The sequence below is a fragment of the Lactuca serriola genome, chromosome 8 (genome assembly GCF_051521515.1).
Source record: "Lactuca serriola cultivar US96UC23 chromosome 8, Lser_US96UC23_V15, whole genome shotgun sequence".
NCBI lineage: Eukaryota > Viridiplantae > Streptophyta > Magnoliopsida > Asterales > Asteraceae > Lactuca > Lactuca serriola.
This window is the reverse complement of record NC_136415.1, coordinates 189,843,599-189,904,546: the sequence shown is the minus strand read 5'-3', so window position 1 is coordinate 189,904,546 and position 60,948 is coordinate 189,843,599. Positions and strand designations below refer to the sequence as shown.

At 33.8% G+C, this 60,948-nt stretch overlaps 2 protein-coding genes across 4 annotated transcripts; one reads left to right on the top strand and one right to left on the bottom strand.

The window, feature by feature from the left end:
- Positions 1-1,285: 1,285 nt before the first annotated feature.
- LOC145066180 (protein ZINC INDUCED FACILITATOR-LIKE 1-like) lies at positions 1,286-10,733 on the top strand. Of its 3 annotated transcripts, none has more exons than XM_079013385.1 (17): positions 1,286-1,572; positions 6,650-6,690; positions 6,791-6,851; positions 6,966-7,068; positions 7,164-7,266; positions 7,344-7,397; positions 7,628-7,690; positions 7,827-7,876; positions 7,966-8,041; positions 8,311-8,484; positions 8,691-8,778; positions 8,888-8,973; positions 9,142-9,249; positions 9,387-9,431; positions 9,842-9,930; positions 10,267-10,310; positions 10,412-10,733. In XM_079013385.1, exons 1-17 carry the CDS (start codon positions 1,422-1,424, stop codon positions 10,501-10,503), a joined length of 1,428 nt encoding a protein of 475 aa, XP_078869511.1. In that variant the 5' UTR covers positions 1,286-1,421; the 3' UTR covers positions 10,504-10,733. The 3 variants fall into 3 exon arrangements, with proteins under 3 accessions (XP_078869511.1, XP_078869513.1, XP_078869512.1); XM_079013387.1 differs by lacking the exon at positions 1,286-1,572 and adding an exon at positions 2,645-3,542; XM_079013386.1 differs by lacking the exon at positions 1,286-1,572 and adding an exon at positions 5,462-6,496.
- Positions 10,734-11,426: 693 nt separating this feature from the next.
- LOC145066181 (Haloacid dehalogenase-like hydrolase (HAD) superfamily protein) lies at positions 11,427-14,494 on the bottom strand. Its single transcript, XM_079013388.1, has 11 exons — positions 14,167-14,494; positions 13,661-13,710; positions 13,505-13,568; positions 13,203-13,251; positions 13,022-13,090; positions 12,657-12,718; positions 12,471-12,551; positions 12,193-12,347; positions 12,038-12,122; positions 11,820-11,963; positions 11,427-11,640 (listed from the first exon to the last, which is right to left on the bottom strand). The coding sequence occupies exons 1-11, from the start codon at positions 14,487-14,489 to the stop codon at positions 11,535-11,537; spliced, it is 1,188 nt and encodes a 395-aa protein (XP_078869514.1). The 5' UTR covers positions 14,490-14,494; the 3' UTR covers positions 11,427-11,534.
- Between the last annotated feature and the right edge of the window lie 46,454 nt (positions 14,495-60,948).

Sequence of the window (60,948 nt, the reverse complement as noted above, 5' to 3'; positions counted from 1 at the left end):
TAATTTCTATAGTTTTCATATGCCCTTCAACTTTCTAAACATTTATTTTAAACGCAATACTTTAACAATCAATATCCCATTCATAACAACTTCTTTTGACTCGTATGCCATATCAAAATGAAGTTATCTTGTAATAAACTATTACGAATTAGAGCTAGAACACAACTTTGTTATTGGTTCCGAAGTGGAGATACAAACCACTTTTTTCCAACAAAATCCCAATTCCTAGAGATTATTGTTCTCCCGTTGAAGATGGAGATGATGATGTATTTATATTCACCGCTGGATATAATGAATATATGGGCAATAATTTAGGGATGAAATTTTGGATTGGGTCCAATGTATTCCTCAAACCCTATTACAATCTCTTATTAGCATCCATCGTAAAAAGAAAACCAAGGTGTGATGCAAAGATGGTATATGAAATGGCACCCCACACATATCGAACTCGTTAAGACACTATAAATATTATTCAATTATATATTTTAGGACTGTAAATGAACTGGACGTTCAACAAACCTTTGGCGGGAAATTCGTTTATGTTCGTTCATTTAATAAATGAATGAAAATGAGCACACATTGTTGTTCGTTTAGTTAAACGAATGAACATGAACAATAGTCTTGTTCTTTCATTTATGTTCATGAACGTTTATTTATGTTCGTTCGTTTAAGTTTATTATGATTATATATGTTCAATTGTTATTTTTATTACATTACTATATTATATGTTCGTTTATGTTTATATATGCTCAATTGTATTTGTTTAGTTTTGTGCGTTTAGCATGTACACGAACATAGCGAACGAACATGAACAATGTAATTTGTTAAATGAACGAACATGAATAAGAAAACTCATTCGTTTATCTGTTTGTGTTTTTTCATTTGTTCGGCTAACTTAAATGAACGAACATGAACAATCCCTTATTTGCATTTGTTCAATTCATTTACACCCTTATATATTTCTATCAACCAAAATATTTCAAGTGAAAATTTGTGTATCCAATATTATTCATTAAATCATACATAACTAATGTAGGTGAATAAACTTGTTTAACTTATAAACCAACTCTTTTATTTCATCAACACATACCACTCTCCATCTTCACTTCTTCACTAACTCACTCATAACATTATTACATGGAGGGAGTATTTTGTCACTTATTAATTACAGGGCTAAAGTCATAACTTAATAAGGTTTAAATTGCCAAATTAGTAACAATTCAGGGACCATTACTGTAACTTACTTATGGTATATATTATTGAGTGAAGTCCGTAGATTTTTATCTTCTTGCCCAATTCCATTTTCCTCCTCCGACTCTTTTTCTCTACCGAGAGAAAGAACGAGGAGAAAAACTCGGTTTGATTTCAGATCAAAAGACAGAAAGTGCGATTTTTTAAAGGGTTGAATCTTGATTCAACAAATGACGAACAACAGTGAGCTAAAAAAGGAGCTTTTGGAGCAAGTTTACCATGAAAACTGCCCGGGTTGTAAAGTGGATCGTCAAAAACGGATGCAAAAGGGGTTACCCATTAAGGAGCTCATTTTTATTTGGATCGTGGTCTTATGTGTTGGTAAGTATATTGCTAATGCTTTTATTTATTCCTTCAAGTTTAATTAAGAATATGTTTGATAGAGTAGCTTGAAAAGTTAATTTCAACTAAGAACTAGTTTTTGTCTTATAAATTAAATGTTGCCGATAAAGTAATCATCTTTGGTAAAATTGATAAGTGAGATAAGAATATATAAAATGACATAGAAGAGTGTTAACTGAAAATATACATATAAAAATATATTTGCAAATTTTGTAAAAGAAATATGAGTTTATCAGTAAAATATAGAAAATAACTTTTCAAAAACAAGAATTTAATAATAATAATAAAGTTCAAAAGTTAAAGAATTTAATAAAATCTTTTTGAAGGTTTTTCCTATTTTAATTTGTTTTCAGTAAACTCGAGACATGTGTGGCCGCCTTAGTTTATTACTGTCGAAAATAAAACAAATCCTAAATCAAGCAATTTGTACACAAATGGTTCAACATTTATACATTAAATGCCTTTTACAAAGTATATATATATATATATATATATATATATATATATATATATATATATATATATATATATATATTCAGTCTTGGTGAAAAAAACATGATATAAGTTTGAAACGTGAGGCTCATTTCATTTTTGCCAACTGAGATTTTTGTCCATTTAAATGTGGGTAAGTATTATGTGGTGTGTGTGCGTGTTTTCATTTTATTTCAAATGGAATCAAAAGAATTAAATTTAACCAATAAATAATTTATATATATGATTAAAATTATGTCGTATTGAGGACACTTTTCCGTTTCAGTTTCTGAAAAATTTACATATTATTATTTAGATGAACATAAAACAGTCGGATTTATATAAAATATGACGTTACAAAAGTCATAGTAAAAAATCAAAGTAAACTGTCTTAAATAAATTACAAGGATATAATAATAATAATAATAATAATAATAATAATAATAATAATAATAATAAAAAAGTTAACATTTTCACTATTCATTTATAGGAAATTATTATTAATGATTTGGGTAAAAAAAGGTGTATTTGATACAAAGTTAGAATATACGTGTACAAATAAGAATAAATCCAAAGCCTTATATTTTTCAACCACGTCCGCCGATTATTTTGGGAATTAATTCGAGTCATTTCATCAAGAAAACGAAAGTAACCACCGCCGACAAAAAGCTCCGCCGTGGTAAAATCTATCACCACCACTTCATCTTTAAGCATGCAAGAACACCAAAAGCACTAATCTTTTCGGAAGAGATAAAAATTTCACATTTTTACGATTTTGGCAACGCTTTATGCTTCGATTCTAAATTCTTGGTTTATCTCCATCGCGGATTTGCTTACGTCTTCCTTGTAGAATATTTTTTAAAAAAATGAGAGACGTAAGAGAAGAAAACGACAATGTGGTGGGTGATGGCGGCTACAGTCGAGATCCAATCGGTGGTCGTTTGTCGTCTGCACACACACCATGTGTTCGATTATATGCCTCACCCAGCCCTATCAACTAATCAATTCAATCAAATCCCAATGTTTGATTTGAATTCTGATATCATCTATCCTTTGGTGTCTCCATCGATGGCCTCTCAATTAGTGACATATGTGATGATGTCATGATCTGCAGCCTAAATAACGATGTTTCTTAAGTTAATTTTTCACCCATTTTATATTGTATTTAATAATCGGAGTCTGAGTTCTCTACTTCAACAAAAAGAATCGTTTCCATTTTCATTTTCGATCATTCTCATTTCTCCCTCAACTAACATGATCATATCCTTTTGAGAAGAATCAATTTCTAGACATTTTTTGACAGCTGAATTGTGGTTTTAATTTGTATGAAATGGGTGGCAATGAATTTAAGAAGCCACTTTTGAATAAGGTATTCTATAAAAACTGTCCTGGTTGTAATGTGGATCAGTATAAAGAGCTGCAAACCGGGTATCCGATAAAGGAAGTGTTATGTATATGGTTCCTTGTGCTTTCTACTGGTAAGCAACTCTCATGTCTAACTGTTTGTTTAACTAATTTTTAGTTTATAAACTAATTTATCGATATGAAAAACTTGCTTACATGCTATGCTAAATTACAATAAGTTAATTTATTTCTGCCAAACAAACTAGGGAGTTGATGTTTAGTAGTAAATAATTATTCAATGTTACTCGAATGCTACATGAAATAGTAGTGAAAATGTGCGGTTTAATAATACCGCATGTCTGGTATCATGAAAATAATCGGAAGATAAAAAAAAGAATGATAACTTTGAATGTTAAGCAGAAAATTTGGGGAAAAAATATTATATTTTATTTTATTTTGAATATGGCTAAAATCGTAACAAAAGAAGAACCCTTTTTGTAAAGAGATTATTTTCAAGAACAAAAGAAAATGACATAAAAGGATGATAATTTTTGCACTTTTACTCTAAAAATATTTTAAATCAACATTTTTTACAGTAAATGATATGGAATATTACATTTACTATTTTTGTGAAATAATTATTCAATCCATCGTTACTATATTTGAATTATAATTTTAAAATGACATGTTTGTTAAAGCTTGTCAAACTACATATGTTACAAGAATATTATCTTTTAACATAACATAAAATTTAGAATACTATGTAATAACATATCTAAATATAGAATTTTTCAATAAAAAGTAGAGGGAAAAATCACATGTTTTGGGCCACTCTTTAAGAATAGGTTTTGTGTGTGTATTTTAGACTTTTGGTGAAAGAAACGTGACATGGGTTTGAAACGTGTTGTTGTTATCATTTTCTTCCTTGACTAAACCAATTTCTTATTAGGAAGAATTGTTTCAATTCAATGTACGTGTATTATTCTGCTTTTGTTTAATATTGATACCAAAATAAGTTGCTACCTAAAAGTTTGGTTTTTGTTTTTGGTTTTTATCACAACTCCAAAAAGGTTGAATTCGTAAACCTAATCGGCCTTCATTGAACAATTGTATGTACACTATAGGCGTGTTAGACATATAGTTTTTGAAAGCTTTTAGTTTAAATTTTGCAAATTGACTTTTTTTTTAATCAATGATGTGTTTTAGATAAGTCATTTTATGTGATTTTACAAGGTTTAAAAGTTTTCAATTTTTTTGCCCAACATTCATATATAAATAAAAGCTATAGTTTTCAGTTTCCAGCTAATTTTACCGAACATGAAAAATAAGTCAATTGTTGATCTTAGAATAAAAGATTGACCGGGTAGTAACTCTTTTGAAGAAAGAAAACTAGAACTAAAAAAAAAAAATACCCTATCAACTATAATTAACAAGTCTCGAACCCAAGACTTTATGACCTTTTACTTTTTATTATTTTATTATTTTTTTTATTTTCTACTTTTAGCAAAAATATAATTAATAATTACTAAGTATCAGAAAAAAGTTTTTACAAAAAGAAACATCGGGACACATTAGTTTTCATTTAGGTAATATATATATATATATATATATATATATATATATATATATATATATATATATATATATATATATATTTGTCGTACAAGTTGAAAAATTAGTTGTCAGTTAAAAAGTAACTGAAATTTAAATTAGTTGTCAGTTAAAAAGTAACTGAAATTTTAGTTGTTATATGAAGGTTAATTGATATCTGAAAAACTAACTAATAAAAAATAATGTTTAATAAAACTACCTAAAAGATATAAAATAACATAAAACAAACGTTTAAAAAATATGTTTTTTATAATTAATTACGAGTATATTAAGATTTAAAAAAAAATCATAAAAAACTAGTCTAATTGGTTTTTAAAAAACTAGTTTATAAATTATTTTTTAACTTATCAGTTTAAAAAAAAAAAAAAAAACCCTCAAGAATTAACAAGCCACCACTGTTTAACAAACCACTACCGTGAGGATTAGCGGCGTCATTCGAGAATTTGGTTCTTTTAATGGTGTATTTTAATTAAGTTTAATATAACCAAATTATATTTAAAAAAAAAAGGAATAAAAGATTAAAATAAAAAACAAATATGAATTGTAACTTTCATGCAACCAAACCCCAATGAAACTTTGGAACAATTTTGTGTTTAAAGCGAGAATGTGTGGATATTTTTGATACAGCTAAAAATGAATTGACAGAAAATGTCGATGTGAAGAAAAGTAACCACTAACCACAACCAACCTCCGCCGTCGTGGCCATGATAAAATCCATCGCCACCGCCTTACCAGACAAATAAACATGGAAATTTTTTGTCTTTGCATGAAATGAAACTCCAAATTATACAATTTCACATGTTCACGACTCTGGAAATCTTCGGTTTTTTTTTTCAAAATTATTGGTTTATCCATAGCCGATTGCTTACGTCTTCCACGTAGAATCATTTTAAAATGTGAAACGTAAAAGAGAAGAAAACGATAGTATGGTTCGATGCTCGTTTGTCATCTTGTCATTAAAACCGATCTCCTAATTTCGTTGGAACATTAATTATTGCACTGCATCGCATCTGTTCGATAAAATGTCTGAACCACCACCATTATGGCAACGTCCAGAACTAACCCAATCAATCAACATCAAACCAGGTCTCCAAAAACGCGAGTAGTTTATGAAAATCGGAGTCTGAGATCCCTACTTCAATAAAACAGAATCGTTTCCCTTTCCTTTCGTTCTCCCGCAAATAAAAATTAGCATGATCATATCGGCTTCAGCTGTATCGAATTTCTGATCTTGTTTATTCGTAAACCACCCTTTCTCGCAATTAAATCAACAAGAAACATCTTAAATAGTTGGATAGTTGAATTGGGATTTTAGTTTGCTTTTATGAAATGGGTGGGAAGGAGTTTAAGAAACTACTATTGAATAAGGTATATTATGAAAAGTGCCCTGGGTGTAATGTGGATCAGTATAAAGAGCTGCATACCGGGTTACCAATAAAGGAAGTGGTATATATATGGATTGTGGTGCTCTGTGTTGGTAAGAAACTGTCATGTTCATGTTAGTTGTTTTTGTATGTCTTATTCTGCATTTAGATTAAAAAAAGTTAATGATTAGCATTTAGTAGTAATTTTTCAATGTTACTCAAAAGCAGCATGAAATCTAACACCTATTTCCATTTTTCCTTTACAGCACTGCCAATATCATCTCTCTTTCCATTTCTTTATTTCATGGTAACTCTGTTCAACTCCATCTCCATCTCCATCTCTTCTGTGCAAAAGACTAAAATGCCCTCCTGATCGTCATAATGATGATTTTTTATTTCAATTGTAGATAAAGGATTTCAACATTGCGGAGAAAGAGGAGGACATTAGTTACTATGCAGGTTTTGTTGGTAAGCAACTTTTCCCCATTATGTTTCAATATTGAAAAAGACGTAAATGCCCTCTTCATCCTCAGAATAAAATGTACCCCTAGTGTATATCATGTGTTTGTGAATGTTATGAAGGGTCTGCATATATGATTGGAAGGGCAATGACATCTGTGTTTTGGGGAGTGGTGGCTGATAGATATGGTCGCAAACCAGTTATTCTTTTGGGCACATCAACAGTGTTAGTGACTTCTTCACTTAAATTGTTTTCTTAATCCGTTTTTTTTTTTTTTTTTTTTTTTTTTCTCATGGTTGTTGTGGTTTTAATACTTTCAGGGTTATTTTCAACACACTTTTTGGTTTTAGTGTAAATTATTGGATGGCTATTGCTACAAGGTTTCTTCTTGGATTTTTAAATGGACTACTTGGACCAATAAAGGTATTCTTTTGGCATATTTAGCATCTTAAAAATGTGTAAAATTATAAAGTGTTTATAAACTTTCTGTGAATAAACAGGCGTATGCATGTGAACTTTTCCCTGAGGAACATCAAGCCTTGGGATTGTCAGCTGTAAGCAATTGTCCCCTTTTATTTTCTTTCTTTCTTAATACATAAAAAGATTCCAATTTCAAGTTGATGTATTATCAGATACTTGTTATTGTCTTTATAGAATAATACGCAACATGAATATTTCTATTGTCCCCTTTTATCCAAACATGATACATCTATGAATTGCAAAATTCTTTTATTAATGATTTTATACAATATTTTCTTTTTAACAAATTAGTACTTTATTACAGATTAGTACATCATGGGGAATAGGACTCATCATTGGCCCAGCTTTGGGAGGTTACCTTGCACAGGTGTATATCTCTACTTGTATCTTTATAATATATGCTCTATGTTAATTGCATACAACATTTAGCAAAATGATCGAAAGAAGGGTATAATATTTTTTGTTAATTCCTTTTATCTTTTTTGTTTTTGGTTTAAATTAAGCCTGCAGAGAAATTTCCTGCTCTAGTATCTTCAGATTCTCTGTTTGGGAGGTGACTTACTTATTTCTTAATAATTATTTATTATTATTATTATTATGTTTTTATGTGGCAACAAATTAAAACTTTGACTTGTGATGCAGATTTCCATACTTATTGCCTTGCCTTTGTATCTCCATTTTTGCACTTTTTGTGACCATTGCTGCATTTTGGCTTCCGGTATGCAATTTAAACTCTCTGTTTTTCTTATACTTCCCAATTTTTTTTGTCTTATTTGGACAATGTACTTTGAAAAATGAAAAAAAAAGAAAAAGAAAATCTATTCGATTATAGCTGTGAAAATTGCTTTGTATCTAATCTGATATTGCTATAACTTGGTAAGTTTTTCAACATACAATATATGCTTTAATAGAAAGAAATGAAAGCAAGATGCTATAATAAAAATAGGTTGTTATCTCTTGCATTTAACTAATTTTCTCAAACTGTAGGAAACATTACATTTTCATAAAAAAGACGAGTTGGAGTCTGCTTCATATGAAACTGAGGGAAAGACAAATGAAGGAAAAGATTCAAGTTTAGGAAGCCTCCTGAAAAACTGGCCACTAATGTCTTCTATTATTGTCTACTGTGTTTTTTCACTTCATGACATGGCTTACTCAGAGGTAAGTTTACCTTCTTTCCTCTTTTACCCTAGGATTGATTTAGGGCTAGGGTTTATTGATTTATATACAATTCTAGACCACAAAAAGAAAACTAAACCAGTCATAAGGTAACAAACTCAAATCAAGAAACCCTAATATTAAATCATATGGTAACATGATGAAATCAAGAATCCCTAACATGGTGTTTTCTTTTATCTTTTTTACAGATTTTCTCATTGTGGGCTGTGAGCCCTAAGAGTTTGGGGGGATTGAATTATACTACTGAGGATGTTGGGACAGTTTTGTCTGTTACAGGTAAGAATTTTAAGAAATAACAATGTTGTTTCATTAATTTGTGGATAAATAATACACATCCCATTTCCATTTCTTTCTATTACAATGTTTTATTTTCAACCTTTTGTAGGGGTTGGACTTCTTGTCTTCCAATTCACATTGTATCCAATTATGGAGAGGATATTTGGCCCCATAGTAGTAGCTCGTATTGCAGGAGTAAGCAGTTTTTCTTTAATTTAGTTTTTTTTTTACCATTTCTTTAATTTAATTATTCATTTATGATGTAAGTATTGATTTTGCACGAGAAAAAAAAAGGGTTTTATATATGAATCTTGAAAAATGGGAGGTTTGTTTGATAAGTTGATTTGAATATGTTTTGTGTAGGTTGTGTCTATACCACTACTCACAAGTTATCCATTCATAGCCATGTTGACTGGATTTGCTCTCTCGTTGACTTTAAATTGTGCATCCATTATAAAGAATGTTTTATCTGTAAGTTTTTCAGGGACTAAATCTGTCTACGCTAGTATAAGATAAGATTTGCACATATTTATTCAAAATGCAAGAAATAGCAACAATGTTATAATTATTTTTATCATATGATAATTTTGGTTTCTTGTCATCAACAGGTATCTATCATAACAGGGACATTCATGCTGCAAAATAAAGCTGTGGTAATCTTCGCCTCCTCAGTTCTATATCCTATTCATTTTAGGGTTAGATTCAAAAAGTAACAATGCATTTTCATTGATTAATTTATTTATTACAACATTGTACTTTGAAGAATCTACCCAATTATAGCATTGTCATCCAAATACAAAGCAATTTTCACTGCTACAATTGTGTAGTTTTAATAAGAAAAGAAAAAAAAAAACTGAAAGAAGAATGCTCCTATTAGAATTTTTTTCAAAGTTTACAATAAATTAAGAAGGAAAAAAAAGTTGAAAGTAGAATGTTGTAATAAAAAGAAACGAAAGTGTGTTGTTATTTCTTGCATTTAGCCCTTCTTTATATTTCATTGTTATTCATGTGTGTAAATTAACTTTTATATTTTATAAATTTACATCAATAATATAATTAATAGGATCAACACCAAAGAGGTGCAGCGAATGGTATAGCCATGACTATGCAGTCAATTTGCAAAGCCATTGGTCCAGCTTGTGGAGGAGCACTGTGAGTATTATTCTTTTTATGTGATTATTATAATAAGAGTTGAGAGGCTAAATCAATAAAAAAAAATAATAGTTTATTGGCTAAAACAATTAAATTGTGAAAGTATGTTGTGCTAATCTGTATTTTTCCCCGGTTAAAATGTTTTCTTTAAGGGTCAAAAGAAGTATAATAATCATGTAACCACTATAGAAAATAATTAAGTAGCTAAATTGATAAAATGGCGAAAGCACAAGTACCCTTTTTCTGTATTTTATGCTTCTAATATTAAATATATGACGACTTGCAATAATATCAAAACTCAATTTATTTTATTTTGATTTTTTTATTTTTTTGTAGATTGTCGTGGTCCCAACAAAGAAAAAATGCAGCATTTCTTCCTGGTACGTGTTTTCCCTTGTACTGCATAAGCATTTGGTATGCATTGGACTGGACTGAGAAAAAAGTTAAATTTAATGGTTCGTTTTTTTAATTTGTATCGCAGGTGACCAAATGATATTTTTCATTTTGAATATAATCGAAGCAATTGGAGTTATATTGACGTTTAAACCGTTTTTGATCACACACCATTACTAGTTGGTAGCATTCAAATCTAGCCTCAACTCACATTGGGTAACCATTTATACATAGACTTTCAATAATGTCAATATCTATTCACTATTGTTGTAACTGTAAAAAAGAGGCCTCTAGCTTGTATTGTATTGGGTTTTGGATGTAATTTTTATAAGGGTTAGAATATGTTTCATGTAGTATTATTAATAATTTCATTATTCTAGATAAGGAAGAGAAGGGTTTTTTTTTTTCAACTTTTTCTTTGCCGTTTTTTTATAACAAGTAATCCAATAATTTTAGTCTTTTTTTTTTATGTCAAAGTGGGTCAATTTTATTGCTAAAATATTAAACTGGTAAAACCCCATGCTATATAGTCAAAACAAGTATTTGTGGGTGTGAGTCCATCAAGTCGAGTGAGGTTGGTTTGACATGTAAAGAATTTTATTAGCGTTACAAATTAATGTACTAAATATGATTGTGAAAAACAGTATTACTAGTTGTTTTATAAGCCTCATGCATAACCAAAAGTTTTTATTCGCCGTGAACCATGGCATCTTTTATAGTTGTATATAAAGGCTATCAAACAAGCTAATTAACGAATTTAATATAAGTCAGGTCAAGCCACTTCGTTAAAAACAAATTGGTCAAATGATAAATAAATACCCATATTTTGCGGGGCTAAAAAACCCATTCCTCAATTTCCAATGCAAAATACAAACCAAAAAAGGTTAAAAATTATAAATGGAATCAAGGAAAAACAAACTCAGCGGTTCCTTCACTGAGAGGTATATAAGTGATAAAACAAAGTGAAACCCAAAACTTTCTTTTCATTCCTCAGTGGATATATATATACAAAAGGATTCTAGTCATTTGTTTTAAAATAATGAACATTTTTTTTACATCTTTAAGGGAGCCTTTTTTGTTTGGACAATCAGAAACAACTTGAATCAAAGCAAACAATAAAAGTTCTCGTGTTTGATAAATTATGTTATAATAAATACATAGTACATACTAGATACCACAACATATACAAAAATTGGATGATTTTGGGGTATTTATGAAGAAGATCTGAGTTGTCGTAATCTTGATATTGTCAAATCCGGAGCACCAAAACTATCCAATATTGCATCTGCTGAAGGAAACTCAGCCCTCGATGTCAATCTGTAAAAAAAAAAAAAAAAAAAAAAAACCTTCAAGTATGTTTAAAAGGGTCAAATGATAAATAACCTGTTGTCCATATTGACATTATATACGAAAAAAAATAGGTGTCAAGTTAATTACAAGAGTCAACTCTATGAAAACTCTAAAAAAGTAAAACTATAAACTAAATAAAATCATACCTGCTGCGAAGAACAACACATGGCATGCCAATTTGCTCAGCTGCAGTCACCCCAGGAAGACTTCCAGCAACAAGAACACAATCAGGAACACCTACTTCTGCATATTCAGCTCCTGCTCTAAGTGCAGCCACAATTTTCTTTACACTGAATACATGAAAATTTAGTTTTTATTAAAAAATCATAAATACATATACACAACTAATTACAAAACAACATACCTTTCACTTGAAGTTGTATCAATGTCAACACTCAATTTCAGAGCTGATGCAACCTCTTTAGCAATTTTTTGCTTCTCAATAGCAGCTGTATCAAAAAGCAAAAAGCCTTTTGATTACATTTTGTCCTTTAATGAGGATTAGTAATAATAATATACCTGCTTTTCTTGCTTCACTAATTAATTTCTCATCCAAACTTGAAGAAACTCCTTTACCCAATACAAGCTGTCCATAAAAACTTTCCTCCACCTCCATCTTCCCAACAATTTTAATTTTTGACATCCTATCTTTGCCAAGCCTTTCGATAATTGGCCTGTGATTTAAATGCAAGAAATAGCAATGTACTTCTATTGATTAGTTTATTATATTTATATTTATAGCATATTGGAATTTGAAAAATCCACCACAAAAATGGAAGTATAAGCACTTAGATTACTTTGCTATATTTTCACCACTTTTACTGTAGGCAGCTAGTACAACAACAGGAACACCTTCTTTATGTGCATCATCAATAAAGCTGTAGAAGAAAGAAAGAAAGAAACAACATATTCAAGTTGAAATAAATAAATGATGCACTAAATAAGGACAAATATTATTTACAGAAAAGGATTGCACAACTCACTCTTCAGCACCAGGTCTCAAAGGCAAAGATTTTGACATCACAAGATCTTCCAATGCTTTTTGCTGTCAAAAGTCACATTGTCTTGGCACATCAAAAACAACACCAAGAAGTAGTAATCATAATAATAATAATAATAATAATAATAATAATAATAATAAATTTAAATGATAATAGTCATGACAATAATGATATTCTGCTCAAATATTTGTGCAGAAATCTCATGTGAGTCACTCATAGACATGCACACATAATTACTATAGTTCTCAATGTATGCAAAATGATTATTCATCCAAATGAAATGAATTTTTCAGTGATAAAAAGTTAGAAATTAATTAAAAAGAAGACTTTATTTATAGGAATCAGACCTTTTCTCGCAGAACACTTTTCATGAAACTTCCCTTCTCATTAGTGGGGAGTGAAGTAGGCCAACCTATCTGAGAAATGGATTAGCAATAGAAGGAAAAATAAAAGCCATAGAAACATGATATATGTAATCCATATTTGCTAGCTTGATATGAAAAATAAATAAATAAATAAATAAATCACCTTATTGAAGTACAAAGTTAGCATTTCCTCCTCACCACCAAAGCTCTTCCTACAAAGTAAATTGGTATGTCAGAATCTCCAAGAACAAACAAAATGTCAAATAAGCATATCCATTTAACAGAAAAAGAAAGGAAGAAAGAAAAGAGGAAGATCCAGGAAGAAAATATGTCCTCATTCTAATCATGTGAACACACATCATTTCCCAAACAATTGAAAGCATGATCTACAATGGCTGAGCTGAGCCATCTGGTTTTGCAGTAAAAGATGATAATCAAATAGATAAGCTTAAAAACAAAACACACCTTACAAGATCTAAGTAGATTGGTTCTGTCCAATTTGCACAATCCAATCCCAATTTCTTAAATGCTGGATAAATTAGAGATGCAAAACGTCAATCTACATAAGTTAGAAACTTACAGAGCATTGATTAAACAAAAAGAAAGAAATTTGCAGGTCACCTAAATTGAAGGCTTCACGATTGCCCATGCGATATACATCCATGAGGACCCTGATAAATGGTAAAAGTTCATCAAAAAGACACAAGTTAATCAACTTTTTTTATAAATTAGCCTTACGATCGATGCAAAAATCTTAATTTTATGAGAAAAGTATGCTAACTATATTAGTTTTACAAGTGATACAAATAGAAAATTCTTACTAGTTTTAGCGTAACTGAATTTATTCATACTCTGACCACATATAAGAAACGAAACATTGTGACTTCTTAAATTCTAAATTTTAGGAACTCAGTCCAGCTTGAAAACTGATGAAAACAAAAAATCTACACTTCATGAGAAATCTGGTAACTAATCGAAAACTGTACTTGGTAGATTGGATAACAAAACTCATAATCAATTTTGCATATGTTGTTGGTGACTTTGATTAAATACAGTATCCACATAGATTTTGCATCTCGAAGCCAACAAAAATCGAAGTTTAGTAACGAATTAGAGAAATTGATTACCCTTCAACTTCGAGAAGAACAGCCAGCTGTCTAGTTGAGTTGCTCGGATCATCAGAACCGCTGCCGGAGGAGGCATTTGCAGCATTAACCCTAGAATGCCGCTGCTTGCTTTTGCGGCAACAATTATAGGAAGGAATGCGACCTGAAGTAACAAGACCTTGGGCAAAATTGCGGTTGTGTGACTTGACAATGCTTTTGATATTTCTACCACCGCCGGAGCCGGCGCCGGGAATGACGGTTGAAACAAGAACCGTACGTAGAGGTGCGATTTCTATGGCCAGTAGCCGCATACTTTCGTATCTTTGCAGTTGCAGTTGCAGCATGTAGATTCTGTTTTCAATTCATATATACGGGTCATACGGCCAATGTACGAACCTATTTGGGCTCTTATGGGCCTAATTATCAAATAACCCAAACCATCGCGGGACACTTGAGCCTGAGGGTGGGAATTGGAATTGCGATGACAAGTTACAACTCTTGCAAACAAGGAAAAAAGAAAAATAATATTAATAATTAAAAATAGTTATGAAACATCATATATTTATTTAATTAATAATATATAAATTTGTTTCCAATTTTATATTGATTATTTAAAATTTATATATAATTAAAAATAGTTATGAAACATCATCTGTCCTAACTCAAGAACAAATGAAATACGGGATGCCATCGAGAGTCAACAAATAGAAATGAAGGCAATAGAGGTTCTTGTAAACAACCGATTTCGAATACATTCAAAACAATATCCGTTTGTTAACCTATCACAGTTACATAAACTATTAACTATCGATTATAGCAAAGTGAGAAGAAACAGAGAAAGGGCCGACTCTAAAGTTTGAAGTGAAATCAGTCTTGAAAAACCTAAAAAAAAAATTGGATCAACATTGAAAAAGGTATGAATCCTTGTTAAATTAGTGCCCCGTCAAACACTTAATTTCATTTGTTAGTTTGAGCAGGAATCGTAGAGATGTTGAATCTTCATTATTACCCCATAAGTTAAAACTTAGGAAAGATAATTACGAAAACCACAAACTTCTCAAGTAAAAGAAGAGAGGTTACTTGCAACCAGGAGACAAAGCAACTTTTTTTGAACGACAAATACAAATATATATATATATATATATATATATATATATATATATATATATATATATATATATATATATATAGGAATGAGTTTTATGGAAAACAAATAACTAGGGCAACATCTACCGGAACCAATAATCAAATGACACGTGTCCATTTCTTTCTTCACAAGTAATGTATTGTGGAAGTGATGTGTTGTCATGTTTTCATTGGTTCAAATATGTGTTGCCCTAATCATTCATTTTCCATATAACTTTTCCCTATATATATATATATATATATATATATATATATATATATATATATATATATATATATATATATAGGGTTAGGTTATTTTGTTTTCACTATCTATTGTGTGCCCGTATGATTGATTCTGGACCAATCATTTTAGTTATTTTAAGAAAGTAATTAATACATATTACATGTTGAAGATATAATAGGTATTAATTACATCTTCAGCATTTAATATGCATTAATTACTTTTTTAAAATAATATTATATCTTCAACATGTAATATGCATTAATTACTTTCTTAAAATAACTAAAATGATTGGTCCAGAATCAATCATACGGACACACAATAGATAGTGAAAACATTTGAACGTAACTCTAAATTATATATATATATATATATACATATATATATATATATATATATATTTGAAATATATATATATATATATATATATATATATATATATATATATATATATATATATATACTAAACTACTCCTAAATTATTTCACCTATGTCCACAGTGAGACTTGAACCCTCGACCTCAAGGAGAAAATGCAACATCAGATACCGCTGGGCTAGAAGCCATTTGGTAGACAAAACAATTAAAGAGGAGAATTTGAGTAAGAGTTGATACACGAAAATGATATATTTTGGTGAGAAAACTATAAAGTAAATAATAACCTTAATTTCTAAGATCCAGTTACCAAATATGGAATTATCATATTATTGTTAAGATTTTATAAGATTTTTTTTAGTAATAAGAGGTACATAGGGTTTGTATATCAAAAAAAAATAACAAAGTACAATTAAGTTCTTGTTTTGTTTACCATTATCTTTTTATGCATTTCTCACGAACAATTTTTGGATTATCTCTTCTCTATATATGGGGAATGGGTACTCTATTAATGACTTATTCTATAGGTTTTATGTAGGATTGGAGTTTACTTCAATGAAGTAAGTTTATTTCTACTTCAACTTCACATGGTTTTTTTAATTCTTTTAGTAATTGACTCATTTATATAAGTATAATAAATAATAACAATTATACACTAGAAAGGTTATCCCTGCTACGTGGGCGCCAAAACTTTCGAATCGATAAATATGACAGACGTAGACATTGCAAGGATGAAAAGCCCGGACTTTGCCCTGGACCGTTTTTTTTAATGTTTTTATGAAAAAATGTAAAAGTTTTGATTGCAAGGATCATAAGTTTCAAAACGGTTAAAGAATTAAAGAGGTAGGAATTAACAAATTTTTAGAAAAGGGATCAAAGTTGTCAAACCATTAAAGTTTTGTGGCCAAACTTTAAATGGACAAAAATGCAAAATTGGTCCCTGTGGTATTTAAAAAACTTTGGATAGGGTCTAGAAAGTTTTCAACTTGCATGGATGGTCCAAAATCAAGAATTTCCTTTGGTTTTGGTCCTGAAATAGTTAAAAGGACTATTTTGCCCTTATTACTATTACTTTTTATATTTTATTATTTGTTTTAGTATTTAAATAATTATAAAAAATGAAAAATAAAATAAACCCTCTCTCACTCTCGACAATCCTTCCACCACTGATGGTGACCTTCACCCCCAATTTGCCATCCATAGTAGAGATGGATCTTCAGTTGATATCGTGGATATGGATCGAAGGTGGTGAAGGAAGGCATGGCGGCTAACGATCAGCCCTGATCCATACAAAGCATTCATAACCCTAGCTCCTTCTTCGTTTACACAATCACCGACCACTCTCTGAACCACCCTAATTGTTGCGGCAACACTGACGTGTGACCTCCCTAGAAGTCCAAGAAACGCACCCATTGTTGTCTCTGCCCCATAAGTGCTTACTACCTGTAAGTGTGACTCCATTGTTGATACCCAAACACCCTCCTAGGATCCCCTTATTTACCACCATGTCCTTTAGCTCCTTTTCTGCTTCTCTGTATCTTCCTAACCCTAGCTAAGCCTTCATCGCTAAAGTGGTAAAGGTAGGTATGGAGGCTAATGATCAGATCCACACGAAGCATTTCTAAGTTCTACCACCGTTAAATTCCTAGCTGGGCCTTATTTATCGATGATTCTTGCAACCATAACCAACGAAGCCGATTCAGAGGCCGCTTAACCCTAGCAAAAAGTTCCTCTGCCATTGATTCAAGTACTTTAACATTGATTGAAGCTCTGGTAAACTCTAGATCATTGGTCATCCGTTTATTTGATCTACACCCTTCTCCTTACTCTGCGTTTTCATTCATGTTTCAATTTCATTTTCCCCACTTAGGATTTGTTCAGAAACTGATGATTCCTCCCTGGAATCACCTATTACTGTGTTATCTTGAGTTGAAAACATTGATAGTCTGTTGATGTTTTTGTTTTCTTCTGTGATTCCAGTGAATTGTGATCTTGCTGCTCTTTCAATAAATCCAAGATTTGTAAGGAATGGAGCAATTCTTAATTGGTGATTCCTGAGAACTAGTAAAGTCCCGTGAATTTGAAGATCTATTATTGAGAGATTAAACTTTGGTGGTGAATTTAAAGGGGTGTTATAGGAAGAATTGTTGGTAAACCCATATTTGTCTTTGAAATGGACAGGAGGTCATAATCAGTGGTGGGTGTGGTGTTGCCAGAAAAATGGAGGTGCGATGAATGGAGAAGATGACAGATGAGGTTGGGACCAAATCTGATTGGGGGTATAGAGAGAGAGAGAGAGAGAGAGAGAGAGAGAGAGAGAGAGTATAAAAATAAATATGGAAAAATACAAAAAAGAAATTAGAAGGGCAAAATGGTCATTACAAGTGCTTCATGGACCAAATTCACAGGAAATTCATAATTTTAGGACCAAATTCATCGAAAATTCTTGATTTTGGACTATCCATGCACGTTAAAAACTTTTTGGACCCTAACCAACGTTTTTTGAATACCACAGGGACCAATTTTGCAGTTTTGTCCTTTAAATATTAAAAGGTTCCTAAAAAGTGTAAAAATATTGATTGCAGGGACAAAAAATGTCAAAATAGGTAAAGAATGAGGAGCAAAGTGCAGGGACCATTTCTGCCAAAAAATGTCCAGTTTACTATTCCTAAGCTTCATATATATATATATATATATATATATATATATATATATATATATATATATATATATATACTAGCCGTCTACCCGCGCAAAGCGGCGGGCGGCAAATAATTTTATCTCTTTAGAGTTAAAAACCATTTTGCGTTCACTTCGAGAAATGAATATTAAATGACATCTATTTTTCAAGAGCATTACCATTAGAGGTGTTCGTTTGAATGGATCGGTTTAATCCGATCCGATCAAGTGAATCCAAAATAATTTCGGTTTTCAAAACGTAGATCCAAATAGTCCAAACTAAATTCAAATCCGATCCGATCCAACCAAATTATAATTCGGTTGGATCGGTTTTTTACAATTCGGTTTTCAAGAATCAAGACATTTCAACAAATATATAACTTTATTATTAATATTGTTTAATTAGTTGTGAATTAAAACTTATAAATAAATATCAAGAAAAATATATTATATATTACTACTTTATAGACAATTTTTTTATAAGTAGATATTAAAGTATTATAAATTATGAAAATTGTTTATATACTAAAAGAATAATTTAGTAAATTTATAAATTATTAAAGATATATATTAGAAAGAACAAAATAATAAATTGCAATTCGGTTTTTTTGGACTATTCGGTTTTATAATGTAAACCAAAACCAATCCGAAATCCAAAATAATAATTCGTTTTTGCTAAAAAACCAATCCAAAAATCCAAATATCCGAACCAAATAGTCCGATCCAAATTGTCCAATTGGACAATTCGGTTTTATCCAAATAATGAACATCCCTAATTACCATACCATATTAAGGGGTGTTTGGCTAAGCTTTTTTAAAACAACTTTTTAGGTTCCACATCACTATAAGTTAAAAAAGTATTTAGATTAAAATAACTTATTTCGGTAGGGAACCTCTAATATGTCATTTTTTCATAAGTTACCCTACACTTACTTATTAACTTATAAGCTAATAAACTAATAAGCAATAAGCTTTTTTGCCAAACACCCCCTAAATGGTTATTACTTCCATTTATACATACCAGAAACCACTTGTACTGTTTACGTCCTCTTTTAATTTTTTTTTTTTTTTTTTATTTTTTTTTTCGTTTTCCTTAATTCATTTATTAATTTAATGTCCTACTAAGTAAAATGCTAAAATATATAAATAATAGTGTATAAAAATAAACCTTTAGAATATCAGGTGTTGTGATTCAAAAGTCAATAAATAGGCCTTTGAGAATGCCAAAATACTCAGGTGTCAATTTGTTCATTGTGATTTTAAACCAAGTTTGGTTACAAATTAAAACATTTTCAACGACGGTATGTAATTCAAGGATTCATATTGATTTAGGTTCTCGAAACCTTAAAATATTGAACAAAATCTATATAGAACCTTATAATAAAGACAATAATCATCGTAATTAGGAAGTTCATGTGATGAAACTTGATAGTATAAGGACCAATGATAAAAAAGGTTTCATTTTTAGACTAAACAAGATGAAAAATATACAAACTACCTTAATCATGTCAAATCTTGTGTTTAACCGTACTTTATTGCAAAAGTAAGATGCCAAAATATACAAACTAATGATAATACAATGCTCTAACTGACCCTTTTGGTTGAGTTCTTTGAACCTGGAAAATCAACACATTAAAGAAACATAGTAAAACCCTTTTTAGGAACAAACCTGATATAATAAAGTCTTCAACCAATATATTTATACGATAAAAATACAAAAAGTTAAAAATGATGAAATCAATTACAAGTAAGGATTAAAATAAAAAACTATTAAGAAAGAGCCATCTGCAGGAGGGATATTTGAATCAACATGTATTTTCTGATGGTTTCAAATTTTGAATTATCCGAAATTCAGGGAAGGAGATAAATTTTGTTGAGAAATATAAGGATTCAAAACACATGTTAAAATTTAATATTATTTTATTGATTACTACTTGTACTATTAGCTTAATGTTTTGAACGTCTTAAAAAAATAATATTATTATATTCAATCTATTTTTAGAAATAGTGGGATTTCTTTTATAAGATAGTAAAGATATATATATATATATATATATATATATATATATATATATATATATATATTAGGAAAAAGCTAATGAGTAGTCATGTCATTTTTTGTTTGTTAATTGCCTTTTATATATATATATATATATATATATATATATATATATATATATATATATATATATATATAGGAATGAGTTCTATGGAAAACAAATAATTAGGGCAACATCTACCGGAACCAATAATCAAATGACACGTGTCCATTTCTTTCATCACAAGTAATGTATTATGGAAGTTATTGTAGAAGTGATGTGTTGTCATGTTTTCATTGATTCAAATATGTGTTGCCCTAATCATTCATTTTCCATATAACTCTTCCCTATATATATATATATATATATATATATATATATATATATATATATATATATATATATATATATATAGGTTCAGGTTCATTTGAGACCATTCTAATTTTGTGAGACTGTGAGACCAAATCTAAAAATAATTTTAAAATGCAAAATAAATGGAAAAATCCAAAAAAAATTTTAAATATTATTTTCGGAACTTGAATTAACTAAAAAAAATAAATAAAAATTCCAATTTTTTTTGAAAAATACGTGAAATATTCTAAATAGAATATTACACTGACATATTCTAAAAAATAATTTTAAAATGCAAAATAAATGGAAAAATCTAAAAATTCTTTTTTTAAATATTATTTTCGGAACTTGAATTAACTAAAAAAATTAAAAAAAATAAGAAAAAATAAAAAAAAATTCTATTTTTTTTGAAAAATACGTGAAATATTCTAAATAGAATATTACACTGTACATATTCTAAAAATAATTTTAAAATGCAAAATAAATGGAAAAATCAAAAAATTCTTTTTTTAAATATTATTTTCGGAACTTGAATTAACTAAAAAAAATTAAAAAAAAAATAATAGAAAAATGCTTCTCACGGTCTCACAAAATTAGGCCGTCTCGCATGAACCTAACCATATATATATATATATATATATATATATATATATATATATATATATATATATATATATATATATATATAATTTATGTTTTTCCTTCCAAATTAACAATAAATTACATGTGTTCACGCATGTTCACAAGAAAAGAATAAAATAGAGTAATGCTAAAGAATCAAAATCTATCGAATCATACATCTACATATTAAAATCTGAAGCTTCAGTTGCCAAATAATGGTCAACCACCGATCAAAAAAATAAAAAGAAAACATTTAATCAAGAGACCAAGAATTTATAGAAACTAAACTTAAAAGAGAAAAACAGACATACCATCAATGTTTTTTTATTTTTCTTAACTCTGTCTATCAACAAAGCTTCTTACTTTTCATTCTTCATTTCTAATAGATGTATACGCATAATCCAGACCTATGGAAATAAATATAATTATAAATACATTGATAGATAAAATATAAGTATTTGATTTTTTATTTTCCCAATCTTATACATATAGTAGGGACTAAGCTTCAGTTTTCCTGCATAAGAATTTAGCATCATCAACAATAATTACTGGGAGATGTTAAAAATTTCATCCCTAAAATAGATTAAATTTTTAGAGGGAAAGGTATGAAAGAAAGATTAAAAAAAAATAACATTATCATCTAATCTCTCTTTTTCTGATTCGACAAAGTATGAACGACAAAGTATGAAGACACGAAGGAAATAAACTTAAAGCATAGTAGCTTTACTCTCATTCAATAGAGTAACAGATCCCAAAAAAAGACCCACCCAGAAACATAGCACAAACCTTACAAATTAAACAACAAAAAAGATGAAAAGGCAAACGAACCTCTTGTCATTATTACTCTAGTTGACGATTGACACCCATCAAGTTCGAGAGAGGAAAGAGATGATATATTTAGGGTTACTACTGGTGAATGAGAGACTGAGGGGATGAAATTCAAATTTCAAAAATTGAATCCTGGTATCGTATTTGGTAAGAAGTATGCGAGAACGGAGGAGATCACAAAAATCACGGTATATGATTTGAGAAGAAATGCAAATGAACCGAGATTGGAGCGGGTTTCAACTATACATATTCGTTGCAAAGGGCAAAAGTGGTACTTCACTTTGTAAAAATTTTGGCTGAAAATGTGACACGTGGCATAAAGGTACTATTTTATTAGACTAGGGGACTAGGGGATTATGGTTTGTTTGTTTGTTCAGACAAAAGTTAAAACAACGAACCATTTTAAATCATAATATCAAAACTTTATTATGATTCTTATATATAAAGAAGAAAGTTTTACATATCAAAGAATCAATTTTATTCATATAACTCGTTGTGAGACCCATGTATTACATATGTTAATTTTTAAAAAAAAAGTTAAATATGTAAATCAAAATATTTGAGAACTTTGAATATATAAGAAAATAAAAAATAATAATGAATTATTATAATTGAAATGTTTTTTTTATCTTTTAAATTTAAACAAAAAATTTAAATAAATAAAAAAAATAAACTAATGAGCTTTAATTTGAAATTTTTTAAACTAAAAGGTAAGTTCATTAATGAAATTGATATCCATTTATTACTACAATTATTACAACTAAATCTTACATGGAATTTAATAAAATAGAAAAAAACTCATAAAATGACATGTGGAAAAAAATTAATTCAAAATAACTATAAAATTATATTTGACATATTGAATGAGAGTGTGACATGTGGCAAAAAAACTTTCATTTATTAGAGTATATTTCATGGTAGATATAATTGTATAATGTTGATGATTTTAGTGTCATCATGACATTTTATGTAATTAGAACTTACATGTGAGCTACAAAACTTCATAATTTGTACTCTAATATATGTTTGGGTATGTGTGGAGTGCATGAATGTATAATGTATGTGTGGAATGCACACATGTATAAGATTGAATTAGAAGTTGGTTCGACAACAAGTCGGAGGTTCGGGATGCAGCGCCCTTAGCAGGGTCCAAGGGGCAGAGCCCCTGGCTGGGGTCTTGCTTATCGTTTTCTATATAAACGACTTCAGATTTTACAAGTGGATACATAGTGGAAAAATTGAATTTTTGAGAGTGATTATGGTAAAACTAACTAAGATCGTCAATTTTGGAAACCATTGATTTCCTCATTAATTCCAGATTCCATTGACTTGTTTCCAAAGCAACCCATGACGGTCAACCCTAAAATGAAGCCCTACTTATCGTTTTCTATATAAACAACTCTCTTTTGTGGAGAAGAATAACCTTTTAGCTCTCGTTTTTCTTCATATAAACTCAAAATCTTCTAGAAATTTGGCTTATGTTTTCTGTGCCTAGATTCATAAGTGTCCCCTTGGGATTATCCTAGGTTGAGTTTCTTGTAACCCGGACATAGGATAGAAATATCAATTCAGAAAGTTCCAAGGGTATCCAGATCTCCATTATAAACCCTACCCAATTCCTAACATACAAGATAATAATAAAAAAAAACTCATTTTTTTTTATTTCACTTTTAAAATTTTTATGATTAATCTTTTATCGAAAAAAAAAACCAGAAATTCATAATTTTTTTATCCTCCTTCTATATAAATCAATATCGATATAAAAAAATGATTTTTTTTCAAAAAAATCCATTTCGTTTTGTTAGTTTTTTTTTTCTTTTTTTTTTTTTTTTTTTTTTTTTTTTTTTTTAAGATTTAGACTTATCTTTTATCGAAAATAAATAAATAAAAATATATCAAAATACATAATTTTTGGTACTCTTAAAATAAACATTTATATTGATGTAAAAAACAAAAAAAATCAAAATTTTAGTTTAGATTCACGATGTGAATGCTGAAAACTGAAGTGTGTGTGTGTGTGTGTATATATATATATATATATATATATATATATATATATATATATATATATATATATAGTTTAACTTCATAGTGTAAATAATAGTAAGTCAAATTCACATTGTGAGTGATGAAATTTGAATTATATATAACTCAAATTTACAGTGTGAATAAATTCATATGCGGATTTTACAAACCTATTTAAAAAAATCCACTTTGTTTTTTTTTTTCTGTTGTTTTTTTTAATATTTAGATTTATTTTTATCGGAAAAAGAAAAAACATATATAAAAAATCATAGTTTTTTGTACTCTTTAAATAGACATTCAGATTGATGTATAAAAAATAAAATAAAAATCAAAATTTTAGCTCAACCAATTTATGGCCGGGTGATTTGATTTTCCAAACCAGATTCCAACGACTGTTCACCTTATTTGTCTTCCTTACGTCGGCAGCCAAGAGGCGGGGCAAAGAGTGAACAATGGACTGATTTGAATCAATTAATACTTTCTGTTTTGTTGTCTTCTACTTCTGACAGGTGGTCGTAGATGTTACAGGGCTCTGTCGAATTTTATGTTTCTTCGACTCATTCTTACATTGACAAGGTTTTGCTGCCTTCAATCCTTATTCAGGCTCGCTAAAACCATTTGGTTTCAATCAAGGTCAATGTTTTTATTTAGCGTTTAATTCTTGATAGATTACTCTTTTGTTTGAATCTTTCAGTTTGTGGCTTGGAGATTCCTTCTATCACGTGTCCGATTTGTAAAAGTTCCACATATTCTTCTTTTCATTTATTCTTTTAGTTCTCACTTGCATGAGAGCTTTTAGTCTTGTTTTGTCGTTAATGGGACATATCTAGACCTCCTGGTGACTCTTTCTAACATTGGTCGAATTGGTTATTGGCTTTGAAGGCTAACTCCACGATGAAAGATTATTTGGAGGCCATGTTTTTCACTTTTTGGTGGTTGATTTGGCGTTTTAGAAACTCTGTTATTTTTAATAATCACATTTTATTTAAGAGTGAATTATTTGATAAAATTACTACCTATTCCTTTATATGGGTTAGTAATAAGGGTAAGAGATCTAAACTTAACTAGGTGGGTTGGTTGCAAAACCACATCCTCGCTATTACTTCTTTGTAATCTCTTTTTTGTTTTGTTCCCAACTCCTTGCTAGTTGTTATAAAGTTGTTCTAAAAAAATTCATGTTGTGAATGTTGAAAACTATAAAAATTTCAGTTCAGATTCACAATGTGAATAATAGTAAGTCATATTCATATTGTGAATCCTAAAAATTGAATTATATACAATTCAAATTCATAGTGTGAATACATTCACTTATGAATTTTACAAAACCAATTTATGAGTAATCAAAACGTTAAAATCTTATGAAATTATAAGAAATATACTTCGATTCACATGTAAATTTCACTAAAGTAAATTGTGAATGATCAGATTGTTGAAATAGTAAGTCAGATTCACATTGTGAATGTTAAAAACTGAAAAATATGTAATTTAGATTTACAATGTGAATCTGATTCATATTGTAAATGTAACTTAAGAATTTAGAGTATTCACATGGAGAATTTGAGTTTAATGCTGCACTTGGATCTCAAAGGAGCACTTGGGGTTCCTCGAACATGTAACAAAGGAACATATCATATGAGAAGGGAATGAATCATCTGACAAAGGAATGGATCAAATGTTAGGGATCAAATCGTCTAAAAGGGGGTATAGATGTAACATCCGTAGATTCGGGCTAGTCAATAATAAGCGTTAAAAATGATTTTTTTTATTATCTAGGATAAATAATCTTAACCAAGTAATAGTTATGGTCAACAATTGTAACATGTTTCATGTAATAAAGAAGAATTATGTGAATATTATGTGTTTTAGGATTATTATAATATAAATATGAAAAATCAGCCAAATCATCCATAAATCGTAAAAATAAGTGCGTCAAAACATATATATATATATATATATATATATATATATATATATATATATATATATATATATACTAGGTTATAACCCGTGGACACCACAGGTAAGAAATTTAAAAATGATTTTAGTTAAATTATAATTTAATTATTGAGCAATAATAATAAAAAATTTAATAGTTAATATATATATATATATATATATATATATATGTGTGTGTGTGTGTGTGTGTGTTACAGACTATTAGTAGCTCCTTTAATTCGAATAAACCTCAAATGACAAATTAAATAATAATCAAATGACAAATAAATTATAGTTCTTAACTGATTAGGAATGTTTTGTTTGACATATTTAAGCGTGCCGGGGTTTCCGCTAAGAAAGAGGCACCTGTTAATTTCTTGATTGACCTGACAGAAGGAAGGTCAACCCTCAGACCGGCTGACATTTTGATTTTTGGATGGGACGAAGGGAAACACGAATGTGTGGATTTTACAGGGGTATCTTCTCTCGTGGGCCTGAGGGCTGGGGGTTTCACAGCAGGACATGCTGCTTTAAAAGTAGCTACAGGCAAAGTCACCAAACATGAGAGATCGTGCATGGAAAATCAACACGTGTTCATACCATTTGCATTTGATACGTTTGGTTTCCTCGCACCGGATGCGGTAGAGCTTCTTAAAAGAGTACAACGAATCATGCATAGTAATGTTATATCCCCTAGATCTTCGTATGTAGTCTTTAAAAGAATTAACTTTACCATTCAAAAAGGCTTAGCGGCATAACTTGTTGCCCGTTTGCCATCTCACTCATTGTACGATGACAATTTTTAATGATCACGGGATAAACTAATGAATAAAAAAAAAATTAATAGCCGATGTCGAACTCAGAGACTAAAGAAACAAAACATTGGGGGTTGAAGACAACAAGAGTGAAGGTAAGATATCATCAATTGTTAAATAGGAGCAGCTATCAGGTAGCTGTTATGGTGCTGGTATGCAGAACATAAACACACACACACACTATAAAGAAATAAGTAATGTGAAAAAAAAAAACACACAGAAAAAGAACAACAAAAGAGGAAACAAAACAATATTGATATTAAGCATAGTTTTATTATAAAAATATAAACCGGTAGAGTTTTTTCATATAAAATATAACACATTAGAATTTCATAATGTACAATGTGCCTTGTAAAGACAAAGATAACTTAAAATGGTGCTGTAGCAGAATTTCCTACATATATGTTACAACAAAAATTAGTATACAGATGTTTAACTATGATTAGGTAAAATATTAATCTTTTAAACAATACAATATAAATTATGATGCTTATAACAAGTTACAGCAAAGGTAAAATTATCAAATTACAAATGTATAAAAATTACGAAAGTAAAAAAGTGACATACAAAAATTTAGAGATCACGTTGTGTTTAAATTTGTATAAAATGCTTTTATGAATTTATTATTAAAGTAAAAGTCTGTTAACTAATTTACCATAATCAGTTTTGTAAATTTGAATTTGAAAATAATAAAAATGGAAACAATATAAATAAACTATCACAAATATGTAGAGATGCACTAAAGGGTAAAATCGTCAAATTATAAAACTGGAAACCATGGCATTAGTTCAATGTGGTAAGACTCTTTTGAAAGTACCTATAAAAATAGCAATGTACTTTCAAAACATTATAACCAAAACTGTGAAATCCTGAAAAAATCCATCCAAAGGCAAGATGTTATAATTGACATAAAGCTGCATATTTATTTAAAAAAAATAATTTATACATAATAAATAGGGATGCCAAAGGGGGGGGGGGGGGGGGGGAGAACGGGTCGGGGGTTGCATTCCCCGCCTCCGCCCCCGAAATTCCCCCACCCCCGCCCCCGATTGATTTTTGGGCTACTTTCTTTGGTTACATGAACGGACACATAATATCATAATAATAAGACAACAACAAAAGTACAATTTGATTATCGTCCTTTCAAAAAGTAATATAAAAAACTTCATTTATAAATCAAAATGATATAATTTTTGTTATAAATATGCTGCAATATAAATGAAAATTTAAAACTTGTTACCCTTTGAGTAAAATAAATAAAAAAACACCACTTTGTTTAAAGTAACTACAAAACTAAAGTTGTATGTTTTTGTATATATACTCTTACATTGTCTATTTTACCCTTTGAGTACAAACTTGAAATAATACAAATTTGTGTTATAGAACTGTTGCAACAGAAAGTATGATGTTATAAATGAAAAAAAAATCAAACTGTTATAAATTAAAAGTTAATTGCCCTTTGTGGCCTTTGATTAGTAAAATGTAAAATATGAAAAAAATAAATAAATAAATAAAGGAAGAAATTAATAATTAAAAAAAACAATTTCTTAAACATTCGTTTATTAAGGAGAAAATAATTTAGTTTGACTGCCACACAAACACATACAGTAACAATAAAAGTAACAAAAACACAATCACAAAAAGTATCCAAATCATCCACTAATAAGACAATAAGTTCAGTATGTTGTCCTTTTTGCCCTTTAAGTAAAGAAATGGAATAATAATAAAAATTTGTTTCAGAAAACTATGAGGCGGTAATAATGTAATATGCTATGTAATGGAGTTTTCTTAAAGTATGATTTTCGATTGTAACACACACTCAAACACAATTACTGTTTGTCGTATACATGAATATACGATGTTAAAATGGAGTTTTCATTGTATTTTCAGAAAATAAAAAGCAATATACCTAATGGATTGAACAGGTGCACACTGAAAAGAAAAAGACGCTAACAGAAGATGAAATTTCAAGGAGAAAATAATTTTGTTTTGGGGTTCGGCTTTTATAACTGATAAATAAATGAACAGGATGTATATTTGGTATAAGATTAATATATTTAAAAATAAATGCAGATTTTAAGGGATATAGTAAATCAAAATAATTTAAGTTTCATTGATATGATTTAGTCAAACGAAATATATATATATATATATATATATATATATATATATATATATATATATATATATATATATATTAATTTGAAAGAGATAAGTTGTAAATTTAATGAATTCGTATAGATACACTGTTGCAGACAATTCGTATAAATATACTATTGCATTCCTTTTATGTTGGATGTATATATTTGGAATAAGATCAAATTTAAAATAACAATTGCTGATTTTATGGTTTTAAATGCAGGTAATTTAGGATAGAAGATAAAATACTTCAAATAATCAAAACTGAAATGCTGATATTTAGGAATTGATGGTCGAATGATGCAGGGAGTTACTGGGCGGGAAAAGTTGAGAGTAAATAGCATCATTTAATTTTATAAAAATACGGACGAAAAATAAATTCAAAATTATCTGACGGAGTCTAAACGAAAGTTGTAGATCTCGTCGATAGCTACGTGTGGATATAAAGAGCGTCAAAACCGGAGTTCGTATGAACGAGTTATAAATTATAATAACATATTTACGTATTAAAATAAAGTATAAATCATATATACATATACATATATATATACATATGTATATATCATTAGAAATGTATTGATGATACAATCATTATAAGACTAGTGTTGAGTACTTTCGACATTAGTTTAGTACAAATATCGTTAAATCTATCTAAAATAGTATTATAAAGAGGCGTTTAGTCATTTATATAACTATAAGGTCATTAAGTAACTATAGATGATAGTTTTTGAAAATTCAATTACTATAAATAAGAGCCTCTAGGCTCTCACATTTCTTGCACCATTCTCTTGAATCGAGAGTCTTTCTCTTCTTATCCCCCGTACATTTCTGTCATTCGTGATTTGACTTCTCTTTCTGTAGTTTTAGTATAGTAAGGTGAGCGCTAAAGTGCTGCAAGAATCTTTTTTAGAAAGATTCAACGAGAAAGTTCTGCCTCTATAAAGCCTGACTCCTAACCAAACCCCCTTGTAAGTAAGATATGCTTACCCTACTTTAAGTATAGCTTATATTTAAAATTAGTGTTGTTATTATGAACTTATAATAAATATTTGGGCCAGAATTATGGCTTATATAAGTGTCGTTATAATATCTTTTTAACTGCTCGCGGTACAGGAATTTGGTTTGAAGGGCCGCATAGGGTTGTTGGATTTCAGAACGACTTAAATGCTAAAATGGTCCTACCCTCCGGTGTTTCATGTCTGACCCCTATCTGTACATAGTGGTTGGAAAGTATTGTTTATTGTTTATATAATAATAATAATACTGATATTAATAATTAGTCACGGTAAATATTAGACTAAAATTTAGTGGTAATAATACTAGGTTTCTTTAGAAGAAAGTAAATTAATAGAAGCGAAGTGTTGTCTGAGTTCGGAATCACCACCTTAACATGTGAGTGCATAGTTACTTTCATCTTACACATAGATATGAAGTATTTTTATATAAATTACGTGCTATGTGTGCATATTATCTGTTTACTTGATATCTATGATAGATGAACGATCTTATACATGTTTTAAATGGTTTAAACTGTATATGTATTTTATATCTACAAAATATGTTGGGTAAAACATTGATAGATGAATGATAAGGGATCAAAGCCAATATAGAGGAACATTGGTAGTTATGGACATAGTGTACTATAGGTGAACAATGGCACTCTGCTGAATGACGGGGCCATCGTTTGGGAAAAGGCTTCTCACATCGTCCACCCCTCACCCTCACCTTGTGGTCTATAACACCTCACAACTCATCATCCAACTCATATTACATCTACCCATGTTTTACCCCAACATTATCATAGATATAAAATACATATACAATTTAAATCATTTAAAACATGTATAAAATCATTCATCCAACATAGACAACAAGTATTTAGATAATATGCACACATAGCACGTAATTTATATATAATACTTCATATCTATGTGTAAGATGAAAGTAACTATGCACTCACCTGATTAGGTGGAGACTCGGTACTCGGACAACACTTCGTTATCTCAAAACAATTTTCCCTCGACAAAACCTAGTATCAATATCACTAGGGTTTAGTCTAACGTTAACCGCGACTAATTAATAGTCTAGGTATTATTATTATTATATAAGAGTTAAAAAAACACTTTATATAACTCATAATAATAGCCCAAATAATTATTTTAAGGGACCTAATAACATTACTATAATTATTTAAAAGCTATATTTAAAATAGCGTAGGCGTAGCTCACTTACAGCGGGTTTTAAAGAGAACCGAACGCCGTTGGAGCAGCGTTCCCGAGCCGAAAGGCTCTTCTTCTTGGAGCCTTCGGGCACTCCGGGGCTTCCGCCTAGTGCTAGGGAGGTTCCCTAGGCTTTTCAGGGGGTTTCGGGGCTAGAGAGAAGTTCTAGAGAGAGGGGGAAGTGAGGGGAGGTGTGAGGAATGAATGGAGGCCTCACCACTTATTTATAGGGGCTGGAAGACGGTTCACGTCATGAATTTTTAATATTCACGTCGTGAGCCAGGCTGGATATAGCCAGGCCCAGCCTGGTGCTGACACGTGGCATCGCACACAGGGTGGAAATCAGCCGATTTTGAAAAATTCATAACTTTCGCATAAGAACTCCGTTTTGATGTTCTTTATATCCACGCGTAGGTAAAAACAACATCTACAACTTCCATTTAGACTCCGTCGGCTAATTCTCGACCGATCTTAAATTTAACAGTAGGAGGAGATTAGACTGCTAAATGACTGCGAAGAATTCGTAACTCCTTCATACGGACTCCGTTTTCGTCTATCTTTGTTACCGTTGAGTTCCTATTAATGAGATATTCAAATCTCATTAAGGTTGCGTAAGCCAAAAACCGCTCGAAATATAATTCGAGTTTCGGGCCGTGCACTCCTATGCCAAATCTTAGAAAAATCATAACTTCCTCATACGAAGTCTGATTTGGGCGTTTTTTTTGTATGTTATCGGTTTAATGTATAGTACAACTTTTGTTTAGATCACTAAGGCTAAAAATTCCTCTATCTTAAATTCACTATTTACGTCTCCCGGTGTCGTGTCGGTTTTGCCGAAAAACTTCGACGAGCCATATCTTCTTCGTTATAACTCGGATTTCGGCGTTCTTTATATGTACGGAACGATTGAGACATATTATACAACATGGTTAAGATTATTTATTCTAAATAATCATTTGTCGCAAAGTCGTTTTTGATCCCCTATTATCTCTAAATTGACTAGCCCGGATCTACGGGCGTTACAATTATCTCCCCCTTAGGATGATTACGTCCCGGAATCATCAACGAAACAGGGCAGTATAATGACTCCATACGTTATCTCTTCATCCTAGGTAATAATCGTAACTTCCTTGTTTCTTCGAATGGGTATCTAACTCTTGGACTCCTTGACTGCAGGCGGTGCTCGATCTTGTACTTGCTCCCTGTCTCACGTTAGACTCCAAATTATGACCTTCAAGTCACAATCTCGATACTCACTGGATACGAACTTTAGATAAGTTCCTTTATTACTACAATGGAACGATGTGTCATATTCTAATGACCTATCATCGTATGTTGCAATGCTTAGACTCAGGTCTTTTAGAGTCTTCCAGAACATACTATACTTTCCTTCATGTTCTAATCTCATCTTAAAAGGTAGCATTTCTAGCTACAAGCAACTATCGCGATACCTCTACCGATCGCTTTGATTATCTTTTATTTCAATCTTCCGGCTTAAGTCAGATGCTACATCAAAGTTGATACTCTAAACCACATAACATACTCAGCGTATTCGGGCTCAATTTGATATGACCACTAGGGTCCGAATAACAATCATCTTCTTAGTCATTACCGAAACGATGGTAACGACATACTTAAATAAAATGAAATCAATTACTAGCTTTTTGGTAACCTTGTGACTTTCCCTGATCCAAGCGTGAGTCCTGTGCTTCCGGTAGTATATGCATCTACTACCTTTCACACCTACTCATACTTGTCCCAAGTATTGTCTCGCAGTCCCCAAGTCCTAAAATCACAAAACAGTTTAACACATACGAGTGTGTCCAAATAATAATAAAAATTTCCCTAGACTCTACTAGGAATTCTTCCATGCGTATTTTCTATCATCAATTCTGCTTCAACTCAGTTGGTGATGGAAATTCCAGATGATTTGAAAACTTTTAGGAATTACTCCAATCGTTCTATCATCCTACCAATCAAATGTGTACATTCAGATGTACCGTACTTCTTTAGACGTACAACTATTTTATCAGACGTATTCTAAAGGCAAGATACCACTCTTATGATATCTTCCGATAGGTATCATTCACTATCGTAAGCCTTTCATTTCCTCCATTTACTCAATTCTCCACGAGTTTTCATCGTGATGTTCTGCACACCAAAGTAACCGTTCGGTGTATCGAGAGAAGAATATAGATAGAGGAAGGTTTAGACACATATTCCTCCTTATTACTTCGAAAAATTACATGCCAGTTCTAATATCGTAATTAAACGTTTAGAATCTGAACACATAAAATTTCCAGATCCGGTCGGCAACAGACCATAGATCCAAAGAAATAATAGCATATAAGGCATCTTTATAGCTATAACATAAAATATTTAGCACATAAAACATTTTAGGCATCTGTCCTAAAATAAACTAGTGCTTGTGTCTAAAATATAGCAGACACTCATCTTACAATCATCGCATAGCATTCTAAGTTTAAGTCTAGAAATTTCCTACAAATTCCTAGTTCGCTTAAACTAATGCTCTGATACCAACTGTGACAACCCCATTTTCACGGCCAGAAAAGACCGATTTTGTTTATGCTTTATAAAAATCAGAGTACCCCTTTTAATAAAAATATTGCGGAATTTGTTCCCAGTAAAACATGATAAATATGTTATCAAAGCATTTCCGAAGAAAAGTATTTTTATTCATTTTAAAACATTTGGGATGTCATCATCAATACAGAAACATAAGCATAAACAGAACTTACATTCATTATCACTAGTGATTTGTATGTCCTTAATCTCTTAGTGTAATGTGACTTCATAACAACACCAGTGATATAAATAAACTGAGTGGGTCAGGCTGGGAAACCTGGTGAGTACATAGGGTTTTCAACCCACAATAATATAATTGAAACCTGGTGAGTGCATAGGGTTTTCAACCCACAATAATATAATTATTATGTTTAAACAATTAAGCAATCAACCCAATTACCCATCCCCATTATCTTCTTTATTCTTAAGGATCTACCCTAAGAATCAGCTATTTCTCGTTCAGTTATTCCTAAGGATCATCCTAAGGAATAGGCACAAAGTCCATTGTTGCCACGGGCACTAAGTCTGCATAGTCAACGGGCACTAAGTCTGCATAGTCGCCAGGGTTTAGGCATCAAGTCTGCATGATCATCAAGGTTTAGGTATCAAGTCTGCATGATCACCAGGGTTTAGGCATCAAGTCTGCATGATCACCAGGGTTTAGGCATCAAGTCTGCATGATCACCAAGGTTTAGAGTACACTGGGTGAACACATTGTTCACAACACTTACAGGTTGCAAGCCTGCTAGTGTTCCACCAGACTGTCTAGAATAGTCCGTGGTTTCCATCCATACTCTGCTGAATGACGGGGCCATCGTTTGGGAAAAGGCTTCTCACATCGTCCACCCCTCACCCTCACCTTGTGGTCTATAACACCTCACAACTCATCATCCAACTCATATTACATCTACCCATGCTTTACCCCAACATTATCATAGATATAAAATACATATACAATTTAAATCATTTAAAACATGTATAAAATCGTTCATCCAACATAGACAACAAGTATTCAGATAATATGCACACATAGCTCATAATTTATATATAATACTTCATATCTATGTGTAAGATGAAAGTAACTATGCACTCACCTCATTAGGTGGTGACTCGGTACTCGGACAGCACTTCGTTATCTCAAAACAATTATCCTTCGACAAAACCTAGTATCAATATCACTAGGGTTTAGTCTAACGTTAACCGCGACTAATTAATAGTCTAGCTATTATTATTATTATATAAGAGTTAAAACAACGCTTTATATAACTCATAATAATAGCCCAAATAATTATTTTAAGGGACCTAATAACATTACTATAATTATTTAAAAGCTATATTTAAAATAGTGTAGGCGTAGCTCCCTTACAGCGGGTTTTAAAGAAAACCGGACGCCGTTGGAGCAGCGTTCCCGAGCCGAAAGGCTCTTCTTCTCGGAGCCTTCGGGCACTCCGGGGCTTCCGCCTCGTGCTAGGGAGGTTCCCTAGGCTTTTTAGGGGGTTTCGGGACTAGAGAGAAGTTCTAGAGAGAGGGGGAAGTGAGGGGAGGTGTGAGGAATGAATGGAGGCCTCACCACTTATTTATAGGGGCTGGAAGACGGTTCACGTCATGAATTTTTAATATTCACGTCGTGAGCCAGGCTGGATATAGCCAGGCCCAGCCTGGTGCTGACACGTGGCATCGCACACAGGGTGGAAATCAGCCGATTTTGAAAAATTCATAACTTTCGCATAAGAACTCCGTTTTGATGTTCTTTATATCCACGCGTAGGTAAAAACAACATCTACAACTTCCATTTAGACTCCGTCGGCTAATTCTCGACCGATCTTAAATTTAACAGTAGGAGGAGATTAGACTGCTAAATGACTGCGAAGAATTCGTAACTCCTTCATACGGACTCCGTTTTCGTCTATCTTTGTTACCGTTGAGTTCCTATTAATGAGATATTCAAATCTCATTAAGGTTGCGTAAGCCAAAAACCGCTCGAAATATAATTCGAGTTTCGGGCCGTGCACTCCTATGCCAAATCTTAGAAAAATCATAACTTCCTCATACGAAGTCTGATTTGGGCGTTTTTTTTGTATGTTCTCGGTTTAATGTATAGTACAACTTTTGTTTAGATCACTAAGGCTAAAAATTCCTCTATCTTAAATTCACTATTTACGTCTCCCGGTGTCGTGTCGGTTTTGCCGAAAAACTTCGACGAGCCATATCTTCTTCGTTATAACTCGGATTTCGGCGTTCTTTATATGTACGGAACGATTGAGACATATTATACAACATGGTTAAGATTATTTATTCTAAATAATCATTTGTCGCAAAGTCGTTTTTGATCCCCTATTATCTCTAAATTGACTAGCCCGGATCTACGGGCGTTACAATTATCTCCCCCTTAGGATGATTACGTCCCGGAATCATCAACGAAACAGGGCAGTATAATGACTCCATACGTTATCTCTTCATCCTAGGTAATAATCGTAACTTCCTTGTTTCTTCGAATGGGTATCTAACTCTTGGACTCCTTGACTGCAGGCGGTGCTCGATCTTGTACTTGCTCCCTGTCTCACGTTAGACTCCAAATTATGACCTTCAAGTCACAATCTCGATACTCACTGGATACGAACTTTAGATAAGTTCCTTTATTACTACAATGGAACGATGTGTCATATTCTAATGACCTATCATCGTATGTTGCAATGCTTAGACTCAGGTCTTTTAGAGTCTTCCAGAACAAACTATACTTTCCTTCATGTTCTAATCTCATCTTAAAAGGTAGCATTTCTAGCTACAAGCAACTATCACGATACCTCTACCGATCGCTTTGATTATCTTTTATTTCAATCTTCCGGCTTAAGTCAGATGCTACATCAAAGTTGATTCTCTAAACCACATAACATACTCAGCGTATTCGGGCTCAATTTGATATGACCACTAGGGTCGGAATAACAATCATTTTATTAGACATTACCGAAACGATGGTAACGACATACTTGAATAAAATGAAATCAATTACTAGCTTTTTGGTAACCTTGTGACTTTCCCTGATCCAAGCGTGAGTCCTGTGCTTCCGGTAGTATATGCATCTACTACCTTTCACACCTACTCATACTCGTCCCAAGTATTGTCTCGTAGTCCCCAAGTCCTAAAATCACAAAACAATTTAACACATACGAGTGTGTCCAAATAATCATAAAAATTTCCGTAGACTCAACTAGGAATTCTTCCATGCGTATTTTCAATCATCAATTCTGCTTCAACTCGGTTGGTGATGGAAATTCCAGATGATAGGAAAACTTTTAGGAATTACACCAATCGTTGTATCATCCCGCCAGTCAAATGTGTACATTTCAGATGTGCCGTACTTCTCTAGACGTACAGCTATTTTATCAGACGTATTCTAAAGGCAAGATACCTCTCTTATGATATCTTCCGATAGGTATCATTCACTATCGTAAGCCTTTCATTTCCTCCATTTACTCAATTCTCCACGAGTTTTCACTGTGATGTTCTGCACACCAAAGTAACCGTTCGGTGTATCGAGACAAGAATATACATAGAGGAAGGTTTAGACGCATATTCCTCCTTATTACTTCGAAAAATTACATGCCAGTTCTAATACCGGAATTTTTTTTCTTCGAGATAGATTTTTTTTTAAAGATAATATAATTCAATACATATCGATTGAAGGCAAACGGGCAACAAGCTGCGCCGCTAGACCATAGATCCGAACAAATAATAGCATATAATGCATCTTTATAGCTATAACATAAAATATTTAGCACATAAAACATTTTAGGCATCTTTCCTAAAATAAACTAGTGCTTGTGTCTAAAATATAGCAGACACTCATCTAACAATCATCGCATAGCATTCTAAGTTTAAGTCTAGAAATTTCCTACAAATTCCTAGTTCGCTTAAACTAATGCTCTGATACCAACTGTGATATCCCCATTCTCACAGCCAGAAAAGACCGATTTTGTTTATGCTTTATAAAAATCAGAGTACCCCTTTTAATAAAATTGTTGTGGAATTTGTTCCCAGTAAAACATGTTAAATACGTTATCAAAGCATTTCCGAAGAAAAGTATTTTTATTCATTTTAAAACATTTGGGATGTCATCGTCAATACAAAAACATAAGCATAAACAGAACTTACATTCATTATCACTAGTGATTTATATGTCCTTAATCTCTCAGTGTAATGGGACTTCATAACAACACCAGTGATATAAATAAACTGAGTGGGTCAGGCTGGGAAACCTAGTGAGTACAAAGGGTTTTCAACCCACAATAATATAATTGAAACCTGGTGAGTACATAGGATTTTTAACCCACAATAATATAATTATTATGTTTAAACAATTAAGAAATCAACCCAATTACCCATCCCCATTATCTTCTTTATTCTTAAGGATCTACCCAAAGAATCAGCTATTTCTCGTTCACTTATTCCTAAGGATCATCCTAATGAATCGACACAAAGTCCATTGTTGCCACGATTTACACAACGAACACTAAGTCTGCATAGTCGCCAGGGTTTAGGCATCAAGTCTGCATGATCACCAAGGTTTAGAGTACACCGGGTGAACACATTGTTCACAACACTTACAGGTTGCGAGCCTGCTAGTGTTCCACCGGACTGTCTAGAATAGTCCGTGGTTTCCATCCTTACTCTGCTGAATGACGGGGCCATTGTTTGGGAAAAGGCTTCTCACATCGTCCACCCCTCACCCTCACCTTGTGGTTTATAACACGTCACAACTCATCATCCAACTCATATTACATCTACCCATGTTTTACCCCAACATTATCATAGATATAAAATACATATACAATTTAAATCATTTAAAACATGTATAAAATCGTTCATCCAACATAGACAGCAAGTATTCAGATAATATGCACACATAGCACGTAATTTATATATAATACTTTATATCTATGTGTAAGATGAAAGTAACTATGCACTCACCTGATTAGGTGGTGACTCGGTACTCGGACAGCACTTCGTTATCACTAGGGTTTAGTCTAACGTTAACCGCGACTAATTAATAGTCTAGCTATTATTATAATTATATAAGAGTTAAAAAAACGCTTTATATAACTCATAATAATAGCCCAAATAATTATTTTAAGGGACCTAATAACATTACTATAATTATTTAAAAGCTATATTTAAAATAGCGTAGGCGTAGCTCACTTACAGCGGGTTTTAAAGAAACCGGACGCCGTTGGAGTAGCGTTCCCGAGCCGAAAGGCTCTTCTTCTGGAGCCGTCGGGCACTCTGGGGCTTTCGCCTCATGCTAGGGAGGTTCCCTAGGCTTTTCGGGGGGTTTCGGGGCTAGAGAGAAGTTCTAGAGAGAGGGGGAAGTGAGGGGAGGTGTGAGGAATGAATGGAGGCCTCACCACTTATTTATAGGGGCTGGAGGAAGGTTCATGTCGTGAATTTTTAATATTCACGTCGTGAGCCAGGCTGGATACAGCCAGGCGCAGCCTGGTGCTAACACGTGGCATCGCACACAGGGTGGAAATCAGCCGATTTTCAAAAATTCATAAATTTCGCATAAGAACTCCATTTTCGATGTTCTTTATATCCACGTGTAGGTAAAAACAACATCTACAACTTTCATTTAGACTCCGTCGGCTAATTCTCGACCGATCTTAAATTTAACAGTAGGGGTGATTAGACTGCTAAATGACTGCGAAGAATTCGTAACACCTTCATATGAACTCCGTTTTCATCTATCTTTGTTACTGTTGAGTTCCTATTAATGAGATATTCAACTCACATTAAGGTTGCGTAAGCCAAAAACCACTCTGTAACGCCCGTAGATCCGGGCTAGTCAATTTAGAGGCAAAAGGGGTCAAAAATGACTTTTCGACAAAAGATTTCTAAATAATCTTAACCAAGTTGTAGAATATGTCACAAGGTTTCCGTACATATAAAGAACGCCGAAATCCGAGTTATAACGAAGAAGTTATGGCCCATCGAAGTTTTACGGCAAAACCGGCGCGGCAACGGGAAGTGTAAATAGTGAATTTACGATAGAGTGAGATTTAGCCTTAGAAATCTAAACGAAAGTTTTAGAATATGTTAAACTAAGAGCGTCGATAAAAAGAATGCCCAAATCTGACTTCGTATGAGGAAGTTATGATTTTTCTAAGATTCGGCTTAGTAATGCACGACCCGAAACTCGAATTTTAGTTCGAGTAGTTTTTGGCTTACGCGACCTAAATGAGAGTTGAAGATCTCATTAATAGGAACTCAACGATAAAAATATGGACGAAAACGGATTCTGTATGAAGGAGTTACGAATTCTTCGCGGTCATTTAGCAGTCTAAACGCCTCCTACTGTTAAATTTGAGATTGGTCGAGAATTAGCCGACAGAGTCTAAATGAAATTTGTAGATCTTGATTTTACCTACACGTTGAAAAAAAGAACGTAAAAAACGGAGCTCGTATGCGAGAGTTATGATTTTTCTAAGTTTGAAGGCTGATACGCGATAGGGGTGACGTGTCACCACCAGAATTGGACACGTGGCACCACCAGAAGGTTGCCACATGCACCAACTTGGCGAGTAGGTCCCCTCTACTCGGCGAGTAGGCCAGTCAGCACCCCTATAAATAGAGGTGCCGGGTTCCCTCATTCTTCACACCTTCCTAAACTATTCTTTCTCTCTCTAGCCCCCTAACCCCCCTAAAAGCCTAGGTAAACCCCCTAGCACCCGAAGGAAGCCCCGAGGCTCCCGGAGTCCCGAGAAAAAGGGTCTTTCGGCTCGGAAACACTGCTCCAGCGAAGCCCGGTTTTCGAGAAAACCCGCTGTAAGTGAGCTACGCCTACCCTATCTTTAGTATAGCTTATGTTTTAATATAGTAACATTATTAGGAACTTATAATGAGTATTTGGGCTATTATTATGAGTTATATTGAGTGTTATTTAACCCTTATATAATAATATTAATAATAGTCAGACTATTAGTTTGTCGCGGTTATCGTTAGACTAAACCCTAGTGGTATTGATACTAGGTTTTATCGAAGGAAATCGTTTTGAGAGTATCGAAGCACTGTCCGAGTGTTGAGTCACCACCTTTCAGGTGAGTGCATGGTCACTTTCATCTTACACATAGATATGAAGCATTTTATTATAAATTACGTGCTATGTGTGCATATTGTTTGAATACTTGCTGTCTATGCTGGTGAAAGATTTTTATACATGTTTTAAATGATGTAAACTGTGTAAAGTATTTTATATCGACAAAATATGTTGGGTAAAACATGGGTAGATGAATGATGAGGGATAAAAGCTGAAATAGAGGAACATTAGTAGCATGGACCTAGTGCCCTATAGGTATACATTGGCAGCAGTGGACCTAGTACCCTATAGATGAGCACTGGCAGCTGCGCCACAACCCGTAGATGTTTTAGATCTACGGTAAACGTCCTAGCAGCTGCGCTCTAAGGACAATATCGGCAGCTGCGCCTAATGGGGAGCCTTATGACCATGACAGTAGCGTTTAAAGGTCAATACCGGCAGAAGCACCTCATAGAAAATGTCACAATTCTGGCAGCTGCGCCTAAGTGACAAGATTAGCAGCTGCACTTAACCAATGTGTCATTGGCAACAATGGACTTCATGTTGTTTCCATAGGATGATCCTTAGGAATGAATGAACGAGAAATAGCTGATTCTTAGGGGAGATCCTTAAAGAATAAAGAAGATAATGGGGATGGGTAATTGGGTTAATTGTTTGATGATTGAACATAATAATTATATTATTGTGGGTTGAAAACCCTATGTACTCACCAGGTTTCCCAACCTGACCCACTCAGTTTATTTATATCACAGGTGTTGATATGAAGTGACATTACACTGAGAGATTTAAAGAGATGTAGATCACTAGTGTAAATAATTGTAAGTTCTGTTTATGCTTATGTTTCTGTATTAACGATGTCATCCCAAATGTTTTAAAATGAAATAAATACGTTTCTTCGAAAATGTTTTAATAATGTATTTACCATGTTTTTCTGGGAACGAATTCCGCAACCTTTTTATGAAATGAAGTACTCTGATTTTTATAAAGCATAAACAAAATCGGTCTTTTCTGGCCGTGATTTTGGGGATGTCACAGTTGGTATCAGAGCATTAGTTTAAGCGAACTAGGAATATGGATTTATTTTTAGACTTAAACTTAGAATGCTAAGCGATGATTGTGAGGTGTGAGCACTAGCTTATTTTAGGAATTGTGCCTAAAATGCTTTTATGTGCTAAATACTTGTGCCTGATATGCTGTTAGTTGTTCGGATCTATGGTCTGTTGCCGACCGGATCTGGAAACCTTATGTGTTTAGGATTCTAAACGTATGACTACGATATTAGAACTAGCATATAAACGTTTCGGAGTGATAAGGATGATTTAACCGTCAATCCTAAGTAAAGATCTAGATTCACTTTATTCGGTGTATAGATCAAGATGGCAAGAACCCGTAGCGGAAACGTGAATGCAAATGGGAACATAAACCAACCCCCAGTGATTGAGCAAATACCGGTGATGGAAGCCGCTGCTGAGCCAGTCACAATGGCCGGAGTGCAAGCGATGATCCAAGCGATGTTGGATCGTCAAATGGAGGAAACCAGGCGTTTGCTCCAGCAAAATCGAGAGGAAGCGACCATTCAGATCGAACAGCCCGAGTTGAACGAAGGGCAGACTGAGGAGGGAAACTACAGTGGGACTGTTGGTCAAGCCAAGCCACCAATAGTTAGGCAAAACCACCAGGATGGAGGAAATGATGGACGTGGATGCAAATACAAGGATTTCGTGGCGTCCAAACCACCAAGTCTATCTGGAAGCCCGACGCCGGTGGAAGTCATAAACTGGATCTCCGAGATGGAGACGATGTTTGAGAGTTGTGAGTGTAGCAACAGGCAAAAGACCGCTCTCACGGTTCCTCTGTTGAAATCTGGAGTACTAAGCTGGTGGAAGCTACTAGCTGATTCGATGCCCAAAGGAGAAGCGAGCAAGATGTCATGGGAGGATTTTTTTGGTGCAGCTAAAAATGCAGTACTGCTCTGAACAGGATCTTCTGGAAATCAACAACGAGTTTCAGAATCTAAAGAAGGGAAAGATGAGTGTCATCGAGTATGCTCCAAGTTTTACGGAGAAAAGGAAGCTTGTTCCTTATCTAGTTCCAACTGAACTCTCCAAGGTCAATAAGTTTGCCCATGGATTACCAGCAGACTTTGGTCCAATGGTCAAACAAGCAACCACTTTGAAAGCCGCCATCTGGGCAGCCAAGAATGTTGAGACCCAAATAAGAGAAAAGGGTCTGGAGAAAGTTGAAGTTGGTGAGAAGAGGAAGTTGGAAGGATCCTCAAGACCTGATAATAAGGGAAAGTTCTCGAAGTCTAACCTGGACGACCGAAGGAATGAAGCCAAGTGGTGTGAGAAGTGCAAGAAGAAGCACTTCGGAAGATGCGATGGTGAAGTGACGTGCTATAAGTGTGGTAGGACCGGTCACTATTCCAGAGATTGTACATTCGACAACAAGAAGTGCTACGAATGTGGAAATGATGGGCATATTTTAAAGAACTGTCCAAAGAAAAACGAAGCTGCAAGACCAAATGCACCGCCGAAACCAAGGGCATTCCACATGATCCTCAATCAAGCAGACAACAATGCGAGGAATCAAGAATGAAGACTTCTTACCCGAAAATCGGATTATTCAGTAGCCATAGTTTCGTATGATGTAGCCTAGTAGAGGCATAGTCTAGGGTGAACTTGAACACATATGTAATCGTTTCAAGAAATAATATAAAACATTTGTTTTGTTATCTGATGTGTTAAGTTGTTGTGTGATTTGCTGCATGGTGACTTGGGAAACTGCGAGACAATACTTGGGATGAGTATGAGTATGTGTGAATGGTAGTAGAGGCCTATACTACCGGAAGCACAGGACTCACACTTGGATCAAGGAAAGTCACAAGGTTACCAAGAAGCTAGTAATTGATTTTGTTTTATTCAAGTATGTCGTTACCATTGTTTCGGTAATGACTAAAAAGATTGTTGTTATCCCGACCCTAGTGGTCATGTCACATTGAGTCCGACTATGATGAGTAGGTTACGTGGTTCAGAGAACCAAGTTTGATGTAGCGTCCGATTTAAACCAAACGATTGAAATCAAAGCGATCAAGAAGTTGGTAGCTAGAAATGCTATGTGTGATTACATCACATTAGACCATGAAGGAAGGCATAGTCTGTTTTAGAATTTAGCTCTAAGAGACCTAAGTCTAAACATGCATCACACGATGATAGGTCATAATTTGGAGTCTAACCTAAGGTGGAGAGCAGGTGCACGATCAAGTACTGCTTACAGTCAATGAGTCTAAAAGATAGACTTGAAGGAATATAGAATTTATAATTAATACCTAGGATGAAGAGATGACGTATGGATTCATTATACGAGCCCTGTTTCGTTGATGATTCCGGGACGTAATCATCCTAAGGGGGAGATAATTGTAAGGCCTGTAGATCCGGGCTAGTCAATTTAGAGGCAATAGGGGTCGAAAACGACTTTTCGACAAAAGATTATTTAGAATAAATAATCTTAACCAAGTTATAGAATATATCAAGAGGTTTCCGTACATATAAAGAACGCCGAAATCCAAGTTATAACGAAGAAGTTATGGCCCATCGAAGTTTTACAGCAAAACCCATCGAAGTTTTACAGCAAAACCGGCACGACAACGGGAAGCGTAAATAGTGAATTTACGATAGAGTGAGATTTAGCCTTAGAAATATAAACGAAAGTTGTAGAATATGTTAAACTAAGAGCGTCGATAAAAAGAACGCCCAAATCTGACTTCGTATGAGGAAGTTATGATTTTTCTAAGATTCGGCTTAGTAGAGCACGACCCGAAACTCGAATTTTAGTTCAAGTGGTTTTTGGCTTATGCGACCTAAATGAGAGATGAATATCTCATTAATAGGAACTCAACGATAAAAATATGGACGAAAACGGATTCCGTATGAAGGAGTTACGAATTCTTCGCGGTCATTTAGCAGTCTAAACACCTCCTACTGTTAAATTTGAGATCGGTCAAGAATTAGTCAATAGAGTCTAAATGAAAGTTTTAGATCTTGATTTTACCTACACGTTGAAAAAAAGAACGTCAAAAACGGAGCTTGTATGCGAGAGTTATGATTTTTCTAAGTTTGAAGGCTGATACGCGATAGGGGGTGATGTGGCACCACCAGAATTGGACACGTGGCACCACCAGAAGGCTGCCACATGCACCAACTCGGCGAGTAGGTCCCCCCTACTCGGAGAGTAGGCCAGTCAGCACCCCTTTAATTAGAGGTGCCGGGTTCCCTCATTCTTCACACCTTCCTAAACTATTCTTTCTCTCTCTAGACTCTCTCTCTAGCCCCCTAACCCCCCTAAAAGCCTAGGTAAACCCCCTAGCACCCGAAGGAAGCCCCGAGGCTCCCGGAGTCCCGAGAAAAAGGGTCTTTCGGCTCGGAAATGCTACTCCAGTGAAGCCCGGTTTTCGAGAAAAACCCGCTGTAAGTGAGCTATGCCTACCCTATCTTTAGTATAGCTTATGTTTTAATATAGTAACATTATTAGGAACTTATAATGAGTATTTGGGCTATTATTATGAGTTATATTGAGTGTTATTTAACGCTTATTTAATAATAATAATAATATTCAGACTATTAGTTTGTCGCGGTTATCATTAGACTAAACCCTAGTGGTATTGATACTAGGTTTTATCGAAGGAAATTGTTTCGAGAGTATCGAAGCGCTGTCCGAGTGCTGAGTCACCACCTTTCAGGTGAGTGCATGGTCCCTTTCATCTTACACATAGATATGAAGCATTTTATTATAAATTACATGCTATGTGTGCATATTGTCTGAATACTTGCTGTCTATGCTGGTGAAAGATTTTTATACATGTTTTAAATGATGTAAAATGTGTAAAGTATTTTATATCTACAAAATATGTTGGGTAAAACATGGGTAGATGAATGATGAGGGATAAAAGCTGAAATAGAGGAACATTAGTAGCATGGACCTAGTGCCCTATAGGTATACATTGGCAGCAGTGGACCTAGTACCCTATAGATGAGCACTGGCAGCTGCGCCACAACCCGTATATGTTTTAGATTTACGGTAAACGTCCTAGCAGCTGCGCTCTAAGGACAATATCGGCAGCTGCGCCTAATGGGGAGCCTTATGACCATGACAGTAGCGTTTAAAGGTCAATACCGGCAGAAGCACCTCATAGAAAATGTCACAATTCTGGCAGCTGCGCCTAAGTGACAAGATTAGCAGCTGCGCTTAACCAATGTGTCATTGGCAACAATGGACTTCATGTTGTTTCCTTAGGATGATCCTTAGGAATGAATGAACGAGAAATAGCTGATTCTTAGGGGAGATCCTTAAAGAATAAAGAAGATAATGGGGATGGGTAATTGGGTTAATTGTTTGATGATTGAACATAATAATTATATTATTGTGGGTTGAAAACCCTATGTACTCACCAAATTTCCCAACCTGACCCACTCAGTTTATTTATATCACAGGTGTTGATATGAAGTGACATTACACTGAGAGATTTAAAGAGATGTAGATCACTAGTGTAAATAATTGTAAGTTCTGTTTATACTTATGTTTCTGTATTAACGATGACATCCCAAATGTTTTAAAATGAAATAAATACGTTTCTTCGAAAATGTTTTAATAACGTATTTACCATGTTTTTCTGGGAACAAATTCCGCAACCTTTTTATGAAATGAAGTACTCTGATTTTTATAAAGCATAAAAAAAACCGTTTTTTTCTGGCCGTAATTTTGGGGATGTCACACGCTCGAACTATAATTCGAGTTTCGGGTCGTGCACTGCTATGCCAAATCTTAGAAAAATCATAACTTCCTCATACAAAGTCAGATTTAGGCGTTTTTTTTGTATGTTATCGGTTTAATGTATAGTACAACTTTTGTTTAGATCACTAAGGCTAAAAATTCCTCTATCTTAAATTCACTATTTACATCTGCCGGTGTCGTGTCGGTTTTGCCGAAAAACTTCGACGAGCCATAACTTCTTCGTTATAACTCGGATTTCGGCATTCTTTCTATGTACGGAACCTTTGAGACATATTCTACAACTTGGTTAAGATTATTGATTCTAAATAATAATTTGTAGAAAAGTCGTTTTTGATCCCCTATTATCTCTAAATTGACTAGCCCGGATCTACGGGCGTTACAATTATCTCCCCCTTAGGATGATTACGTCCCGGAATCATCAACGAAACAGGGCAGTATAATGACTCCATACGTTATCTCTTCATCCTAGGTAATAATCGTAACTTCCTTGTTTCATCGAATGGGTATCTAACTCTTGGACTCCTTGACTGCAGGCGGTGCTCGATCTTGTACTTGCTCCCTGTCTCACGTTAGACTCCAAATTATGACCTTCAAGTCACAATCTCGATACTCACTGGATACGAACTTTAGATAAGTTCCTTTATTACTACAATGGAACGATGTGTCATATTCTAATGACCTATCATCGTATGTTGCAATGCTTAGACTCAGGTCTTTTAGAGTCTTCCAGAACATACTATACTTTCCTTCATGTTCTAATCTCATCTTAAAAGGTAGCATTTCTAGCTACAAGCAACTATCGCGATACCTCTACCGATCGCTTTGATTATCTTTTATTTCAATCTTCCGGCTTAAGTCAGATGCTACATCAAAGTTGATACTCTAAACCACATAACATACTCAGCGTATTCGGGCTCAATTTGATATGACCACTAGGGTCCGAATAACAATCATCTTCTTAGTCATTACCGAAACGATGGTAACGACATACTTAAATAAAATGAAATCAATTACTAGCTTTTTGGTAACCTTGTGACTTTCCCTGATCCAAGCGTGAGTCCTGTGCTTCCGGTAGTATATGCATCTACTACCTTTAACAGCTACTCATACTCTTCCCAAGTATTGTCTCGCAGTCCCCAAGTCCTAAAATCACAAAACAATTTAACACATACGAGTGTGTCCAAATAATCATAAAAATTTCCCTAGACTCTACTAGGAATTCTTCCATGCGTATTTTCAATCATCAATTCTGCTTCAACTCGGTTGGTGATGGAAATTCCAGATGATAGGAAAACTTTTAGGAATTACACCAATCGTTGTATCATCCCGCACGTCAAATGTGTGCATTTCAGATGTGCCGTACTTCTCTAGACGTACAACTATTTTATCAAACGTATTCTAAAGGCAAGATACCTCTCTTATGATATCTTCTGATACGTATCATTCACTATCGTAAGCCTTTCATTTCCTCCATTTACTCAATTCTCCACGAGTTTTCACCGTGATGTTCTGCACACCAAAGTAACCGTTCGGTGTATCGAGACAAGAATATAGATAGAGGAAGGTTTAGACGCATATTCCTCCTTATTACTTCAAAAAATTACATGCCAGTTCTAATATCGTAATTAAACGTTTAGAATCTGAACACATAAAATTTCTAGATCCGGTTGGCAACAGACCATAGATCCGAAAAAATAATAGCATATAAGGCATCTTTATAGCTATAACATATAATATTTAGCACATAAAACATTTTAGGCATCTTTCCTAAAATAAACTAGTGCTTGTGTCTAAAATATAGCAGACACTCATCTAACAATCATCGCATAGCATTCTAAGTTTAAGTCTAGAAATTTCCTACAAATTCCAAGTTCGCTTAAACTAATGCTCTGATACCAACTGTGACAACCCCATTTTCACGTCCAGAAAAGACCGATTTTGTTTATGCTTTATAAAAATCAGAGTACCCCTTTTAATAAAAATGTTGCGGAATTTGTTCCCAGTAAAACATGATAAATATGTTATCAAAGTATTTCCGAAGAAAAGTATTTTTATTCATTTTAAAACATTTGGGATGTCATCGTCAATACAAAAACATAAGCATAAACAGAACTTACATTCATTATCACATGTGACTTATATGTCCTTAATCTCTCAGTGTAATGTGACTTCATAACAACACCAGTGATATAAATAAACTGAGTGGGTCAGGCTGGGAAACCTGGTGAGTACATAGGGTTTTCAACCCACAATTATATAATTGAAACCTGGTGAGTGCATAGGGTTTTCAACCCACAATAATATAATTATTATGTTTAAACAATTAAGCAATCAACCCAATTACCCATCCCCATTATCTTCTTTATTCTTAAGGATCTACCCTAAGAATCAGCTATTTCTCGTTCACTTATTCCTAAGGATCATCCTAAGGAATTGGCACAAAGTCCATTGTAGCCACGCTTTACACAACGGACACTAAGTCTGCATAGTCGCCAGGGTTTAGGCATCAAGTCTGCATGATCACCAAGGTTTAGGTATCATGTCTGCATGATCACCAGGGTTTAGGCATCAAGTCTGCATAATCACCAGGGTTTAGGCATCAAGTCTGCATGATCACGAAGGTTTAGAGTACACCGGGTGAACACATTGTTCACAACACTTACAGGTTGCGAGCCTGCTAGTGTTCCACCGGACTGTCTAGAATAGTCTGTGGTATCCATCCATACTCTGCTGAATGACGGGGCCATCGTTTGGGAAAAGGCTTCTCACATCGTCCACTCCTCACCCTCACCTTGTGGTCTATAACACCTCACAACTCATCATCCAACTCATATTACATCTACCCATGTTTTACTTCAACATTATCATAGATATAAAATACATATACAATTTAAATCATTTTAAACATGTATAAAATCGTTCATCCAACATAGACAGCAAGAATTCAGATAATATGCACACATAGCACGTAATTTAAATATAATGCTTCATATCTATGTGTAAGATGAAAGTAACTATGCACTCACCTGATTAGGTGGTGACTCGGTACTCGGACAACACTTCGTTATCTCAAAACAATTTTCCCTAGACAAAACCTAGTATCAATATCACTAGGGTTTAGTCTAACGTTAACCGCGACTAATTAATAGTCTAGCTATTATTATAATTATAGAAGAGTTAAAAAAACGCTTTATATAACTCATAATAATAGCCCAAATAATTATTTTAAGGGACCTAATAACATTACTATAATTATTTAAAAGCTATATTTAAAATAGCGTAGGCGTAGCTCACTTACAGCGGGTTTTAAAGAAAACCGGACGCCGTTGGAGCAGCGTTCCCGAGCTGAAAGGCTCTTCTTCTGGAGCCGTCGGGCATTCCGGGGCTTCCGCCTCGTGCTAGGGAGGTTCCCTAGGCTTTTCGGGGGGTTTTGGGGCTAGAGAGAAGTTCTAGAGAGAGGGGGAAGTGAGGGGAGGTGTGAGGAATGAATGGAGGCCTCACCACTTATTTATAGGGGCTGGAGGATGGTTCACGTCGTGAATTTTTAATATTCACGTCGTGAGCCAGGCTGGATACAGCCAGGCGCAGCCTGGTGCTGACACGCGGCATCGCACACAGGGTGGAAATCAGTCGATTTTCAAATATTCATAACTTTCGCATAAGAAATCCGTTTTCGATGTTCTTTATATCCACATGTAGGTAAAAACAACATCTACAACTTTCATTTAGACTCCATCGGCTAATTCTCGACCGATCATAAATTTAACAGTAGGAGGAGATTAGAGTGCTAAATGACTGCGAAGAATTCGTAACTCCTTCATACGGACTCCGTTTTCGTCTATCTTTTTACCGTTGAGTTCCTATTAATGATATATTCAACTCTCATTAAGGTTGCGTAAGCTAAAAACCGCTCGAACTAAAATTCGAGTTTCGGGTCGTGCACTGCTATTCCAAATCTTAGAAAAACCATAACTTCCTCATACGAAGTCAGATTTGGGCGTTTTTTTTGTATGTTCTCGGATTAATGTATAGTACAACTTTTGTTTAAATCACTAAGGCTAAAAATTCCTCTATCTTAAATTCACTATTTACGTCTCCCGGTGTCGTGTCGGTTTTGCCAAAAAACTTCGACGAGCCAGAACTTCTTCGTTATAACTCGGATTTCGGCGATCTTTCTATGTACGGAACCTTTGAGACATATTCTACAACTTGGTAGATTATTTATTCTAAATAATCATTTGTCGAAAAGTCGTTTTTGATCCCCTATTATCTCTAAATTGACTAGCCCGGATCTACGGGCGTTACAATTATCTCCCCCTTAGGATGATTACGTCCCGGAATCATCAACGAAACAGGACAGTATAATGACTCCATACGTTATCTCTTCATCCTAGGAAATAATCGTAACTTCCTTATTTCTTCGAATGGGTATCTAACTCTTGGACTCCTTGATTGCAGGCGGTGCTCGATCTTGTACTTGCTCCCTATCTCACGTTAGACTCCAAATTATGACCTTCAAGTCACAATCTCGATCCTCACTGGATACGAACTTTAGATAAGTTCCTTTATTACTACAATGGAACGATGTGTCATATTCTAATGACCTATCATCGTATGTTGCAATGCTTAGACTCAGGTCTTTTAGAGTCTTCCAGAACAGACTATACTTTCCTTCATGTTCTAATCTCATCTTAAAAGGTAGCATTTCTAGCTACAAGCAACTATCGCGATACCTCTACCGATCGCTTTGATTATCTTTTATTTCAATCTTCCGGCTTAAGTCAGATGCTACATCATACTTGATTCTCTAAACCACATAACATACTCAGCGTATTCGGGCTCAATTTGATATGACCACTAGGGTCGGAATAACAATCATTTTCTTAGTAATTACCGAAACGATGGTAACGACATACTTGAATAAAATGAAATCAATTACTAGCTTTTTGGTAACCTTGTGACTTTCCCTGATCCAAGCGTGAGTCCTGTGCTTCCGGTAGTATATGCATCTACTACCTTTCACACCTACTCATACTCGTCCCAAGTATTGTCTCGCAGTCCCCAAGTCCTAAAATCACAAAACAATTTAACACATACGAGTGTGTCCAAATAATCATAAAAATTTACGTAGACTCTACTAGGAATTCTTCCATGCGTATTTTCAATCATCAATTCTGCTTCAACTCGGTTGGTGATGGAAATTCCAGATGATAGGAAAACTTTTAGGAATTACACCAATCGTGCTATCATCCCGCCAATCAAATGTATACATTCAGATGTACCGTACTTCTCTAGACGTACAACTATTTTATCAGACATATTCTAAAGGCAAGATACCTCTCTTATGATATCTTCCGATAGGTATCATTCACTATCATAAGCCTTTCATTTCCTCCATTTACTCAATTCTCCACGAGTTTTCACCGTGATGTTCTACACACCAAAGTAACCGTTCGGTGTATTACATGCCAGTTCTAATATCGTAATTAAACGTTTAGAATCTGAACACGTAAAATTTCCAAATCCGGTCGGCAACAGACCATAGATCCGAACAAATAATAACATATAAGGCATCTTTATAGCTATAACATAAAATATTTAGCACATAAAACATTTTAGGCATCTTTCCTAAAATAAACTAATGCTTGTGTCTAAAATATAGCAGACACTCATCTAACAATCATCGCATAGCATTCTAAGTTTAAGTCTAGAAATTTCCTAAAATTCCTAGTTCGCTTAAACTAATGCTCTGATACCAACTGTGACATCCCCATTTTCACGGCCAGAAAAGACCGATTTTGTTTATGCTTTATAAAAATCTGAGTACCCCTTTTAATAAAATTGTTGCGGAATTTGTTCCCAGTAAAACATGATAAATACGTTATCAAAGCATTTCCGAAGAAAAGTATTTTTATTCATTTTAAAACATTTGGGATGTCATCATCAATACAGAAACATAAGCATAAACAGAACTTACATTCATTATCACTAGTGATTTATATGTCCTTAATCTCTCAGTGTAATGTGACTTCATAACAACACCAGTGATATAAATAAACTGAGTGGGTCAGGCTGGGAAACCTGGTGAGTACATAGGGTTTTCAACCCACAATAATATAATTGAAACCTGGTGAGTGCATAGGGTTTTCAACCCACAATAATATAATTATTATGTTTAAACAATTAAGCAATCAACCCAATTACCCATCCCCATTATCTTCTTTATTCTTAAGGTTCTACCCTAAGAATCAGCTATTTTCGTTCAGTTATTCCTAAGGATCATCCTAAGGAATCGGCACAAAGTCCATTGTTGCCACGGGCACTAAGTCTGCATAGTCAACGGGCACTAAGTCTGCATAGTCGCCAGGGTTTAGGCATCAAGTCTGCATGATCATCAAGGTTTAGGCATCAAATCGGCACAAAAAACGCTTTATATAACTCATAATAATAGCCCAAATAATTATTTTAAGGGACCTAATAACATTACTATAGTTATTTAAAAGCTATATTTAAAATAGCGTAGGCGTAGCTCACTTACAGCGGGTTTTAAAGAAAACCGGACGCCGTTGGAGCAGCGTTCCCGAGCTGAAAGGCTCTTCTTCTGGAGCCGTCGGGCATTCCGAGGCTTCCGCCTCGTGCTAGGGAGGTTCCCTAGGCTTTTCGGGGGGGGGGGGGGGGGGGGTTTGGGGCTAGAGAGAAGTTCTAGAGAGAGGGGGAAGTGAGGGGGGGTTTGGGGCTAGAGAGAAGTTCTAGAGAGAGGGGGAAGTGAGGGGAGGTGTGAGGAATGAATGGAGGCCTCACCACTTATTTATAGGGGCTGGAGGATGGTTCACGTCGTGAATTTTTAATATTCACGTCGTGAGCCAGGCTGGATACAGCCAGGCGCAGCCTGGTGCTGACACGCGGCATCTCACACAGGGTGGAAATCAGTCGATTTTCAAATATTCATAACTTTCGCATAAGAAATCCGTTTTCGATGTTCTTTATATCCACATGTAGGTAAAAACAACATCGACAACTTTCATTTAGACTCCATCGGCTAATTCTCGACCGATCATAAATTTAACAGTAGGAGGAGATTAGATTGCTAAATGACTACGAAGAATTCATAACTCCTTCATACGGACTCCATTTTCGTCTATCTTTTTACCGTTGAGTTCCTATTAATGATATATTCAACTCTCATTAAGGTTGCGTAAGCTAAAAACCGCTCGAACTAAAATTCGAGTTTCGGGCCGTGCATTACTATGCTAAATCTTAGAAAAATCATAACTTTCTCATACGAAGTCAGATTTGGGTGTTTTTTTTGTATGTTCTCGGTTTAATGTATACTACAACTTTTGTTTAGATCAATAAGGCTAAAAATCCCTCTATCTTAAATTCACTATTTACGTCTCCCGGTGTCGTGTCCGTTTTGCCGAAAAACTTCGACGAGCCATATCTTCTTCGTTATAACTCGGATTTCGGCGTTCTTTATATGTACGGAACCTTTGAGACATATTCTACAACTTGGTTAAGATTATTTATTCTAAATAATCATTTGTCAAAAAGTCGTTTTTGATCCCTTATTATCTCTAAATTGACTAGCCCGAATCTACAGGCGTTACAATTATCTCCCCCTTAGGATGATTACGTCCCAGAATCATCAACGAAACAGGGCAGTATAATAACTCCATACGTTATCTCTTCATCCTAGGTAATAATCGTAACTTCCTTGTTTCTTCAAATGGGTATCTAACTCTTGGACTCCTTGACTGCAGGCGATGCTCGATCTTGTACTTGCTCCGAGTTATAACGAAGAAGTTATGACCTTTCGAAGTTTCACGACAAAACCGGCACGGTGCCAAATGACGTAAAAAGTGAGTTTTTGATAAACTACTATTTAGCCTTAGTGATCTAAATTAAATTCGTAGTGCTCATTAAACAGAGAATATGCATAAAGAGAACGCCCAAATCTGACTTCGTGTGAGGAAGTTAAGATTTTTCTAAGTTTCAACTTAACAGTAGACAACTAAAAAGTTGAATTTTAGATCGAGTTATTTTTAGCCGACATAACCCAAACAAGAATTAAAGGTCTCGTCAATAGTAGTACAACGGTAAAAAGACAGACGAAAACGAACATCGGATGAAGAAGTTATAAATTTTTAATGGATTTCCTGTCCCGGTCTGTTAAAAATAATAATATAACAATTAAAGTCAAAATTAGCCGACGATGTCTAAACGAAAGTTGTAGAGCGTAATTTTACCTAAGCGTGCATATAAAGAACGTAAAAAACGGAGTCCGTATGCGAAAGTTATGGATTTTAGAAGTTTTGACACAAAAATCGAGAAAAAAAATGCTAAAACCGAGGAATTTCGCATAGTCATGCTTCGGCCATGTCACCTTCGCTCTATGCGCGCCACGTATCTGAAATTTCTGAGTCGCTAAAGCCAGCTGGCGAGGCGTGTCGCATGCCCTCGCATCCGAAGTGCGGTCCAGTAGGAGTTCAACACGTGCCTTCTCCTGACGTATCCGAACTTCACACATAGCGCCACGAACCCAACCCTTGGACCTAGACCTCCGTCCAATCAGAAGCCCCCACCTGGACCCTCGCACATGCGAGCCATGTGCCTCCTCTTCGGATCTGCTGCTGCGTGGAGTCTTCTCAGCCCTTGGATCAGAAGCTTCGCCCCTATAAATAGAAGGATGAGAGACCCCCCGGTGGTAATTTGGAAATTTGTCATTTTACACCCCTAAACCCATATTTCTTTCATTCCAACTTCCCCCAAAGCCCCGATATTATACCAAACACCCAAAACATGTCTCGAAGTGCTCTAGAAGCCCGAGAAATTTATCTTTTCGGTTTTGAAGCCCAACCCTCGCAGAGCCCGGTTTCTCAATAAAACTCCCGATTTTATTAGAAACGATTGTTTTAGGAAACGAAGTGTTGTCAGTTTTAAACTGTATATATATTTTATCTACAAATATGTTAGTTAAAACATGGGTAGACAAAATAGCCGATGTGTGTAAAAATGATGAGAGGCCTCGTTGTTGTTGTTTTTGTTGTTGTTGATGTCATCTAGTGGAGTATAAATGGCGACCATGGACCTTTTTAGACAGTCCAGTGGAACACTAGTAGGTTCACAATTTGTAGGTGTTGGTGAACTATATGTTCATTGGTGTACTCCATCCCCCTCATGGTATCCTTTAGGACATGTATGGCTGAGGAGCCCCCTTAACAGTAGTGTCCATCCCGATGATATTCCTTAGGCTAGGTCCCTTGTGATAGGTGTTTAGGGATGTAAAGTGAGGATAACATGAATGGGTAATCAGGGTTATTGTTGATTTGTGAACTGAATAAGTTTATTATTATTGTGGGTTGAAAACCTTATATGCTCACCAGGCTCCCAAGCCTGACCTACTCAACTTTTTATGTTATAGGTAGTGGACCTCGAGCATAGTCGGATGATGATGAGAGATTTTTGGATTATAGGCCAATAGTTGTAAATAACTGTTGTAAGGCTTATAATGTCTTGTTTATGCTTTTGATCTGTATCAGAACATGACATCTCGAGGTTTTGATATAAAAGGAAATTATATATTTCTTAAAGAAAGGCTTTGATAAACTTCTATCACGTTTTGTTTTGAGGACCAACTCCGCAACATCTTTTAAAAGGATTTCTTTGATTTTATTTTAAAAGCATAAAATAAATCGGTCTTTTCTGGCCGAGAAATTAGGGGATGTCACAAATATGTTGCTCCATAGCCAAAATTGCCACCTATGTTCTTGGAGTTCATATGGACGGTTTCATGAGGCTAGTATTTTCTCTCAAATGTCATCCTTTGTCCTAGGTGTGTTGTGATTCCACGTGAGGCATTTCATACTATTGGTGCTAAGTTCTTAAAGCCCAAATACAAGAAGTTCTACAAGCTACATAAAGAGGTAAACTCCTAACTAGTATTTTAGATTGTTTATATGAATTGTATGCTAGTTGTAGGCTTAAAGCCTTGGAAAAAATATTGCATGTATAATTAGAGAAAACATAGATCCAAGGTATTTAGTGTTGTATGTGCACCAGAGGATGTTGTAGTATACAAAACCCAACAACGGTATCAAAGCCATGGGTTGTTTTCTAATATACTTGATGTTTTTATTGTTTTTCAAAGTTGGAAAAACTAAAAATTTGGACACGGAACAGGGGACTCGATGAGTCCATACACAGACTCAACGTGTCCATGTAGAAAATCAACCAAATCGTTGAGTTGGATAGTGCACTCGTCGAGTTGGGCTCCCTGTGTGCAGATTTTTGAGTTTTTTTTTGGCATGTTTTGGATTAGAATCATTACCACAAAGTGTTTTTGTTCATAAAATTTGATTTTGTTGTTATGGTAATGTTGATTCTCTTCCAATTATTAGATAATTGTCAAAGTTTCAAGTCTTGTATTAGTTTATATAATTAGGCTAATTTTTGAAATTTGTTTGATATGAATTATCTTAATTTATGAGTTTGTTTTAGATCAATAGAAAGTTGTATGATGATAGTTATTGTTCAAAGTTTGATCTAAAATATTCTTCATATGAGTTTTATAACTTGTCCTCAAGTTATATGAAAAATCTCATTTAATAATTTTAAAACTCATAAAGTTCCATAGGTTATGAAAATGAAGAGTCTTATTTTCTTAAATGTTTTTAAAGTTTTCCATAACTTGTCCTCAAGTTATGGAACTTCAAGAGTTTATTCATTAAACCACTTTAAACTCATAAGTTATGGATTTGAAGAGTTTTGAAAAGTTTCAAAACTTGCCCTCAAGTTTTGGAATTTGTAAAGTCGCACTTATATAAACTTCAATTCCAAACCCTAGAATTTTTTAAAAAGTTAAAATTCAAACCTTATGGACTTTATTAAATTTATTAAATTGTTTAATTAAATGAGAGTTAATAATTCCATAATGACATGGTTTAAGTTTAACTAAATTAAGAGTATAGTTTAATTAATGGATTAAACCACCAAGAATTTAAAAAGTTTAAAATTTAACCCTTATACTATTATAATATCATACGTTTAATATATATATATATATATATATATATATATATATATGTATATATGTATATGTATAAGTAGGGGTGCAAACGAGCCAAGCTACTCGTGAGCTATTCGAGATCGGATCGTTAAAAGCTCGACTCGAAATCGATTTTAATCGAGCCCGAGCCGAGCTTGAGCTTAATATTAAGCTCGTTTATTAAACGAGCTCGAGCTCGAGCTCATGTCACTAAGCTCGATTAGGCTCGCGAGCCTAAACGAGCCTTTATATAATATAATTTATTATTAATTTTATATATTAAAATAAAAACATATTTCGGGATTAGGGATTTAGGGTATTAGTAAACGAGCTTCTTAACGAACTCAAGCCAAGCTTAAGCTTATTTAGACACGTCAGACAAAAAACGAGCCGAGCCCGAGCCCGAGTCGAGCTTGTATAATTATTTACGAGCTCGAGCCGAGCTCAGTACAAGAAGCTCGAATCGAGCCGAGCTCGAGCTCGAGCCTCGTATAACTTAAACGAGCCCGAGCCGAGCCTGACCAGGCTCGGGCTCAGCTCAGGTCGTTTGCACCCCTATGTATAAGAATAAAGTTAGTCTTACCGTTAGTAGACCTCATTCACGAAGCCAATCTATAAGGAGGTATAAGGTTATTGCCTATAAAATGGCAGTTTAATGGGTGTCCATTCTCACCCACCGCTTACTTGACCGGTGGAGGGTGGTTAGCCGAAAGGGTAGGACAGGACATTAATTCTCCCTTCATTAAAAGTATAATGATAAATATAAAGTAACTAAACTTTATTAAATTCCCAATCTTAGTTACTTTAGGAAAATGTGAATTTGGTGCTAACCCATGAAATTGCACTTTGCACCTTGTTAAGTCGTTAGTGGAGCGTGTGTGGTTAACCGACACATTAAGCTGGGACTGACAATGTGTGGAAAAGGGTAACTTGATGTTAATCATAGATCAATGGAGCATGTGTGGTTAACCGGCACATTGATTAGGTGGTTGTAACATTAAGTGTACCAAGTTAATTTGCATGGTTATTCACTCATTGTTTATGATCCTCTGCATCCCAGTCATAAAGTTGAAGGGCACAAACGAGATTTAAACATACCATTGACTAGTTCAATGAATCTCAAAAGAACTAGGAGTTTCAATTCATTTAAAACCTAATGTTAAATTTCGTTTTTCATGGTGGAAATTGGTAAATCGTCATTTACCTACCTTCAAATATTTTGCAAATTGGATTACGACATCCTTCTTCTAATTTGTTAAATATTGTGTTGGGTCCTAGCCTTAATATTTCATATTGGGTGTTATGTTTGATGGGTTTTGAGCATTCTAACACCCCTAAGTGTACATGCAACCCTAGAAAACCTTGGATCTATGTTTGTCTAAAATACATGCAAAATATGATTTCCAAGGTTCATGATCCTATCTAGCATACATGGGGAACTTTTAATATAAAAGATGGCTAGAATCACATACCTTGTAGTTGATTTGATTCCTTGAAAACCTTGAGAGCCTAGCACCCCAAGTGTGATGCCTCAAATTCTTCATACAACACCAAATGCTTTTGAATGACTTTAAGAGAATGCAAACACTTGTAAAAATCGGCCTAGCCCTCTTGTAACTTAGTGTAGCCGATTTTGGTAGATAACATGTTACTTATATAGTGTGTCACATCTAGGGTTACACCATGTAAACCCTAATGTGACATGACTCTTCACTTCCATGACCCATGGGTTTGTAACTCCCATGGAGCATCCTATGGGTTTAACCCAACTTGATAATCCATGGAGCCTTTTAGCCCACTATACAAGTTATAGATGGTTTACATAATCAACCGATATATTTACTTAGTCATCTTTTGATCACTTAATTAATTCCAAATTAATTCTTGATCAATACTAATTAAATAATACTATTAATATATTAGAACTTATAATATATTAAGTAACCATAAGTGTTATTTCTCTCATTTAGTCTATCCAAATGCATGATGCCATGCAACCCAAATGGACCATGCCAGGTCGGGTCAAGTACATACCAAAAATAGTTATGGACTTAGACACCTTATCCAATAGTCTCCCACTTGGATAAGTCTAATAATTATAACTGCAAGTATGACTTCAGGAACCGATCAGCAACAGTAGCTGTTTCAAGGTCTTTCGGAACTGAGAAGATGATGATGTGCCATTTAAGATAAGTGATCATATAATTCTTTGTTCTAGATATCAGCCGGATAAATACATGGAACAATGTTTTACTTATTGTCCAACAGTTTGTTTCTCGATTTCCGGTTTGTTTGACATAGAACTAAATTGAACACATTAATTCGGTTCTGACCGGGCCCGGTACATAGGTCAAAACAAAATCATTGAGGGGCCCAGATATCGCTTCTAATCCAAGAAGGAACAGATAAACTTCGACTCATATGCTTATTCTACTACTTGTTGAATCACACACAAAAGTACGTTTTATAACATCGAGTTACCAATGCGGTTTCGTACGATCAATGCATAACCAACTCATAGGCAACAAGTCATATATCTAGATTTGAAGAAGTATATGATATTACCGTCTCACGATCACTCGAGATAAATTCCATGAAGTGATACTAGTGAGCGTGGGTTGAGTCCAATGCTCAGAACTTATGAGCATTCATGAGTGTTGTAGCCATGTCCAATAACTTAGACCTCTGCAACCATCTCATGACAGTCTTGATTCATACCTACTTCCAACGTATGACCAACTGTGGAGATTCGATTAATATGATATACCAAACCTATTTATTTTGGAAGTCAAAACATGAAAAAGAAATATAGTAAACTATTGACAAGAGATAGCAACACTTTACTCATAAATAAACACAACTTTTATTCATCATCAAATATCAATTGCACTTTACACATT

What these genes read in the sequence shown, in the direction of transcription:
- LOC145066181 (XM_079013388.1), bottom strand. Translation starts at nt 14,489, where the DNA reads ATGCTGCAACTGCAACTGCAAAGATACGAAAGTATGCGGCTACTGGCC. An exon ending in TTGAGACCTGGTGCTGAAGA is followed by an intron (nt 12,552 to 12,656) that starts GTGAGTTGTGCA and finishes TTTCTTCTACAG; the next exon opens with CTTTATTGATGATGCACATA. An exon ending in TAGTGAAGCAAGAAAAGCAG is followed by an intron (nt 12,123 to 12,192) that starts GTATATTATTAT and finishes TTTTTGATACAG; the next exon opens with CTGCTATTGAGAAGCAAAAA.
- LOC145066180 (XM_079013385.1), top strand. Translation starts at nt 1,422, where the DNA reads ATGACGAACAACAGTGAGCTAAAAAAGGAGCTTTTGGAGCAAGTTTAC. An exon ending in CTTTTGGGCACATCAACAGT is followed by an intron (nt 7,069 to 7,163) that starts GTTAGTGACTTC and finishes TAATACTTTCAG; the next exon opens with GGTTATTTTCAACACACTTT. An exon ending in TCAGATTCTCTGTTTGGGAG is followed by an intron (nt 7,877 to 7,965) that starts GTGACTTACTTA and finishes CTTGTGATGCAG; the next exon opens with ATTTCCATACTTATTGCCTT.